This window comes from Pristiophorus japonicus, chromosome 13 (genome assembly GCF_044704955.1).
Source record: "Pristiophorus japonicus isolate sPriJap1 chromosome 13, sPriJap1.hap1, whole genome shotgun sequence".
NCBI classification, from domain to species: domain Eukaryota; kingdom Metazoa; phylum Chordata; class Chondrichthyes; family Pristiophoridae; genus Pristiophorus; species Pristiophorus japonicus.
The window spans coordinates 192,819,514-192,888,358 of NC_091989.1; the positions used below are offsets into that span (position 1 = coordinate 192,819,514).

A 68,845-nucleotide genomic window follows, 5' to 3' on the forward strand; every position below is an offset into this window, starting at 1 on the left:
CGTCTGAAAACCCTGTAACCAGGAATGTTGAGCTGCCATACCTGCCCTTCTTTCAGCCATGTCCCAGTAATATCGTACTCCCAAGTGTCTATCTGTGCTCTCAGCTCATCTGCCTTATTCCCTGTACTCCTTGAATTGAAGTCTATACATGTAGCACGGCCAAACTGCCTTGTTGTCTATTTTCCAGCCTTTGTTTCCTCTGTCTTCCAAATTCACTTTCTATTTCTGCTTCTCTGCTGCCCAATTCCAGCTTTGCTTCTCTCCCCACTGAATCTATTCTCAGGTTCCCATCCCCCTGCCAAGCTAGTTTAAACCCCCCCCCGCCAACAGCACTAGCAAACCCCCCCGCGAGGACATTGGTCCCGGCTCTGTTGCGGTACAACCCGTCCGGCTTGTACAGGTCCCACCTCCCCCAGAAATGGCCTCAGGAATCTAAAGCCCTCCCGCCTGCACCATCTCTCCAGCCACGCATTCATCTGCTCTATCCTCCTGTTTCTGTACTCACTAGCTCGTGGCACCGGCGGTAATCCGGAGATTACTACCTTTGAGCTCCTGCTTTTTAATCTCTCTCCTAGCTCCCTAAACTCTGCCTGCAGGATCTCATCCCTCTTCCTACCCATGTCATTGGTCCCTCTGCAAGGCCTTGACATCCTTTCTAAAGTGCGGGGCCCAGAATTGAACACAATACTCCAGGTGAGGCCTAACCAGAGTTTTTTTTAATAATAAAGACTTAGCATTACATCCTTGCTTCTGTACCCTATTCCTCGATTAGTAAAGCCCAGGATCCCATATCCTTTTTAACAGCCTTCTCAGCCTGTCCTACCACCTTCAGAGATCTGTGTACACGCACCCCCAGGTCTCTCTGTTCCTGCATCCCATTTAAAATGGTACCATTAATTTATCTTGACTCTGCTCATTCTTCCTACTAACATGAATCACTTCGCAATTCTCTGCGTTAAATTTGATCTGCCCATTTCACCAGTCTGTCTATGTCCTCCTCAAGTCTGTTACCGTTCTCCTCACTCTTTTCCGAGTTTATGTCATCTGCAAACTTTGAAATGTTACCCACGTCCAGATTTAATATGTATCAAAAAGACCAAAAACCAGACTAAGATTTGATTTATATATAAAATTGTGGCTGGATTTTTTTCATGGTTATACACTGCCACCTGGTGTGTGAGGGCGGTATTTATTAACATGTTCAGTGAAATAACAACAACTTGTATTTATATAGCACCTTTAACGTGGTCAAATGTCCCAAGGCGCTTCACAGGAGCGATTATCAAACAAAATTTGACACCAAGCCACACAAGGAGATATTGGGCAGGTGATTGGTCAAATTGGTAGGTATTAAGGAGCAGCTTAAAAGAAAAAAAAGACTTGGATTTATATAGCGCCTTTCATGACCACCAGACGTCTCAAAGCGCTTTACAGCCAATAAAATACTTTTTTGGAGTGTAGTCACTGTTGTAATGTGGAAAACGTGGCAGCCAATGTGTGCACAGCAAGCTCCCACAAACAGCAATGTGGTAATGACCAGATAATCTGTGTTTTTGTTATGTTGATTGAGGGATAAATATTGGCCCCAGGACACTGGGGATAACCCCCCCCTGCTCTTCTTCGGAATAGTGCCATGGGATCTTTTACACCCACCTGAGAGAACAGACCTCGGTTTAACATCTCATCTGAAAAACAGCATCTCCGACAGTACTGCACTGAGAGTCAGCCTGGATTTTATTTGTGATCAAGTCCCTGGAGTGAGACTTGAACCTACAACCTTCTGACTCAAAGGCGAGAGTGCTACCCACTGAGTCACAGCTGATACTTAACAACAACTTGTATTTATATAGCCCCTTTAACGTAGTGAAACTTCCCAAGGTGCTTCACAGGAGTATTATGAGATTAAAAATTTGACATCAAGCCACAAAAGTAGAAATTAGCGCAGGTGACCAAAAGCTTGGTCAAAGAGGTAGGTTTTAAGGAGCGCCTTGATGGAGGAAAGAGGCGGAGAGGTTTAGGCTGGGAATTTCAGAGCTTAGAGCCTAGGCAACAGAAGGCACGGCCACCGATTAATTAGTGATGCTCAGGAGGCCAGAATTAGAGGAGCGCGGGGGTTGTGGGGCTGGAGGGGATTACAGAGATAGGGAGGGGGCGAGGGCCATGGAGGGATTTGAAAATAAGGATGAGAATTTTGAAATCGAAGGGTTGTTTAACTGGGAGCCGATGTAGGTCAGCGAGCACAGGGGTTGTTATGTATGCAACCCTTTGCAACCTGTATCATACCGCCACCAGAGGGCATACATGTTGGAGTCCCAAGGGATCCCATCATCCCTTGGGAGCACTGTATATAAGCAGGCCTCCCATGCTGTACCGGCATTCTGAAGTTTGAATAAAGGAGCTAAGGTCGACGAGATAACGAACCATCACGCAAAATGGCAGTGAACTGTTGGTATTCTGGAGAAATTCTCAGAAGGGGATGATTGGGAGGCCTTTGTGGAGCGACTCGACCAATACTTGGTGGCCAATGAGCTGGAAGGGAACGAGAACGCTGTCAAACGAAGGGCGATCCTCCTCACCGTCTGTGGGGCAACAACCTATGGCCTCATGAAGAATCTTCTTGTTCCGGTGAAACCAACAACCAAATTGTATGGAGAACTGTGGACGCTGGTCCGGGAGCACCTAAATCCGAAGGAGAGCGTTCTGATGGTGAGGTATCGGTTCTATACGTGTCAACAGCCTGAAGGCCAGGAAGTGGCGAGCTACGTCGCCGAACTAAGGCGCCTTAAAGGACATTGCGATTTCGATGGATTCCTGAAGCAAATGCTAAGAGACTTCTCTGTGCTTGGCATTGGCCATGAGGTTATCCTTCGCAAACTATTCACATGAGGTTATCCTTCGTAAACTATTGTTGAAACACCGAACCTGAGCAAAGCCCTAGCGGTAGCCCAGGCAGTTATGTCCACCTCGATAACACCAAACTAATCTCACAGCATAAAGAGGTTTCGGCAAGTACTGTACACAAAGTAACGTCATTTTCAGGCAGGAATGCATATGGCAGAACGTACACGCCTGCAGCTGCATGACCTCAGATGACCCAGAGTCCGCCGTCAAACGTTAATGTGAGGCAGTTAACACCTTGTTGGCGCTGCGGAGGTAATCATCGAGCCCATCAATGCCGCTTCAAACACTATGCGTGCAAAGTCTGTGGAACAATAGGACACCTCCAGCGAATGTGCAGACGAGCTGCAAACCCTGCAAACCACCACGTTGCAGAGGAGGATCGATCCATGGCAGATCAGGCTGAACTAGAGACTCGAACTGAAGAGGCAGCAATGTACAGGGTACACACCTTCACCACGAAATGTCCACCGATCATGCTAAAAGTCGAACCGGACGGAATTTCAGTATCCATGGAACTGAACACGGGTGTGAGTCAGTCTATCATGAGCAAAAAGGCCTTCGGCAGGCTGTGGAGTAACAAGGCGCAAAGGCCCAAGCTTAGCCCCATTCAAAGCAAGCTAAGAACTTACACTAAAGAGCTGATCCCTGTAATTGGCAGCGCAGCAGTAAAAGTCTCCTATGGTGGAGCGGTGCACGGACTCCCACTATGGATTGTACCGGGAGATGGCCCCACACTGTTCGGCAGAAGCTGGCTGGGAAAAATCTGCTGGAACTGGGACGACATCCGAGCACTCTTGTCCGTCGATGACGCCTCATGTGCCCAAGTTCTGAGCAAGTTCCCGTCATTGTTTGAGCCAGGCATCGGAAGTTTCTCTGGGACGAAGGCACTTGGTTCCCGGTACACGACCCATCCACCACAAGGCGGCCGGTACCGTACATGATGCAAGAGAAAGTGGAAATTGAGCTGGACAGGCTGCAGTGAGAAGGCATCATCACACCGGTGGAGTTCAACGAGTGGACCAGTCCGATTGTTCTGGTTCTCAAAGGCGATGACACGGTCAGAATTTGTGGGGACTATAAAGTAACGATTAACCGTTTTTCGCTACAGGACCACTTTCCAAGGAAGACGACCTATTTGTGACCCCAGCTGGAGGAAAGACATTCACCAAGTTGGACCTGACCTCGGCCAACATGACGCAGGAGCTGGCGGAATCTTCGAAAGGCCTCACCTGCATCGACCCGCACAAAGGTCTGTTCACCGACAATAGATGCCCGCTTGGGAGCCGAGGCAATTATTCAAAGGAACATAGAGAGCCCGGTAAAGTCGGTTCCGCGCACCGTGGTTTTCCAGGACGACATACTGGTCACAGGTCGGGACACCATCGAACACTCTAAGTTGGCTAGATCGCATGGGATTCAGATTGAAACGCTTGAAATGTGTTTTTCTGGCACCAGAGGTTCGAGTTCTTAGTGAGAAGAATCACGGCAGACACATCAGACCCACCGACACCAAGACAGAGGCCATCAAGAACACACCGAGACCAAAGACATGTTCCTGGGACTCCTCAACTATTTGGGTAATTTCCTACCCGGGTTAAGCCCCTTGCTAGAACCTCTACATGTGTTGCTACGCAAGGGAGATGACTGGGTATGGGGGAATTCACAAGAGGCTGCTTTTGAGAAAGCCAGAAATTTGTTATGTTCCAACAAACTGCTTGTTCTGTATAACCCATGTAAACATTTAGTGCTAGCTTGCGATGCGTCGTCGTACGGGGTCAGGTGTGTGTTACAACAGGCTAACAAATCAGGAACATTGCAACCGGTCACCTATGTGTCCAGGAGTTTGTCCAAGGCCGAAAGGGCCAACAGCATGATTGAAAACGAAGCTCTGGTGTGCGTTTACGGGGCGAAAAAAATGTACCAGTATCTGTTTGGCTTCAAGTTTGAGTTAGAAACCGACCATAAGCCACTCATATCGCTATTGTCAGAGAGCAAAGGGATTAATACCAATGCCTCTGCCCGCATCCAAAGATGGGCGCTCACGCTGTCGGCATATAACTATGTAAGCCTCCACAGTCCAGGCACAGAGAACTGCGCTGATGCTCTCAGTCGGCTACCATTGCCCACCACCGGGGGGGAAATGGCACAGCCTGCAGACTTGCTCTTGGTGATGGATGCATTTGAAAATGAAAGGTCACCCGTTACAGTCCGCCAGATCAGGGCCTGGACCAGCCAGGATTTTTTTACTGTCTCTTGTAAAAAAAACTGTGTCCTCCATGGGAGCTGGTCCAGCATCCCAGCGGAGATGCATGAAGAGATCAAGCCATTCCAGCGGCACAAAGATGTAATGTCCATACAGGCGGACTGTCCTTTGTGGGGTAATCGCGTGGTTTTGCCTAAGAAAGGCAGAGAAATGTTCATACGTGACCTACACAGCACCCATCCAGGCATAGTAATGATGAAAGCCATGGCCAGATCCCATGTGTGGTGGCCCGGCATCGACTCAGATTTAGAGTCTTGCGTGCGCCAGTGCAACACTTGCTCTCAACTGAGCAATGCACCCAGGGAGGCACCGCTAAGTTTGTGGTCATGACCCTCCAAACTGTGGTCTAGGATCCATGTTGACTTTACGGGCCCGTTTCTAGGCAAAATGTCTTTGGTTGTTGTGGATGCTTATTCAAAGTGGATTGAATGTATAATAATGTCTGTAGCAGTCCACTGCCACCATCGAAAACCTACGAGCCATGTTTGCCACACACGGCCTGCCTGATGTCCTTGTCAGCGACAATGGGCCGTGCTTCACCAGCGCTGAATTCAAGGAATTCATGACCCGCAATGGGATCAAGCACGTCACATCTGCCCTGTTCAAGCCCGCATCCAACGGCCAGGCAGAACGGGCAGACCAAACCATCAAGCAAAGCTTGAAACGTGAGTCGGAAGGCTCCCTGCAGACCCGACTGTCCCGAGTCCTGCTCAGCTACCGCACCAGACCCCACTTGCTCACCGGGGTTCCCCCAGCCGAGCTGCTCATGAAAAGGGTGCTCTAAACAAGGCTCTCTCTTGTCCACCCTGATCTCCATGATCACATCGAGGGCAGGTGGCATCAACAAAGCATGTACCATGATCGCGCAAACTTGTCACGCGATATTGAGGTCAATGACCCTGTATATGTACTCAACTATGGACATGGTCCCAAATGGCTTGCTGGCACTGTCATAGCCAAAGAAGGGAGTAGGGTGTTTCAGGTCAAACTTGTTAATGGACTAACTTGCAGAAAGCATTTGGACCAAACCAAACTGCGATTCACAGACAGCCACGAGCAACCCGAAGAGGACACCACCAACTTTGACCCTCCAACACACACACAAGTGGCAACCGACATCACGGTTGACCACGAAGCCGAACTCACCATCCCCAGCAGCCCGGCAAGGCCAGCTGCCCAGCAGCCCAGCGAAGAACCAACCAACTCACCCACACCTGCATTTGTACCGAGACGATCGACAAGGGAGCGAAAAGCCCCAGATCGTCTCACCTTGTAAATAAATGTACTATTGACTTTGAGAGGGAGTGATATTATGTATGCAACCCTTTGCAACCTATATCATACCACCACCAGAAGGCATACCTGTTGGAGTCCCAAGGAATACCAGCATCCCTTGGGAGCACTGTATATAAGCAGGCCTCCCGTGCTGTACCGACACTCTGGAGTTTGAATAAAGGAGCTAAGGTCACACTAACTCATGTCTACAGTACTCAGTTACATTGCTTTATTACGAACATAACAGGGATGATGGGTGAGTGGGTCTTGGAGCGAGTTAAGACATGGGCAACTGAGTTTTGGATCACCTCTAGTTTACATAGGGTAGAATATGGGAGGCCAGCCAGTCTAGATGAGTAGAGAGAAGCGGACAGGTTTAGGGAGGGAATTCCAGAACTTGGAGCACAGGCAACTGAAGGTGGGCACCAATGGCGGAGCGAAGAAAATCAGGCTAGATGTCAGACTTGGAGAAGCGCAGACAGGGCCTTTCAGTACTGAACCGGAGACCCAAAGTGTCAGGATTTCGACTGAATAGCAGAAAGTTTACAATCGGATGTTTCTACGGAGAGACTAGAGCACTTTGTAAAACTGATTTGTTCAGCACGGGACCTGTACAGTTCTAAATCTGGCAATATATGTATCAGGGAGGCTGTGGGAGAATCACTGACGCAAGTTGCTTGAAGGCGGTCTTCTGGGTCGTCTCATTGTTAATGACAGAAAGACATTAATGTGCATTAATGTATAAATTAATAATATTGATTGTCCTTGGAGGGGAGGCAGTGCAGATTCATCAGAATGATAGCAGGGCGAAAAGGGTTAAATTATGAGGACAGGTTGCACAGACTACGCTTGTATTCCCTCGAGTGTAGAAGATTAAAGGGGGATGTAATCAGGTGTTTAAGATGATGAAAGGATTTGATAGGGTAGACAGAGAGAAACTATTCCCTCTGGTGGGGGGAGTCCAGAACAAGGGGGCGTCACCTTAAAATTAGAGCCAGGCCGTTCAGCGGTGATGTCAGGAAGCACTTCTTCACACAAAGGGCAGTGGGAATCGGGCACTCTCTCCCCCAAAAAGCTGTTGAGGCCAGGGGTCAATTGAAAGTTTCAAAACTGAGATTGATGGATGTGTGTTGGGTAAGGGTATTAAGGGTTACAGAACAAGGCAAGTAGGTGGAGTTAGGATAGAGATCAGCCATGATCTAACTGAATAACAGAACAGGCTCCAGGAGATGAGAGGCCTTCTCCTGTTCCTAATATTCTTCTGAAAGTCATTAAATGTACAGCTGTGCTCAGACTCTCCCCTCTGGTCGGGGCTGCAACTTTCGATCATTGCTGAGACGGCAATAAGAACATAAGAACATAAGAAATAGGAGCAGGAGTCGGCCATTTGGCACCTCGAGCCTGCTCCGCCATTTAATATCATGGCTGATCTGATCTTGGGCTCAGCTCCACTTCCCTGCCCGCTCCCCATAACCCTGGACTCCCTTATCGCTCAAAAATCTGTCTATCTCCGCACTAAATATATCCCAGCCTCCACAGCTCTCTGGGGCAGAGAATTCCACAGATTTACAACCCTCTAAGAGAAGAAATTCCTCCTCATCTCAGTTCTAAATGGGCGACCCTTTATTCTGAAACTATGTTCCATAGTTCTAGATCCCCCCACGAGGGGAAACATCCTCTCTGCAGCTACCTTGTCGATCCACCGCAGTAACTTATATGTTTCAATAAGATCACCTCTCATTCGTCTAAACTCCAATGAGTATAGGCCCAACCTGCTCAACCTTTCTTCATAAGTCAACCCCTTCATCTCTGGAATTAACCCAGTGAACCTTCTCTGAACTGCTACCAATGCAAGTATATCCCCCTTAAATACGGAGACCAAAACTGTACGCAGTACTCCAGGTGTGGTCTCATCAATAGCCTGTACAGTTGTAGTAGGACTGCTCTGCTTTTATACTCCATCCCCCTTGCAAATAAGGTTAACATTCCATTTGCCTTCCTGATTATTTGCTGTACCTGCATACTAACTTTTTATGTTTTATGCACAAGGACCCCCAGGTCCCTCTGTACAGCAGCACTATGTAATCTCAATCCATGTAAATAATAATTTGCTTTTTTATTTTTCCTGCCAAAGTGGATAACCTCACATTTTCCCACATTATACTCCATCTGCCAAATGTGTTTGCCCACTCACTTAGCCTGTCTATATCCCTTTGCAGATTCTTTATTTCCTCCTCACAATTTGCTTTCCCACCCATCTTTGTATCATCAGCAAACTTGGTTACATTACACTTGATCCTTTCATCCAATTCATTAACATAGATGGTAAATAGTTGAGGACCCAGCACCGATCCCTGTGGCACTTCACTAGTTACTGTTTGACAACCAGAAAATGACCCATCCCTACTCTCTGTTTTCTGTTAGTTAGCCAATCCTCTAAACATGCTAATATATTACCCCCAACCCTGTGAACTTTTATGTGGCACCTTATCGAATGCCTTCTGAAAATCCAAATACACCACATCCACTGGTTCCCCCTTATCCACCCTACTTGTTACATCCTCAAAGAACTCCAGTCAAACACGATTTCCCTTTCATAAAACTATGCTGACTCTGCTTGACTGTATTATGCTTTTCTAAATGTCCTGCTACTGCTTCCTTAATAATGGACTCCAGCATTTTCCCAATGACAGATGTTATGCTAACTGGTCTGTAGTTTCCTGCTTTCTGTCTGCCTCCTTTTTTTAAATAGGGGTGTTACATTTTGCGGTTTTCCAATCTGCTGGGACCTCCCCAGAATCCAGGGAATTTTGGTAAATTACAACCAATGCATCCATTATCTCTGCAGCCACTTCTCCTAAGACCCTACGATGCAAGCTATTAGGTCCAGGGGACTTGTCCACCTTTAGATCCAGTACTTTTTCATTCATGATAATGATTGTTCCTCCCTCCCTTTAGCCCCTTGATTATCCCCTATTGGGATGTTCTACCGTGAAAGCCGATACAAAATATTTGTTCATGTCTCTGTTTCCCTGTTCCCCAGTTCCCTGTTTACCATTATTAATTCCTGGTCTCATTCTCTAAGGGACCAATGTTTACTTTAGCCACATATGTCCTTTTTATATACCTGTAGAAACTCTTACTGTCTGTTTTTATATTTCTTGCTAGTTTACTCTCATAATCCAGTTTCTCTCTCTTTATTATCTTTTAGTCACTCTCTGCTGGTTTTTAAAAGTTTCCCAATCCTCTGGCCTCCCACTAGTCTTGGCCACATTGTATGTCCTTGTTTTCAATTTGAAATACTTCCTTAGTTAGCCACGGATGGTTCAGTCTTCTCTTAAAGTCTTTCCTTCTCACTGGAATATATTTTTCTTGAGTTATGAAATATCTCCTTAAATGTCTGCCACTGCTCATCAACTATCTTGCTCTTTAATATATTTTCCCAGTCCACTTTAGCCAACACTGCCTTCATACCTTTGTAATCTCCTTTATTTAAGATCAGAACATTGGTTTGAGACCCAACTTTCTCACCCTCCAGCTGAATTTGAAATTCAGCCATGTTATGGTCACTCTTTCCTAGGGGGTACTTTACTAGGAGACCATTTATTAATCCTGTCTTATTACACAGTACCAGATCTAAGATAGCCTGCTCCCTGGTTGGTTCTACAACGTACTGGTCAAGGAAACCATCCCGGATACACTCTATGAACTCTTCCTTAAGGCTACCTTCGCCAATTTGATTTGTCCAATCAATATGAAGATTAAAGTTGCCCATGGTTATTGCCGTACCTTTCTTACAAGCCTCCATTATTTCTTGATTTATGCTCCGTCCAACAGTGGAGCTACTGTTAGGGGGCCTATAGATTACGCCCACCAGCGACTTTTCCCCCTTATGTTTGTTATCTCCATCCAAATTGATTCAACATCTTGATCTTCTGAGCCAATCTCATTTCTCATTACTGCCCTGATCTCATCCTTTAGTAACAGAGTTACACCACCTCCTTTTCCTTTCTGCCTATCCTTCCGAATTGTCAAATACCCCTGAATATTTAGTTGCTTGGTCACCTTGCAACCACAGCTCTGTAATGCCTATCAGATCATACTCATCTACCTTGTTACGAATGCTGTGTGCATTCAGATAAAGAGCTTTTACCGTTTTTCCCTGTTTTGGACAGAGGGATCTGCTAATCCCCAGATGGGACATTAAACTGAGGCCCTGTCTGCCCTCTTTGTTGGTGTTAAAGATCCCATGGTGCTATTCACACAATCATAGAATCTCACAGCACAGGAGGCCATTCGGCCCATCGTGCCTGTGCCGGCTCTGTGACAGAGCTGCCCTGCTTCTTCCCACGTCCCCGCTTTGTGTCCATAACCCTGTCAGTTCCTCATCCTCCAGTACCTGTACAACTCCCTTTCAAAGTTATTGATGAATCAGCTTCCACCATCTTTTCAGGGAGAGCATTCCCGATCCCCACAACTCTCTGAGTGAAAACATTTCTCCTCCTCTCCCCTCTAGATCTTTTGCTAATGATTTTGAATCGATGACCTATGGTTATTGACCTCCTCGCCAGAGGGAATAGGTTTTCTCTACCGACTCCATCAAACCCTCTCGGCATCTTTGAAAACCTCGATTGGGTCACCGCTTAACCTTCTCTGTTCCAAGGAGAACCGTCCTAACTTTTCCAACCGAGGCTCTGTCTGCCCTCTCTGGTGGTGTTAAAGATCCCATGGTGCTTGTTATACAACCGTAAAAACTCACGGCACAGGAGGAGGCCATTCATAGAAAGAAATAGGTGCAGGAGTAGGCCATTCGGCCCTTCGAGCCTGCACCACCATTCAATAAGATCATGGCTGATCATTCCCTCAGTACCCCTTTCCTGCTTTCTCTCCATGCCCCTTGATCCCTTTAGCCGTAAGGGCCATATCTAACTCCCCCTTGAATATATCCAATGAACTGGCATCAACAACTCTCTGCGGCAGGGAATTCCGTAGGTTAACAACTCTCTGAGTGAAGAAGTTTCTCCTCATCTCAGTCCTAAATGGCCTACCCCTTATCATAAGACTGTGCCCCCGGTTCTGGACTTCCCCAACATCGGGAACATTCTACCCTCATCTAACCTGTCCCATCCGTCAGAATCTTATTTGTTTCTATGAGATCTCCTCTCATCCTTCTAAACTCCAATGTATAAAGACCCAGTTGATCCAGTCTCTCCTCATATGTCAGTCCAGCCATCCTGGGAATCAGTCTGGTGAACCTTCGCTGCACTCCCTCAATAGCAAGAAAGTCCTTCCTCAGATTAGGAGACCAAAACTGAACACAATATTCCAGGTGAGGCCTCACCAAGGCCCTGTACAACTGCAGTAAGACCTCCCTGCTCCTATACTCAAAACCCCTAGCTATGTAGGCTAACATACCATTTGCCTTCTTCACCGCCTGCTGTACCTGCATGCCAACTTTCAATGACTGATGAACCATGACACCCAGGTCTTGTTGCACCTCCCCTTTTCCTAACCTGCCGCCATTCAGATAATATTCTATCTTCGCGTTTTTGCCCCCAAAGTGGATAACCTCACATTTATCCACATTATACTGCATCTGCCATGCATTTGCCCACTCACCTAACCTGTCCAAGTCACCCTGCAGCCTCCTAGTGTCCCCCTCACAGCTCACACTGCCACCCAGTTTAGTGTCATCTGCAAACTTGGAGATATTACAATCGATTCCTTCATCTAAATCATTGATGTATATTGTAAAGAGCTGGGGTCCCAGCACTGAGCCCTGCGGCACTCCACTAGTCACTGCCTGCCATTCTGAAAAGGACCCGTTTATCCCGACTCTCTGCTTCCTGTCTGCCAACCAGTTCTCTATCCACGTCAGTACATTAACCCCAATACCATGCACTTTGATTTTGCACACCAATCTCTTGTGTGGGACTTTGTCGAAAGCCTTTTGAAAGTCCAAATACACCACATCCACTGGTTCTCTCTTGTCCACTCTACTAGTTACAACCTCAAAAAATTCCAGATGACTTGTCAAACATTATTTCCCCTTCATAAATCCAAGCTGACTTGGACCGATCCTGTCACTGCTTTCCAAATGCGCTGCTAGTTCATCCTTAATAATTGATTCCAACATTTTCCCCACTACTGATGTCAGGCTAACTGGTCTATAATTACCCGCTTTCTCTCTCCCTCCCTTTTTAAATAGTGGTGTTACATTAGCTACCCCCCAGTCCATAGGAACTGATTCAGAGTCGATAGACTGTTGGAAAATGATCACCAATGCATCCACTATTTCTAGGGCCACTTCCTTAAGTACTCTGGGATACAGACTATCAGGCCCCGAGGATTTGTCGGCCTTCAATCCCATCAATTTCCCTAACACAATTTCCCGCCTAATAAGGATATGCTTTAGTTCCTCCTTCTCACTAGATCCTCGGTCCCCTAGTACTTCCGGAAGGTTATTTGTGTTTTCCTTCGTGAAGGCAGAAACAAAGTATTTGTTCAATTGGTCTGCCATTTCTTTGTTCCCCATTATAAATTCACCTGAATCCGACTGCAAGGTACCTACGTTTGTCTTCACTAATCTTTTTCTCTTCACATATCTATTGAAGCTTTTGCAGTCAGTTTTTATGTTCCCAGCAAGCTTACTCTCATACTCTATTTTCCCCCTCTTAATTAAACCCTTTGTCCTCCTCTGCTGAATTCTAAATTTCTCCCAGTCCTCAGGTTTGCTGCTTTTTCTGGCCAATTTATATGCCTCTTCCTTGGATTTAACACTATCCTTAATTTCCCTTGTTAGCCACGGTTGAGCCACCTTCCCCGTTTTATTTTTACTCCAGACAATTGCTCTCGGCCCGTCGCTCACAACCGAAGTCACTCTTCCCTATTTGAGAACATCAAAGAGAAGAGTAGGAGAGTCCTCCCCAGTGTCCCATTCAACAGCACAAGAGTCCCGTCTCCTCCAATCCCGGATGATAATCAAACCAAAAAGTCAATCCAGCCGATGAACAGTCGCAATCCAATTCCATGCAGTCCGTTTACAGCAACATGTCCCGCGTCCAAAGTTCTCACTAATCAGCGTGGCAGAACAGGCTGCTCACCAGCTTTTACACCGGAGGAAACGCAAATCTGCGAAGATATGAATGGTCCGGGCAGCCAGTTAAAGGGACCACACACCGAAAATAAAAATTAGAGAGAACATTACCCTTGTCCCAAAGGGAACTTCATCGGCAATAGAATCAATTCTGTTTTTTTAATTAGATTTCCACTTTAACATCCATCTGCCATCCCTGATCCTACCTAACTGAATTCATCCATTTCCGATTTACCTCCTTACCAGTGTGACTACTCTTCCTCAGAACCTCCAAACTGCAACTCCTCAACTCCCTTCCTCCTACACCAACAACAACTTGTATTTATATATTATTTTAATTCATTCACAGGATGTGGACGTCGCTGGCAAGGCCAGTATTTATTGCCCCTCCCTAATTGCCCTTGACACAGTGGTGGCGAACCACTTTCTTGAAACGCTGCAGTCCGTGTGGTGACTAAAATATACTGCTCCATCTAGTGGATTACTGTGGTTATGCAACTGCAATAAAGGGTCATATGACACGGTCACATGGTGACAAGTTCCTGTTGAGCCCTCTTGCGTATATGTGTTTTTGTGATGTTGTAACAAAAATATCACATTGGCGACGCAGGATCAGATTTCTGGATTCCCTACCTGAAATTTTTGTTGGTGGATGTTCCAGCCAACCAACAGAGAGACTTTGAGAGGATCTTTCTTTTGCAGCACAACTAAAAATCCAAGGTAAATTTCAAGCACACTTGCCTGAACTGCCAGAGACCAGATGGCTGCGCCTATGGGTGAATTCTGTCATGACCGAGAGCCTCTCGGAGCGTATATGGAGTGGCTAGAGATGTTTTTTCCCATGAATAGTATTGTCATAGTCCCCGATGATGAAAACCATAACCGGGTGGTGTTAGAAAGGAAACCGGCTATTTTCTTGACTAAAGCAGGTCCTGAGGTCTATGATACCCTGAAAAATGTGCTTGTACCTATCAAGCCAAAGGACATACCACTGATGGAGATTCTCAACACTACAGTCCTGACCCCCTGGAAATTGCTCAAAATTATCATTTTGGAATACGAGATCAATGAGTACATAAGAACATAAGAAACAGGAGCAGGAGTAGGCCATATGGCCCCTCGAGCCTGCTCCGCCATTTAATATGATCATGGCTGATCTGATCATGGACTCAGCTCCATTTCCCAGCCCGCTCTCCATAATCCCTTATCCCTTTATAGGTTAAGAAACTGTCTATCTCTGTCTTAAATTTATTCAATGTCCCAGTTTCCACAGCTCTCTGGGGCAGAGAATTCCACAGATTTACAACCCTCTGAGAGAAGAAATTTCTCCTCATCTCTGTTTTAAACGGCCGGCCCCTTATTCTAAAATTATGCCCCCTAGTTCTAGTCTCCCCCATCAGTGGAAACATCCTCTCTGCATCCACCTTGTCAAGCCCCCTCATCATCGTATATATTTTGATAAGATCCCCTCATTCTTCTGAACTCCAATGAGTAGAGGCCCAACCTACTCAACCTCCTCATAAGGCAACCCCCTCATCTCTGGAATCAACCTAGTGAACCTTCTCTGAACTGCCTCCAAAGCAAGTATATCTTTTCGTAAATATGGAAACCAAAACTGTACGCAGTATTCCAGGTGTGGCCTCACCAATACCCTGTATAATTGTAGCAAGACTTCCCTGCTTTTATACTCCATCCTCTTTGCAATAAAGGCCAAGATTCCATTGGCCTTCCTGATCACTTGCTGTACCTGCATACTATCCTTTTGTGTTTCATGCACAAGTACCTTGTAGCTTCAAAAAAGTTATCCATTCTCTGTCATTTCGGAAACTTTCAGGACTGAGCATTGCGTGACGCTTTGTTTGTGGGTTGAAAAATGAATCACTCAGAAGGAAGTTGTTGACAACCCCTATAACCTGACGTTTGAGTTAGCATGTCAGACAGCTATATCGATGGATATGGCCTACCAATACTCCCGACAATTTCGTGCCATTTCAAGTCATCAGACAACCGAGGTGAATCGCCTGCAGGTTAAAAGTAAAAGACAGTTGGGCCCCAAGGCCTCAATGACTGACCAAGGTAACAGCGCAGTGAAGTTGTGCTAGTGGTGTCTGGGACAACACATTGCTCGGCAGAGTGTTTCTTCTGCAAGAAAACTGGGCATCTTGCGAAGGCATGTCGACTGAAGAGTAAACAGACTTTCAATGCTACAGGTAGAAATCACCAGAGACTACATAGCATTGAAGAGAAGCAACAGGACGAGGAGGTTTTGGAGACACACATCATCGGGAGCACGAGGGTATCTAACAGCGATTCGCAATGTATCATCATCCAAGTAGACATTACAGAAACCAGGAAACCCATGGAAATTGGCACTGTAGCATCCGTGAGCGTAGTACTGGATATCTCGACAAGTTGCATGATTTTCAACTGGAAAAATCCAAGATAGAGCTGCAAGGATACTCAGGAGAGCAAATTCCTGTTGTAGGACGTATCACCATACCAGTGAAATACAAGCTTCAGTTTCAGAACTTGCCTCTCATAGTAGTGGCAGGAGACAAGACTGTCTTGATAGGCAAACATTGTTTGGGGTCACTGAAGCTGGACTGGAATTAGATTTTTCGTGTGGAATCAAAATCTGCATCGAAAAATGATATCGTCAAGTAGTATCCGAAGGTGTTCTGTGAAACAGGCAATCTGATCCAAGAATTCAAGGTGAGTGTCAGAGTGCAGAAGGATGCAAGACCAGTTTACTGCAAGCCACGTCCCGTACCATACACACTCAAGGAGAAAGTTGAGCAAGAACTCAAAAGACTAGAAACTGAGAACATTATCGCTAAGGTAGTTCTAAGTAATGCTTATCACAATAATGCTGATGCTATGTCCAGCTTGCCATCCCCATCACAAATTACACCCAATAGGGAAGAAGTGTTCTATGTTTCAAACATTGATGAACTGTCAGCCATAGCTGAGGAGATTGGGAGAGCAACCAAACGTGACCCAGTTATGTCAAAGATGTATGATGACACGGCCAAACCAGGTATCAAAGGAAGATATTCATCCATACTTCGTTTGTAGGAATGAATTATCAGTGGATAAAGATTGTATCATGTGGGGTGCAAGAGTAGTTATCCCAAATAGGTTCAGATCAAAATTGTTAGATCTTCATAACTAGCACCTGGGAATGTACCTGACCAAGAGATTTGCATGCATTTACTTATGGTGGCCAGGATTAGATAAAGATATAGAGTACGTCATTAGTCGGTGTACAACATGCCAATCGGTAAGCAAGAAACCATCATCAGTACCATTACAGCCATGGAAATGGCCTCCCAGGGTGTAGAAAAGTTTACATGTAGTTCGAGTTCAGCAAAATCTACAACAATTGTTCACTGTAATTGATAGTCATTCGAAGTGGCTTGAGGTGTTTCCAATGCAGAAAATCACAAGTAAAGCATTCGGCAATTTGCGAAGATTGTTTTCTTCATGTGGTCTCCCAGAAGAAATTGTGTCTGAGAATGAGCCGCAATTTTGTTCAGAAGAATTTGCACAGTTCATGAGCAGAAATGGTGTGAAACATACCAAAGATCCACCGTACCAACCTGCTTCAAATGGTGCAGCAGAGCGCACTGTACAAATTGTAAAGCATGCCCTCATCAAACAAATGTTGGATCCAAATCCAAGGAAACGGCAGTTGTCATTGGAACACAAACTAGCAAATTTTCCAATTACTTATTGCAATACACCAGCAGAGTTGCTTCTCAAATGACAGCCACATACCAGGTTCTCATTGTTAAAGCCAAATTTGGCACTGTCAGTAGAAGGAAAACAATCAAGACAGGAAGAGATTCATGATAGAGGTAGAGTAGAGAGAAGTGTGAAATTGAATCAGAAGGTTAGCGTGAAGAACCATCACCATAAATGGTTAGAGTGGTTACCAGGAAGAGTAATGAAGATATGTGGTCCTCGCACATCTTTGGTCAAGATATTTGATCGTGGACAGGTTAGGTTTGGACACATTGATCATATTTTACCTACAGATATGAAAGGAATTGAAAGTTGGAATGATTCGATTATTTCTGACTCATCATATAGTTTTGATACAAGTAAAATACCAGTCGCAAATCCTACATCAGATGTACTGGAAATAAGCCCAAGAGAAAGTCAGAATTTAAGTCTGAGTTTGAATCAGGCAGACAAACAGTCTGAAGTTGTAAAGAGTCCAAATGTAGATCAAGGGCATCCCTTGGAGAAAAACTCCCCTCAAGCTCAGCCTAGGATGAGTCTAAGTTCTACACCATGTTTGAAAAGTTCTGTCCAAGAGCGAAGGCATCCTCTTCGAAACAGAAAATAAGTGGTTACGTTTGATTTGTAAATTTGGCAAAATAAGTCAATTTCTTTTGTTGTGTATAACCATGCAAGTTATGTATGAAGATTATTTTGTTATGATTACTTCTTCATTAAGGAGGGAAATAAACTGCTCCACCTAGTGGACCATTGTGGTAATGCAACTGCTGATGTAAATACAATAAAGGGTCATGTGACAAGGTCACATGATGACATGATGACAAGTAGAGCCATCTTGTGTCTGTGTGAGTTTATGATGTTGTACAGAATATATCACAGTGACAGTACTCTCACAGGGCTGTTAGCGAGGGAGTTCCAGGATTGTGACCCAGTGACGATGAAGGAATGGCTGATACATGTCCAAGTCAGGAGGGTGTGTGACTTGGAGGTGATGGTGTTTCCATGCGCCTGCTGCTCTAGTCTGATAGACAGATTTTTGAGGGAGAGAAGGGTTAAGGGGAGCGGGCAGGGAAGTGGAGCTGAGCCCAAGATCAGATCAGCCACAATCTTATTAAATGGCGGAGCAGGTTCAAGGGGCCAAATGGCCTACTTCTGCTCCTATTTCTTATGTTCTTGTACTTGTCCTTGCTGATTGTAGGGGTCCCGGGTTTGGGAGGTGCTGTCAAAGAAGCTTTGGCAAGTTGCTGCAGTGCATCTTGTAGATGGTACACACTGCAGCCACGGTGCGCCGGTGGTGGAGGGAGTGAGTGTTGAAGGTGGGGGATGGGGGGCCGATCAAGCGGCTGCTTTGTCCTGGATGGTGTCGAGCTTCTTGAGTGTTGTTGGAGCTGCTCTCATCCAGGCAAGTGGAGAGTGTTCCAACACACTCCTGACTTGTGCCTTGTAGATGGTGGAAAGGCTTTGGGGAGTCAGGAGGTGAGACACTCACCGCAGAATACCCAGCCTCTGACCCGCTCTTGTAGCCACAGTATTTATGTGGCTGGTCCAGTTAAGTTTCTGGTCAATGGTGACCCCCAGGATGTTGATGGTGGGGGATTCAGCGATGGTAATGCCATTGAATGTCAAGGGGCGGTGGTTAGACTCTCGCTTGTTGGAGATGGTCATTGCCTGACACTTGTGTGGTGGCACATTAACCCCACATTACAACACAAAGCCTCGCTTTCTGCCTAATGCCATTACTCTGATAAAACTTCAGCTTCCAACAACTCGATTCGGCCTTTCAACGTTTGGATTTTCCCTTCATTTGAAACGATGCTTTTTATTCCCTGGGCAGATGGGACCTGCTCCTGACAGGCGGAATTCTCACTGACCCAGCTCCCAAAGCAGTTGCGAGACCTGACTCGGGAATTGTTACTGGGCTAAGGGAGGTAAATAAATATGGGAATGATGGGAAGTTGATCCTCCGTGGGGAAAGGGATTCAGGAATGCTGGAAAATCAGCTGCTGTGGCGCAAAGTTGTGGGGAGCAAATTGCAGCAAGCACAAAGACAGGGGGCTTATTGGTCACTTTATTCATTCGTTCTCGGGATGTGGGTGTCGCTGGCAGGTCCGGCATTTATTGCCCATTCCCTATTGGGGCACCTTCTTCAACCGCTGTTGTCTTACTGTCTTCAGAGAGTCAACCACGTTGGTGTGGGACTGGAGTCACATATAATAGGCCCAGTCCGGGTACGGACTCCAGACCCACAGCGATGTGGTTGACTATTACTTGCCCTGAGACGGCCCGGCGAGACACTTTGTACCAAACCGCTGCCACAAAGTCAGCACTGTGGGAGCATCTTCACCACACGGACTGCAGCGGTTCAAGGAGGGGGCTCACCACCAATTAGGGCAATTAGGGATGGGCAATAAATGCCGGCCTTGCCAGCGACGCCAAAAAATAAAATAAAAAAGTTTACAACAAACAGACAGCTTCACGGTCACTTTTACCAACACCAGCTTTTTATTTCACAGATTTTTAAACAAAGTCTCAAAGGTGCCAAGGTTGGGGATTTGAACTGACGATCTAACGGATCACTGGTCCAGTGATTTAACCCCTTCACTACCGGACTCCCAATGCTGAATCATGGGGAGCAAACGGCACCTCCCGCAGCAAGCACAGAGACACGGGGGCATTGCTGGAACTTGCCCAGCCGATTGTCTAGACCGATGTCTCATAGGGGTCCGCCTTTCGCACAATCAGGGGTCCGAAACACCACAGTGACATCCAGAGGAAGCACAATTGGGGAAAAACAGGAATAGGGGGGGTGCCGAGAGAGCCAGAAAATGAGGGTGTCAGAATGAATGGCAGCCCTGGGATTGTGAGGTGGGGGAGAGACTGTTAAAGCGGAGGGCTTCTCACAGCTGATTGTTGGAGGTTAGAGTTCGATCCGTTGCTGTTCATCATCTGTCGCCTGCTGCTCGCTCTCCTTCCCCACCTTTTGCTGCAGGGTCTCGGTGAAGAATTTCACCCTGTGTTCCTTCAGCTTCCTCCCCACCTCCGGCACCAGGTTCAGCTGCATGTAGCTCTCGTTGTGGTCATAAACCGGCCACAATATCAGCCCTTCTCCGTTAGGGTCCCTGCAAGTGAGGCAAATTCAGGCGTTAGGGATACAAGGAACGGCCCCCATCGGCCCCTGGGTCGCTGAACCCTTCCCCCACTCCCATCCACCTTTTTCCCCCATTCCCCTCTCCCATACCTCCCCCACTCATACCCCCATCAACCGCAACAACCCCCACATTTCCCCCCCCGCAACCTCTCCCATCGTCCCCCTCCCATACCCCCCTCCCCCCTCCCATACCCCCCATCCCCCTCCCATACCCCCCCATCCGCACTCCCCCATTCCCCCCACCCCCTCCCATACCACCATCCCCCGCTCCCCCCCCATCCCCGCTCCCCCATCCCCCCCACCCCCTCCAATACCATCATCCCCCGTTCCCCCATCCCCGCTCCCCTTTCCCCCCCCCCCACCCCCTCCCATACCACCATCCCCCGCTCCCCCCCATCCCCGCTCCCCCATCCCCCCCCACCCCCTCCCATACCCACCATCCCCCGCTCTGCCCCATCCCCCGCTCTGCCCCCATCCTCTCCCATACTTCCCCATATCCCCCAAACCCTCTCTCCCCCCAATCCCCCGTTCCTCCCATCCCCCTCTCCCCCCCATCTCCCTCTCTCCCCATCCCCCGTTCCCCCCTCCCTTGCTCCCCCGCTCCCCCCCCCCCCCATCCCCTGCCCTTCCAGAGGAAAGAGCCCCAAGCCCGTTGAGCCCTCCCTGATAATTGAGATAGGAACACCTCACTTACCCTTCTTAGCAAAATTAGCCCAGTAAGCCATCATTGTCCTGCTCAGAACCAACTCCTCCTCAGTGACATTTGCTGCAGGAAAAATCAGATCATTATTAGGAGATTAAAATCAGAAAATTGCGGATTCTCCCAGTTCTGACGAAAGGTCATCGACCTGAAACACTAACTCTGTTTCTCGCTCCACAGATGCTGCCTGACCCGATGACTATTTCCAGCATTTTCTGTTTATGTTTCAGATTTCCAGCATCCGCAGTATTTTGCTGTTTGTACACGGAGGAGAAGAAGGAGACACGGGTAGGAGAGGGTTAATCTGTATTGTTTGTCGAGCAGCAGAGCTTGTACAGCAGGGAATCTCCTGCATTTTCTCTCACTGTTGAAATAAAGTGGGCCCTCACCAAAGGCAGGAAACATGTTTATCATAGGAATGGGAGGAGGCCATTCAGCCCCGCGCCTCGAACCTGTTCCGCCATTCAATGAGATCATGACTGATCTGTCGGCAATTATAAAGGGAAGACATAGTTGGCTAAAGTAGACTGGGAAAATTGATTAAATGCTAAGATGGTAGATAAGCAGTGGCAGACATTTAAGGAGATATTTCATAACTCTCAGCAAAGATTTATTCCAGTGAGAAAGTCTCTACGAGAAGGATGAACCATCCATGGCTAACTAAGGAAGTAAAGGATCGTATCAAATTGAAAACAAAAGCATATAATGTTGTGAAAATTAGTGGTAGACCAGAGGATTGGGAAATTTTTAGAAACCAGCAAAGGATGACTAAAAAGATAATAAAGAGAGAGACGATAGATTATAAGAGCAAACTAGCAAGAAATACAGGTATGTAAAAAGGAAGAGAGAGGCTAAAGTAAATGTTGGTCCCTTTGAGGATGAGAATTAATAATGGGGAACAGGGAAATGGCAGAGACGTTGAACAAATATTTTGTCTTCACAGAAGGAGACACTAAAGGCATCCCAATAATAGATAATCAAGCGGAAGGAGGAACTTAAAACAATCACTATCCCTAGAGAAAAAGTACTAGGAAAACTAATGGGACTACTGGTGGACAAGTCCCTCGGACCTGATGGCCTGCATCCTAGGGTCTTAAATAAAGTGGCTGCAGAGATAGTGGATGCATTGGTTGTAATGTACCAAAATTCCTTGGATTCTGGAGATGTCCCAGCAGATTGGAAAACCGCAAATGTAACGCCCCTATTCAGGAAGAGAGGAAGACAGAAAGCAGGAAACTATAGACCAGTTAGCCCAACATCTGTCACTGGGAAAATGCTGGAGTCCATCATTAAGGAAGAAGTAGCAGGACATTTAGAAAATCATAATACAATCAATGCAGAGTCAGCATGGTTTTATGAAAGTGAAATAATGTTTGACAAATTTGTTAGAGTTCTTTGAGGATGTAATGAGTAGGGTGGATAAAGGGGAACCAGTAGATGTGGTGTATTTGTATTTGCAGCAAAATTGTAGAAAAATGTACAACCCACAATCCCCTGACTCCGAGGCGAGAGTGCGATCACTGAGCCATAGCTGAAAGGTGACTGATGCTCTCTGTCCATCCTCACCCTTATTGCTTTCAACTCCCACCCTGACTGCATTTTATCCAGCGGCTGTGTGGAGTTCATCGAGATGTGACTAAATTAAACCCCACCGCTTCTCGGGCACTTTTTCTCACCTAACAAAACAAGGTCACCAGACCAGAAGGCAGCACCAAGCACGAATCCAAGCTCATCACCGTGGTCAGACTTTACAAACTCCGGGCGGCTGGTTCCATGAATACTCGGCCTGTGCTGAAACTCATACAGGAAGACAGAGTTCCCCACATCTGAGGAGAGCAGGCGGAGAGATTAAATCACTCAAATGATCTGGCGCGATCGAGATTGTTCTTCTTGGAGCAGAGAAGGTTAAGGGGAGATTTAATAGGGGTGTTCAAAATGAGGAAACGATTTGATAGAGTAAATAAAGAGACACTTGCAGGAGGGTCGGTAACCAGAGGAGACAGATTTAAGGTAATTGGAAAAAGAACGGGAGGGAAGTGGGATGAGGAGAATGTTTTTACTCAGCGAGTTGTTGTGATCGGGAACGCGCTGCCTGAAAGGGCGGTGGGAGCACATTCAATAGTAACTTTCAAACTGGGAATTGGATAAATAGTTGAAAAGAGCCGTGGGGAAAGAGCAGGGGAGTGGGACTGATTGGATCGCTCTGTCACAGAGCTGGTACAGGCTCAATGGGCCCAATGGCCTCTTTCTGTGCTGTGTGATTTTATGTGTACCAGCGGCCCTTTCAGACCTGGGCCAATTGATCATTCTTCTTGTGCACACGGAATAGTGAGCGCTTGCAGGCTGTTCGACAACAGAGTGCATCACAGCCGAGCCCCAACCTGTGCTCACTGGATTTCCAGCATGCATCACTGGGCAGTGATCAGGAGCAGGAACCCTGGCTGATTTCCCCTCTTGCTAATCCAGGGGTCACTGGGCAGTGATCAGGAGCAGGAACCCAGACTGATATCCCCTCTCTCTCTAACCCAGGGGTCACTAGGCAGTGATCAGGAGCAGGAACCCAGACTGATTTCCCCTCTCGCTAACCCAGGGGTCACTGGGCAGTGATCAGGAGCAGGAACCCTGGCTGATTTTCCCTCTCTCTAACCCAGGGGTCACTGGGCAGTGATCAGGAGCAGGAACCCTGGCTGATTTCCCCTCTCTCTAACCCAGGGGTCACTGGACAGTGATCAGGAACCCTGGCTTTTTCCCTTCTCTAACCCAGGAGTCACTGGGTCACTGGGAGACTCCCAGTTGCCAATGCAGTTCCCAATTTCCCAGTGGAGGGAGACTTTAGCATCGGGACGGGTCTCATCGAGCTAGAGAGAGGCCACCCCAACTGAACAACGGGTTTGGTCTGCGTCTGGGAGACGGCTGAAGTGATTGAGTAGCGGACCAGAAGAGGACAGCGTCTCATGCAGCGGTTCAGGATGAAGGACCATCATTCCCCAGGGCAATTTGCCAGCCACGCCCACATCCCATGACGGAATAAGAAAGTCTGGAGGAAGGCTTTAGGGAATAGAAAATGGGGAACGATTGGGAGTGAGAAGGAGAATTTTCCCCTGGATTTTGCACCTCTGTGGAATCTAGCTGCTCGGACAGTGGGCACCAACATAAATACATCGCCCATCAGCTCCAGCTGCCGGTCTCTGATCTCGATCTTGTCCTGCGTGTCTCCCATATATTCATCAAAGGCCTGCTGGAGGTGGCCCTCTTCGTTAAGCTGCACTCACAGAATTGAACAAATGGAGCCAGAGTTAGTGTAACACAGACTGGGGCAATGGGGAAAACTTTACTCCATTGCCGTCACTCAACTGAGCTTTGAAGTGGGGCAACAGGTAACCAGTCCCCGTTTGGATAGATCTCCATCCCACCTACTCCCCCTCTCAGTATACCCTGCAATCCCATCGCCCTCCAGTGAAGCTTTCAGCTGCCTCTTGCCCCACGGACACGGCCTGCTCAAATATCCTTCCCTGTATAGCGACTGCACAACTCTTTCTGTCTGGGTCTGAAACTTCCTCCTGATATCTCCTCTTACTCCAAATGTCCAGCCTTTAACTCCAGCCCCAGGGGATTGAACTTTCCATCAAATGATTTGGACAATTTTTTTGCTAATTAGGTCATCACATATCCTCTTTTCCAAACAGATGAGATAGTTTTGTAAACCTGTTATTCAAAGCACTGGTAATCCAACATCCAGCAAATCTCCTGCCGTAGGCAGAACAGGACATTTATTCATGTTGGGTTTAGGAACCACTCGTGCCCCCTGCCAATGAGACAAGATCATTACAGGTATAGAGCCCATCTGGCCCACACATTCATCTGTCTGTACAAGCTCCCTCCGCCCATCACACCATCTGACTACGTCCACAGTTCCTGCCTCCACACGTCTAGCCCGGGACATGAAGCCTCGTTAAATGAAGTAGTGTCTCCAGAGGTCAGTCCTGAACTTGTCCTTTTACCAGTACGTCAAGGGCAGGACGGTTTGTTCAAAATAGTTTACACTCCCTGTCACCAACACAACCCATCGCAGTAACAGCCGTCCCAACACCGACCCTCCGAAATTAACCATCCCGATATTAACCGTCCCCACGCCAACCGTCCCCGCGCCGACCATCACCACGCCGACCAGCCCAATGCCGTCCGTCCCGATATTGGTTAGCAAGAGTTTGTTTCACACACTAAGGGTGAGGTTGGGGAGGACCTCACCAATTTTATGGTTTTGAAGGCAGACATTGAGGTTTCGCGGTCCATTCCTTCCTCCCAGCCAGGCGGGTTCAACATCTGTTGAAAGAACACAACGGTGAAGGTCAAAGGTTAGTGTGTGCATTGCCAGTTTGCCTGAATTCAGTTGGCCTCAAACTTCAACAGCAGGGCAGAGACCACCGTGACTGGGGCACTGGCTGACCCTGGGGGCCAAGGTGGCAGCCTCAGCCCCTGGCCCGACTCTTTTTAACGGAGTGTGTATCGGCACCACTGAGTCAGCCAATGAGCTGCACCGGATCAGCCAATGAGATGCACCGGATCAGCCAATGAGATGCACCGGATCAGCCTTCTGGGGCAGAGAATTCTTCTGAGTGAAGAAATTCCTTTTCATCTCTGTCTTAAATGGCCGAGCCCTTATCCTGAGACTGTGCCTCCTAGTTCTAGACCAGCCAGGGGAAACAAGCTCTCAGCATCTACCCTGTTAAATAAATCTCACCTTTGCCAACATCCATCCACATTCATGATTGTTGACTCCCAACCGAGTTGATCTCTCCTGCCTCAATCAGCTGTTCAGGATCTCTGGCCAAGAAGAAACCATCCACCACTGGGCTGAAGAACACCTCATTGGAAAAGAAAAAAAATGGGAAAAAGTTTAACTGGATGCACCGCTGCCGATACATTGGCTGTAAAAGTGTGAAAACACACGATGGACCCCCCCATAAGGTCTGCATGAGAGACTTGGATATATTACATTTGATCCCCTCATCCAAATCATTGATATAGATTGTGAATAGCTCGGACCCAATCACTGATCCTTGCGGTGCCCCACTAGTTACAGTCTGCCAACACGAAAATTACCCGTTTATTCCTACTCTCTGTCTGTTAACTAATCCTCAATCCATCCTAGTATATTAAAATAGAAACATAGAAAATAGGTGCAGGAGTTAGGCCATTCGGTCCTTCGGGCCTGCACCACCATTCAATATGATCATGGCTGATTATTCCCTCAGTACCCCTTTCCTGCTTTCGCTCCATACCCCTTGATCCCTTTAGCCGTAAGGGCCGCATCTAACTCCCTCTTGAATATATCTAATGAACTGGCCTCAACAACTCTCTGCGGCAGGGAATTCCACAGGTTAACAACTCTCTGAGTGAAGAAGTTTCTCCTCATCTCAGTCCTAAATGGCTTACCCCTTATCCTTAGACTGTGTCCCCTGGTTCTGGACTTCCCCAACATCGGGAACATTCTTCCTGCATCTAACCTGTCCAGTCCCGTCAGAATTTTATATGTTTCTATGAGAACCCCTCTCATCCTTCTAAACTCTCGTGAATACAGGCCCAGTCGATCCAGTCTCTCCTCATATGTCAGTCCTGCCATCCCAGGAATCAGTCTGGTGAACCTTCACAGCACTCCCTCAATAGCAAGAACGTCCTTCCTCAGATTAGGAGACCAAAACTGAACACAATATTCCAGGTGAGGCCTCACCAAGGCCCTGTACAACTGCAGTAAGACATCCCTGCTCCTATATTTAAAACCCATAGCTATGAAGGCCAACATACCATTTGCCTGCTGTACCTGCATGCCAACTTTCAATGACTGATGTACCATGACACCCAGGTCTCGTTGCACCTCCCCTTTTCCTAATCTGCCGCCATTCAGATAATATTCTGCCTTCGTGTTTTTGCTACCACAGTCGATAAGCTCACATTTATCCACATTATACTGCATCTGCCATGTATTTGCCCACTCACCTAACCTGTCCAAGTCACCCTGCAGCCTCCTAGCGTCCCCCTCACAGCTCACACCGCCACCCAGTTTAGTGTCATCTGCAAACTTGGAGATATTACACTCAATTCCTTCATCCAAATCATTGATGTATATTGTAAATAGCTGGGGTCCCAGCACTGAGCCCTGTGACACCCCACTAGTCACTGCCTGCCATTCTGAGAAGGACCCATTTATCCCGACTCTCTGCTTCCTGTCTGCCAACCAGTTCTCTATCCACGTCACTACATTGCCCCCAATACCATGTGCTTTAATTTTGCACACCAATCTCTGTGTGGGACCTTGTCAAAAGCCTTTTGAAAGTCCAAATACACCACATCTGTTGTGTTCCTAACACAGATGAGACTGCACACAGGGAGGTTAAAGTAACAGTGACCTCAGTCTTTATTAAGACACTCCAAAGTGAGTAACAGGCTTTAGGGGCCGGCTTATATACAGTGCTCCCAAGGGATGCTGGGATCCCTTGTGACTTCAGGAGATACGCTTCCTGGTGGCGGAACATGGGAGTGCATGCTTTACAGATACACAACATCACTCCCCCCCCAAAGTCAAAGTGAAAACTATTTACAAGGTGAGGTGGTCGGGAGCCTTTCTTTCCCTGGTGGACCGCCTCGGTACAAATGTCTGCTCTGGTGTGTTGGCTGTGCCCTCGCTGGGCTGGTGTGTTGTTGGCCCTGCAGGGCTGCTGGGTGAGCCTGGCCTTGCTGGGCTGTTGGGCGTGATGGGTTCGATTTCCTGGTCCGGGGTGGTGTCGTTGATCCTTTGGGTGTGTGTTGTGGGCTCGAAAAAGGTGGTGTCTGCTGTGGAAATGTATTTTTATCTAAGCTGATACCATACGGTATTTGTGTGCCCTTTGCAATATATATATATCAAAATGGAGTCTTGGTCCTTCCAGAACTTTCTGCATAAAATCAGTCAGCTTGCATAAACAGCTAAACCTGGTTTGAGATGGCTGATGGCCATCAGACAGCTAGGAGACAAGTCATGCTGAGACAAGTATCCCCCCCCCCCACCCCCCCATGGTGCTCTCCTATTGTCTATACGACACCAGTTCCATGTCACCCCACCCTTTTCTTTGTACTCAAACCACCAGCCATTATCTCTTGTAGAGACCTCATCCTTTTGATGCAAGCAGATAAACTGACTAGGAAACTGAACAATCCTGACACAATGCAAGACAGGTAATAGCTCATTACCACACTCTCATGGAGTAATGGCCGGCTGGCCAACTAATAACCCTGACAAAAGAAAATATCTGGAAACCATGTCAGGACAAGGATGTAGTAATTAACTCTTTATCTGTATTCACTGACTGCGAGACAGAGCCAATACACAGGGAGAGGCCATAACTTGGGTTTGACTGTATAAATATCTCGTGAAACTGTACCATGTCGGAGGTGTTCACTTAGCCATTGACTGAGTGTGACCTTTCCCTTGCTAGCAAGTAAATTAAAGAAACTTCTGCCGGAGCTGAAGGTGTCGGAGTCATTTATTGGAGGTCGAGATTTTGACAGTTACTTCTTGGAGGTTCCACCGAGATTGCATACTCTCTGTCCTGTGAGTAAAACGGATACAGGCATAGTGCCTCTCCAGTGAAAGGCTTCAGTGGCCAAACAAGGTGAGCCTTTTGCTCACAAAAAGTTTCTTCACTGTTGAATCGCATATGTAATCTGTTGTCCACAGGGGAGGTACTGCAATCTACAAGACTCGACATTTAAAAGCTAAAGTTATGTTTTTTATAACCATTTCTTTCTCAGCTCACAAGCAGAAGAGAACGGGTTCTGAAAAAAATCTCGAAACAGCCCGGGGAAGGTTTCAGTAGGTAAGGTAGAAACAGCGCTAGTCGATCGAAAAAGGTTCCTGAAGGTTCTTATGTGATAAGATTAGGGAAAAAAAGCGCTAATCGATCGAAGGTTCTTCTGTGATAAGAGTTAATTGTTTTTAATTAGGAAAAGGTTCTTATGTGATAAGAGTAGGAAAAAAAAAAGAGAAGCGCAATCGATCAAAGGTTCTTATGTGATAAGAGTTAGGGTAATGGGACCATAAGTTTTATCAGTTTTATAAGTTTTATTAGGATAAGTTAAGGACTCGGTCTAGAAGAATGCCTTATAGACAGAGACCCAGGTAGAAGAGGTAAAAAGAAAGTGAATTGGTTGGCGTTTGGAGATTGGAAAAGGGAAGCTGAGGAACGACACGAGAAGAGCCTAAGAGTTAGCAAGCAGTGTACTAGAGGGAGAAAGCAGGGGGATGAACGAGTAGAGCAGGTGAATCGCCCTCGACATAGCAAACATCCATCTGTTATGGTTGCTAAAGAGACAAAGGCACACTCACCAAGTGCCCCTAAGGGTTGGGAAAAAGATGAGGATGAGGAATGGGACGATGATTGGACTCCCTACAGACATCGACCACCTCCGTATGTTCCACCCCCGGGGGGGCGCTCCAGGCCAACAAGGAGGAGACGATCCTCGGGCCGGAGCACAGGGAAATGGGGTAACACCCGCTCCCAACGATGCAGGTGCGGCTGCAGGAAAAATAGATCAGTCACAAGGGAATCAATACCATGACGGCCCTGTAGGTGGCACACGAAGTCTTACCCGTGGACCAGGGCCCAGTGCCCCGGAGCCATCATCATCTGCAGACCCAGTAAGTCTTACCCGTGGACCAGGGCCCAGTGCCCCGGAGCCATCATCATCTGCATACCCAGTAAGACTTACCCGTAGACCAGGGCCCAGTGCCCTGGAGCCATCATCATCTGCATACCCAGTAAGACTTACCCGTGGACCAGGGCCCGGTGCCCTGGAGCCATCATCATCTGCAGACCCAGTAAGTCTTACCCGTGGACCAGGGCCCGGTGCCCTGGAGCCATCATCATCTGCAGACCCAGTAAGACTTACCCGTGGACCAGGGCCCGGTGCCCTGGAGCCATCATCATCTGCAGACCCAGTAAGTCTTACCCGTGGACCAGGGCCCAGTGCCCCGGAGCCATCATCATCTGCAGACCCAGTAAGACTTTTTCCCAGTCCACTCTCTGGGGGGGCTCCGATCCCTATTTATCGACCATGGTCACCAAGTGAGTTAAGAATAATTGTGGAAGGATTGGCAGACCCTAAAACCAATATTGAAAAGGCCATAGACCAGTTAAAAGTGATCATCTTGTGCCACGAACCCAGTATATCAGATGGTCAAATCTTACTGAAAGCATGGTTAAAGGACACGAAATTTGCCGAACTTGAGATAAAATTCACAAATTTTAAAACCCATCGAGAGGCTCCAGATGCAGATCCCAGCACGAAGCCAGGAGAGGGGTTCTGGGGAAGATGTTGGGAAGCCTTACATTCGGTGTTCCCAAGGAAAACGAATTGGTCCAAAATGATGGAAACTACACAAAGAAAGGAGGAGGATGTTGAGGATTATGTAGAAAGAGTGCGAGAGATCATGAACCAATGTTCAGGCATGAAAATAGAGGAGGTAGAAGCTCCTATCAGCGCCGTGGTAAACGGGCTACGACCCGAACTCAGAGATCCCTTTAAACTAGTTTGTCTCGGATGGCGACAGGAATCGTTATCCAAGGTTGTATCTATGTTAAAGGACATACAAGAGCGAAATAGAGAATCTAAAAGCAAGGTCACCGTGTTTGTGGAACAAGCAGCTCCAACAACACCCACCCCGGTGACACCGTCCTACAGCCCCCCCCAGGGTAGAGGAAGAGGGCGAGGCAGAGGAGGAAATTTCAGGGGAAGAGGGAGAGGAGGTGCAGGGCGGGAACAATATGATACCTGTTACAATTGTGGTCAGATTGGACACTGGGCTAGAAATTGCCGGGCAAAACAGCAACAACCAAATTATGATTGGACTCAACAGGCAGGTAATAGAGCACCCCCTCCCCCTCCAGGACCCAACCCGTATGTGACCCAAGTCCAGGTACATGCTAGACCTCAGACTCATTTCTCTGTTCAAGATCCATTTGGATCACAGAATCAAAAGCAATTCGGTAACCAAATTGCCCGTCTAATGATCAATGACGCCCAATCCCAGACCCGAGTGCTGCGAACAAACAGCTACCCGTCGTTTCGTTAAATGCCATAGGAGAACCTGATAGTGACTTTTGGATTAAAAAAAAAGAGAAGCTTTATTGAATGGAGAGAGACTTTTGTGAATGTCTTGTCTTTGAATGAGAGTGCTTCTGTGTTTTTTTCTTGTGTCTGGAAACCTGTTTGGAAAGGTTGTGGAGCTGCCTGTTTGTTTTAGCTCCACCCACTATTTCAAACAAAGTGAAGTTTTTTAACCCTTAATAGTGTTGTCCTGTATGTGGGAAGTTTAAGACATTTTAAGTTAGAAGCGCAGGTGTGGATTTATTTGGATGAGAAGTTACGGAGCTAGGAAATGCACAAAGAATCGGTTTGTTGAGACATGGTCCCGGTGGTTAAAAGTTGTAATGCCTTGGGAAGTTGTAATGCCTTTTTAGGCTGGGGGAGTACACTCCCATTGTCCTTGGTGTAAAATCTTGGTACAAAAGCTGCCAGCTCAATAAGAGGATTTGCTTTTTTTGATAAAGAGTGGCAGTACAATATTTGAATTGGGATTTTGAGATATTTTAGGTGATCTCCTTGATCAACATTTTGGGTGTATTGGAAAAATCTTGGGTTTGGAAGCCTTTTAATAAAATTATAAAACAAGTACTTTACATTCTGTGATCTGTGAATCACTATAAGCATAAATGAGAAGTCCGTGTAACACACCGATTCTCCCGGTTCAGAAGCCCAATAGTGACAAATGGAGGTTTGTCCAAGACCTACGAGCTGTGAATGAATCTACTATATTCTCACAATGCTTAAAGGAGGATTTGGAATGAAGTATCCCGGAATGCTTTCCAGAGTCTTAAGCAGCCCCTCACTTCAGCACCAGCCTTGGGATTACCAGATTACACTAAGCTATTCAACTTATTTGTGCATCACAAAATCGGGTTTTGCACAATCTGTTTTGACTCAGTTACATGGGGACAGGCAGCGACCGGTAGCGTATTTCAGTGTCCAACTAGACCCAGTGGCATGCGGACTACCAGGATGTCTTCCTTCGCTGACAGCAGCTTATTATGCTGTATAACAGGCTCAGACAATAACTCTAAATCATCAGACCATTTTATACATCCCACACTCTGTCGAGATTTTACTTACTAAATGTGCCACCCAACACCTAACCTCCGCAAGAACTATTAAATATGAAGTTGAACTGTTATCAAATCCGAACCTTATAATTGCTCAGACCCGCCACCTACTATTAATGACGTGCTGACCTTTCAGACACAGGCCAGTACGGAGGAGGTGGTGACCTAAACGAAGGATCAATGTTATAAAAATCCAGAAGGAATATGGGTTCACCACGACGGCCGTGTGGTGGCCCCCAGATCCTTACTTCCATGGATTGCCCGATGTGTTCATACATTCACACATGCAGGCAAAGGGGGGATGGCAGATTATATTTTGGCAACTTGGTATGCACCAGGTATTTCGGCAATTGCAAAACAAATCTGTAAAAATTATGTTACCTGTCAGACAATGAATCCAGGTAAGACGGAAAAAGTAGAATCTGCCTCCCACCCAAATCCAGTCGGGCCTTTTGTACATTTACAAATGGATTTTATTGAATTACCTATGTGCATGGGATTTAAGTATGTATTAGTTATTGTAGATGTGTTCTCTAGATGGATTGAAGCCTTTCCATGTAAAAAGGCCGATGCCACTACTGTTGCTAAATGTTTGTTAAAGGAAATCGTACCGCGCTTCGGAATCCCTGCTAAGCTTTCTAGTGATAACGGGTCACATTTCACGGGAACTGTTATAAGGGAAATGTGTAAAGCTTTGCAGGTTAATCAACGTTTTCATTGCAGTTATCATCCACAATCAGCTGGACTTGTTGAAAGAGATAATGGAATGCTTAAAAATAAGCTGGCAAAACTATGCAATGACAATGGACTGAAATGGACAGAACTGCTGCCCTTAGCTTTGATGGTAATGTGATCTGCAACCAACAGAACAACAGGCCTGTCACCGCATGGGATAGTTATGGGACGTCCCCAACGACTACCTTTTACAGCACCATTTACTGCAAAACAAATGGACATCCACAAAATGGAGGAAAATATGTTGAATTATTGTATTGCACTAACCAAATGTATTTCCAGCTTTCATTCACAGGTAAAGGAAGCTCAAGTCAAGCCAGCGGAAGGGAAGTGTCATAACCTGGAGCCAGGGGAATTCGTTTACATCAAAATCTTTAAAAGAAAAACCAGTCTACAGCCAAGATTCGAAGGACCATACCAGGTCTTGCTGGCGACCAATACTGCAATCAAGGTAAAGGAAAGACCGACATGGATCCATGCGTCCCATTGCAAAAGGGCACCCGACCAGGAGGAAGGGAAGAAGGAACCAGAGGAACAGAAAAAGGAAGACTGAATAAGGAACTGTATGGACTATGGGGACTGATGGTGCTGGGCTTGACAGGGTTTTACTTTACATTATTGATTACACCAGGGGTACAGACCCGCCACCAAAGGGAATTGCAAGTAAACGTATTTATGGCACTGAGTCATAAGTATGCTCAAGAAAGAAACTTGTTGAGTTGTTGGATATGTTCCCATGTGCCTGTCCACTCTTAAGGGGGGGTATTCCCCTGAGATCTGTCCCCTTTAACGAATCAGAAATGGTAGAATGGTTGACAGTGCAAAATAGGACAAACCTAAGTAAGGGGCCAGAAACGAAGGAGCAAACAGAATGGAGGTCGGCAGGGTATAAACTTACAGCCTTCCAGGGATGGTACCAGCCCAATTATAATAATAACCGTCAGCCTCCCTTCCTAAGCATTACTCCCAGAATAGGAAATCCTGAAGGTATAATATGCCTAGTGAGTAATGAGACTAAAGGACCAGAAATGGGATGCAGCAAGTGTTCCCAAATGACTAAATGGCAAGCCACAACTAATCCCACTGATGGGAGAAAGATAGCAACCGTTGGCTGGACAATGGTCCATAACAAAGCCCCAGGTGAAGGGTGGGAAGGTGAGACCACTCGAGTATGGATGGCGTGAAAGGACCAGGAGCTGACGTCCTATAATTGCACCTACTTTATTTGTGGCCAGAAAGCCTACCCATGGTTACCAGCCAACTGGACAGGGTCCTGTTACTTAGGATATGTGGTACCCTTTATCAGATCAATAAAGACTCTGAGGGATGCCTATGGAAGTCATAGATTTAAACGGGATTTGACAGGGCTAAACGGAATATTCAAGGTAATGGTGCCACCCTATGGAATAGCATCGACCGAATGGCAGTTACGGGAACTGGCTAACTTAGTGGAATCAGTAGCCAACGCAACTTCCCAAGCCTTTGAAGGGGTAAATGATGAAATGGTAGCTATTCGAACAGTGGCTCTTCAAAATCGTATGGCCTTAGATTATCTCCTAGCCAAGGAGGGAGGGACATGCGCATTAATAGGTGGAAAATGCTGTACGTATATCCCAGATAAATCAGAAGATATCGGCAGTCTAGCTGAATACATCAGGAAAAAGGTAATAGAGTATAAACAGACAGTTGGCCAGGACGGTATCACCTTGTGGGGTTGGGCATCAGGATGGTTGGGATCCCTAGGGAAATCTGTGGTACAAGGTTTGATCATATTCCTGTTGATAGTCTTCGCCCTGTATCTATTATTTGTCGTCGTTAAGTGTTGCTGTGCCAGGGTGGGAGAAACTATGTTACCTACCAAGACCACGGCGAGAGTTATGGTAGCAACAACTGCTGAAGGCTCTTGTGTGGAAATGGAAATGGAGAGACTGCACAAGATCAGAATGGATTAAGTTGGTCTTTGTGAAGGACAAAATGGGGGAATGTGGAAATTTATTTTTATCTAAGCTGATACCATACGGTATTTGTGTGCTCGTTGCAATATATATATAACAAAATGGAGTCCTGGTCCTTCCAGAACTTTCTGCATAAAATCAGTCAGCTTGCATAAACAGCTAAACCTGGTTTGAGATGGCTGATGGCCATCAGACAGCTAGGAGACAAGTCATGCTGAGACAAGTACCCCTCCATGGTGCTCTCCTATTGTCTACACGACACCAGTTCCATGTCACCTCACCCTTTTCTTTGTACTCAAACTACCAGCCATTATCTCTTCTAGAGACCTCATCCATTTGATGCAAACAGATAACTGACCAGGAAACTGAACAATCCTGACACAATGCAAGACAGGTAATAGCTCATTACCACACTCTCATGGAGTAATGGCCGGCTGGCCAACTAATAACCCTGACAAAAGGAAATATCTGGAAACCATGTCAGGACAAGGATGTAGTAATTAACTCTTTATCTGTATTCACTGACTGCGAGACAGAGCCAATACACAGGGAGAGGCCATAACTTGGGTTTTACTGTATAAATATCTCGTGAAACTGTACCATTTCGGAGGTGTTCACTTAGCCATTGACTGAGTGTGACCTTTTCCTTGCTAGCAAGTAAATTAAAGAAACTTCTGCCGGAGCTGAAGGTGTCTGAGTCGTTTATCGGAGGTCGAGATTTCGACATCTCCTGTGGGTTGTTCAGGGCAGTCTGTGAACCGCAGCCTCGTTTGGTCCAGGTGCTTTCTCCAAATTTGTCCATTGCCTAGTTTGACTACAAACACCCTACTCCCTTCTTTAGCTATCACCATGCCCGCAATTCACTTGGGACCATGTCCATAGTTTAGCACATACACAGGGTCATTCAGATCAATTTCCCGTGACACAGTGGCGTGACCATCATTTACATTTTGTTGCTGCCGCCTGCTCTCTACCTGATCATGCAGGTTGGGGTGAACCAGCGAGAGTCTGGTTTTAAGTGTCCTTTTCATGAGTAGCTCAGCCAGGGGCACCCCTGTGAGCGAGTGGGGTCTCGTGCGGTAGCTGAGCAGTACTCGGGACAGGCGGGTTTGGAGTGAGCCTTCTGTGACTTGTTTAAGGCTCTGTTTGTACTGCCCGCTCTGCCTGCCCATTGGAGGCTGGTTTAAACGGGGCCGAGGTGACATGTTTGATCCCATTGCGGGTCATGAATTCTTTAAATTCGGCACTGGTGAAACATGACCCGTTGTCACTGACCAGTATGTCAGGCAGGCCGTGGGTGGCAAACATGGCCCTCAGGCTTTCAATGGTGGCGGTGGCAGTGCTTCCCGACATTATTTCACATTCAATCCATTTTGAAAAAGCATGCACCACCACCAGGAACATTTTACCGAGAAACGGGCCCGCATAGTCGACATGGATCCTCGACCATGGTCTGGAGGGCCAGGACCACAAACTTAGTGGTGCCTCTCTGGGCGCGTTGCTCAACTGAGCACACACGCTGCATTGCCGTACACAGGACTCTAAGTCAGAGTCAATACCGGGCCACCACACGTGGGATCTGGCTATCGCTTTCATCATTACTATACCCGGGTGTGTGCTGTGGAGATCCGAGATGAACGTCTCCCTGCCCTTTTTGGGTAGCACTACGCAGTTACCCCACAACAGGCAGTCTGCCTGAATGGACAGCTCATCATTTCGCCGCCGGAACGCCTTGATTGGCCCAGCTCCCATGCAGTACACAGTTTTTTACTCTGGACAGCAGAGGATCTTGGCTGGTCCAAGTCCTAATCTGGCGGGCCGTGACAAGTGATTTATCATTTTCAGATGCTTCCATGACCATCAACAAGTCTGCGGGCTGTGCCACCATCAACAAGTTTGCAGGCTGCGCTATTTCCACCCCCGTCGTGGGCAATGGTAGCCGACTGAGAGCATCTGCACAGTTCTCGGTGCCTGGCCTGTGGCGGATGGTATAGTTATACGCTGATAGCGTGAGTGCCCACCTTTGTATGTGGGCTGAGGCATTAGTATTTATCTCCTTGTTTTCAGCGAACAGGGATATGAGGGGCTTGTGATCGGTTTCCAGCTCAAATTTGAGGCCAAACAGGTACTGATGCATTTTCTTTACCCCGAACACACACGCTAATGCCTCTTTCTCAATCATGCTGTAGGCCCTCTCGGCCTTCAACAAGCTCCTGGAAGCATAGGTGACAGGTTGCAACTTCCCCGCAATGTTAGCTTGTTGTAATACACACCCGACTCCGTACGACAACGCATCACATGCTAGCACGAGTCTTTTACGCGGCTTGTTGGAGCATAAAATGTTTCTGGCTTTCTCAAAAGCAATTACTTGGTTTTTTCCCCATGCACAGTTCTCACCTTTACGCAATAACACATGTAGGGGCTGTAAGAGGGTACTTAACCCCGGTAGGAATTACCAAAATAGTTGAGGAATCCCAGGAACGACCGCAGCTCCGTGACGTTCTGTGGCCTGGGCGCGTTCCTGATAGCCCCTGTCTTGGCGTCTGTGGGCCGAATGCCGTCCGCCGCGATCTTTCTCCCCAAAAACTCCACTTCTGTTGCCACGAAGACGCATTTCGACCTCTTCAGCCGCAGCCCTACGCGATCCAGTGCTGAGGACCTCCTCCAGGTTTTGTAGGTGCTCGACAGTGTCCTGACCCGTGACTAATATGTCGTCCTGATAAACCACCGTGCGTGGTACCGACTTGAGTAGGCTCTCCATGTTTCTGTGGAAGATCGCTGCAGCCGACCGAATTCTAAACGGGCATCTGCTGTAGATGAACAGTCCCTTGTGCGTGTTGATGCAGGTGAGGCCCTTCGAAGACTCCTCCAGCTCCTGCATCATGTAGACCGAAGTCAGGTCAAGCTTGGTGAACGTCTTGCCTCCTGCCAGCGTTGCAAATAGGTCGTCTGCCTTAGGTAGCAGGTATTGGTTCTGTAGCGAGAAACGATTAACAGTTACTTTATAATCACCGCAAATCCTGACTGTGCCATCACTTTTGAGTGCTGGAACAATCGGGCTGGCCCACTCGCTGAATTCCACTGGGGAGATGATGCCCTCGCATTGCAGCCTGTCCAGCTCGATTTCCACTCTCTCCCTCATCATGTGAGGTACCGCTCACACCTTGTGGTGAATGGGTCGTGTCTCTGGGACCAAGTGAATCCGCACCTTCGCCCCGGAAAAGTTTCCAATGCCTGGCTCAAAAAGGGAAGGAAATTTGTTCAGAACCTGGGTACATGAGGCCTCATTGACATGTGATAGCGTTCAGATGTCATCCCAGTTCCAGTGGATTTTGCCCAGCCAGCTCCTTCCAAGCAGTGTGGGGTCATCGCCCGCGACAATCCAGAGTGACAGTTCGTGCACCATGCCCTCATAGGTTACTTTGACCATGGCGCTGCCCAGGACAGTGATAAGCTCTTTGGTGTACGTTCTCAGTTTCGTGTGGATGGGGCTCAGGGCTGGTCTGAATGCCTTGTTGCACCACAGTCTCTCAAACATCTTTTTACTCATGATGGATTGGGCAGTTCCATGGCTATGGGTAAGCCATTCAATTTTACGTTTAGCATTATAGGTGGACATTTTGTCGAAAATGTGTGCACCCCGTGTACTTCAGCAACTGCCTCCTCTCTCTGAGGCTCCATTAGCTATCCTCCACCATGGACCGATCTTCCTCTGCCACGTGGTGGTTAGCAGGTTTTGCAGAGCTTGCAGCTCGTCTGCAAGCTCGTTGGAGGTGCCCCATTGTTCCACAGTCTTGCAAACATACCCTTTGAAGCGGCATGAATAGGCTGAATGGAAGCCTCCACAACGCCAACAAGTGTGAATTGCCTTGCATTCAACCTTTGTTGCGGACTCATCTGGATCACCAGAGGCCTGCTGGCAGTTGCAGACTCGTGGGTTCTGTCCTGTACATTTCTGCTCGCAAACACAGTTCTAGTTAATTTATGAACATTGCTCGCACTTGTGTGCTGAGAGATTTTTTTGGTGTTATCACTGGTGGACATAAACGCCTGTGCTATCGCAATGGCCTTACTGAGGGTCGGTGTCTCTACAGTCAAAGGTTTTCGTAGGATGGTCTCGTGGCCAATGCCCAGTACAAAAAAGTCTCTGGGCATTTGCTCCAGGTAGCCATCAAACTCACATTGTCCTGCAAGTCGCCTTAGCTCGGCGACGTAGCTCGTCACTTCCTGACCTTCAGATCGCTGGCACGTGTAGAACCGATACCTCGCCATCAGCACGCTCTCCCTCAAGTTAAGATGCTCCCGAACCAGTGTACACAATTCCTCATACGACTTATCTGTGGGTTTCACCGGAGCCAGAAGATTCTTTATGAGGCTGTAGGTCAGTACCCCACAGACTGTGAGGAGGACCGCTCTCCTTTTTGCAGCGCTTCCTTCTCCGTCCAACTCGTTGGCTACAAAGTACTGGTCTAGCCGTTCGACATAGGCTTCCCAGTCCTCACCCTCCGAGAACTTCTCCAGGATGCCCGCAGTTTGCTGCATCTTTGTGTTGGATTTGTGTACTCGTCGCCAGTTATTGTGTTCCTAACACAGATGAGGCTGCACACAGGGAGGTTAAAGTAACAGTGACCTCAGTCTTTAGTAAGACTCTCCAGAGTGAGTAACTGGTCTTAGGGGCCGGCTTATATACAGTGCTCCCAAGGGATGCTGGGATCCCTTGGGACTTCAGGGGATACGCTCCCTGGTGGTGGAACATGGGAGTGCATGCTTTACAGATACACAACAACATCCACTGGTTCTCCCTTGTCCACTCTACTAGTTACATTCTCAAAAAATTCCAGATTTGTCAAGCATGATTTCCCTTTCATAAATACATGTTGACTTGGACTGATCCTGTCACTGCTTTCCAAATGCGCTGTTATTTCATCTTTAATAATTGATTTCAACATTTTCCCCACTACTGATGGCAGGCTAACCGGTCTATAATTACCCGTTTTCTCTCTCCCTCCTTTTTTAAAAAGTGGTGTTACATTAGCTACCCTCCAGTCCATAGGGACTGATCCGGACTCGATAGCTTGTTGGAAAATAAACGCTAATAGATCCACTATTTCTAGGGCCACTTCCTTAAGTACTCTGGGATGCAGACTATCAAGCCCTGGGGATTTATCGGCCTACAATCCCGTCAATTTCCCCAACACAATTTCCCGACTAATAAGGATATCCTTCAGTTCCTCCTTCTCACTAGACCCTCGGTCCCCTAGTACTTCCGGAAGGTTATTTGTGTCTTCCTTCGTGAAGACAGAACCAAAGTATTTGTTGAACTGGTCTGCCATTTCTTTGTTCCCCATTATAAATTCACCTGACTCCGACTGCAAGGGACCTACGTTTGCATTCACTAATCTTTTTCTCTTCACATATCTATAGAAGCTTTTGCAGTCAGTTTTTATTTTCCCGGCAAGTTTCTTCTCATATTCTATTTTTCCCCTCCTAATTAAACCCTTTGTCCTCCTCTGCTGAATTCTAAATTTCTCCCAGTCCTCGGGTTTGCTGCTTTTTCTGGCCAATTTATATGCCTCTTCCTTGGATTTAACACTATCCTTAATTTCCCTTGTTAGCCACGGTTGAGCCACCTTCTCCGTTTTATTTTTACTCCAGACAGGGATGTACGATTGTTGAAGTTCATCCATGTGATCTTTAAATGTTTGCCATTGTCTATCCACCGTCAACCCTCTAAGTATTATTTGTCAGTCTATTCTAGCCAGTCTATTACCCCCTATCCCATGAGCCCTAATTTTGTTTAATAGCCTCTAGTATGGCACCTTATTGAATGCATTCTGAAAATCCAAATACACCCACTGATCCCCCTAACTGATACTGCTAGTTACAACCTCAAAATCTCTTGACCGATTCTTCAAACATGATTTCCCTTTCATAAATCGTGCTGACTCTGCCCAATCCTATTATTATTTCCTAAGTGCCCTGTTATCACGTCCTTAATAATGGATTCTAGCAGTTTCCCTACTGCTGATGTCAGGCTAACTGGTCTGTAGTGCTCGTTTTCTCTCTCCCTCCTTTCTTAAATAGTGGGGTTCCATTTGCTACCTTCTAATCCGTGAGAACCGTTCTAGAATCTGTGGAATTTTGAAATATGACAACCAATGCATAGAAACATAGAAAATAGGTGCAGTAGTCAGCGGCCCTTCAAGTCTGCACCGCCATTCAATACGATCATGACTGATGCTCTATCTCAACATCATATTCCTACTTTTTCCTCATACCCCTTGATGCCTTTTGTGTCTAGAAATCTAACTATCTCTCTCAAATATATTCAGTGACTTCCTCCAAAGCCTTCTGTGGTAGAGAATTCCACAGGTTCACCTGTGAAAAAATTTCTCCTCAACTCGGTCCTAAATTCCCTACCCCATATCCTGAGACTGTGAGCCCTTGTTCTAGACTTCCCAGCCCCGGGGAAACATCCTCCCGGTATCCAGTCTGTCCAAACCCAGCAGAATTTTATACGTTTCACTGAGATCCCCTCTCATTCTTCTAAACTCTAGTGAATACAGCTAGTCGACCCAATCTCTCCTTATACAAAAGTCCTGCCATCCCAGGAATCAGTCTGATGAACCTTCGCTGCACTCCCTCTATGGCAAGTATATCCTTTCTTAGATAAGGAGACCAAAACTGCACACAATACTCCAGGTGTGGTCTCACCAAGACCCTGTATAACTGTAGTAAGACATCCTTGCTCCTGTACTCAAAATCCTCTTGCAATGAAGGCCAACATACCATTTGCCTTCCTAACTGCTTGTTTTAACTGCTTGCATCCATTATCTCTATAGCCACCTCTTTCAAAACCCTAGGATGTAGGCCATCAGGTCCAGGGGAGTTACTGGCTTTCAGTCCCATGAATTCCTCTGGTACTACTTTTTTACTAAAACTAATTTCTTTCAGTTCCTCATTCTCGCTAGAGCCTTAATTCTCCACTATTTCCGAGAGGTTTTTGTGGCTTCTTCCATGAAGACAGACACAAAGTATTTGTTTAACTTTTGTCATTTCCTTATTCCCCATTATAATTTCTCCTGTCTCAGCCCGTAAGGGACCCACATTTACTTTTGCTAATCTTTTCCTTTTTACACACCTATGCAAGCTTTTACCAATCTATTTTTGCATCTCTCACTACTTTACTCTCATTCTATTTTTGCTTTCGTTATCAATTTCTTGGTCCTCCTTTGCTGAATTCTAAAGTCCTCCCAATCCTCAGGCTTACTGCTCTTTTGGGAAACATTATAAGCCTCTTCCTTTGATCTCATACTATCTTTAATTTTTCTTGTTAGCCACGGTTGGAACACTCCAGTGGGAATTTTGTGCCATAAAAGGAATGCTACGTTATATCTATATTTAAGAAGGGGGCTAGATCATGTCCAGGGATTTATAGACCGGTCAGCTTAACATCGGTTGTAGGAAAAATAACGGAATCCTTACTAAAGGAGAAAATAGAAGAACGTCTAGAAACAAAAAATAAAATAATGAATGGTCAGCATGGATTACGAAAGGGAAAGTCTTGCTTGACCAACCTCATTGAATTTTTTGAAGAGGTAACAGAGAGAGTAGACAAGGGTAATGCAGTAGATGTAATTTATCTAGATTTTCAAAAGGCCTTCGATAAGGTACCCTGTAATAGACTGATGGACAAGGTCAGAGAAAGTGGAGTCAGGGGACAAGTAGCAGAATGGATTGCTAGCTGGCTTCCAGACAGAAAGCAGAGAGTAGGGGTAAAGGGTAGCTCTTCACAGTGGCAGAAAGTGGCTAGTGGTGTTCCACAATGATCAGTGCTGGGACCACTGTTGTTCACAATTTATATTAACGATGTAGACGATGGAATCAAAAAAATAATTTCTAAATTTGCGGATGACACCAAATTGAGGGATAGTCAATACTGAGGAGGATTGCAACAAATTACAGGAGGACATTAATAAACTTGCAGAATGGGCATATAATTGGCAAATGAAGTTCAACACAGATAAATGTGAGGCATTACATTTTGGGAGGAGGAATAGGGAGGTCACTTATTACTTGGAGGGTGTGAGTCTGGGTGGGGTAGAGGAACAAAGGGATCTCGGATACAAATACACACATCACTAAAAGATGCGACACAGGTTAGCAAGACTGTAAAAAGCAAACCATGCACTAGGGTTTATTTCTAGAGGGATAGAATTGAAAAGTAGCGTAGTTATGCTAAACTTGTATCGAACCTTGGTTAGACTGCGTGCAGTTCTGGTCGCCATATTATAGAAAGGATATTGAGGCATTGGAAAGGGTGCAGAGAAGATTTACAAGGATGATACCTGAGAAAGGATGAAGAGGCTGGGTCCCTTTTCTCTTGAAAAAAGAAGGCTGAGGGGTGACCTAATAGAGATTTTTAAAATTATGAAAGGTTTTGATAGAGTGGATACAGAGAGAATGTTTGCACGTGTGGGGAAGAGCATAACTAGAGGCCATCAATATAAGATAGTCACCAAGAAATCCAATTGGGAATTCAAAAGAAACTTATTTACCCAGAGAGGTGTGAGTTGTGGAATTCACTGCCACAGGGAGGGGTTGAAGCAAATACTAGGGGACCATGGGTCTAGCGAGAAGGAGGAACTGAAGGAAATCTTTATTAGTCAGGAAATTGTGTTAGGGAAACTGATGGTACTGAAGGCCGATAAATTCCATGGAGCCTGATAGTCTGCATCCCAGAGTACTTAAGGAAGTGTCCCTAGAAATAGTGGATGCATTGGTGGTCATTTTCCAACATTCTATAGACTCTGGATCAGTTCCTATGGACTGGAGGATAGCTAATGTAACACCACTTTTTTAAAAAGGAGGGAGAGAGAAAACAGGGAATTACTGGTTAGCCTGACATCAGTAGTGGGGAAAATGTTGGAATCAATTATTAAAGATGAAATAACAGCGCATTTGGAAAGCAGTGACAGGATCGGTCCAAGTCAGCATGGATTTATGAAAGGGAAATCATGCTTGACAAATCTTCTAGAATTTTTTGAGGATGTAACTAGTAGAGTGGACAAGGGAGAACCAGTGGATGTGTTATATTTGGACTTTCAAAAGGCTTTTGACAAGGTCCCAGACAAGAGATTAGTGTGCAAAATAAAAGCACATGGTATTGGGGGTAATGTACTGACGTGGATAGAGAACTGGTTGGCAGACAGGAAGCAAAGAGTAGGAATAAATGGGTCCTTTTCGGAATGGCAGGCAGTGACTACTGGGGTACCGCAAGGTTCAGTGCTGGGACCCCAGCTATTTACAATATACATTAATGATTTAGACGAAGGAATTGAAAGTAATATCTCCAAGTTTGCAAATGACACTAAGCTGGGTGGCAGTGTGAGCTGTGAGGAGGATGCTAAGAGGCTGCAGAGTGACTTGGACTGGTTAGGTGAGTGGGCAAATGCATGGCAGATGCAGTATAATGTAGATAAATGTGAGGTTATCCACTTTAGTGGCAAAAACAGGAAGACAGAATATTATCTGAATGGTGACAGATTAGGAAAAGGGGAGGTGCAACGAGACCTGGGTGTCATGGTACATCAGTCATTGAAAGTTGGCATGTAGGTACAGCAGGCGGTGAAGAAGGCAAATGGTATGTTGGCCTTCATACCGAGAGGATTTGAGTATAGGAGCAGGGAGGTCTTACTGCAGTTGTCCAGGGCCTTGGTGAGGTTACACCTGGAATATTGTGTACAGTTTTGGTCTCCTAATCTGAGGAAGGACATTGTTGCTATTGAGGGAGTGCAGCGAAGGTTCACCAGACTGATTCCCAGGATGGCAGGAATGACATATGAAGAAAAACTGGATCGACTAGGCTTATATTCACTGGAATTTAGAAGAATGAGGGGGGATCTCATAGAAACATATAAAATTCTGACGGGATTGGACAGGTTAGATGCAGGAAGAATGTTCCCGATGTTGGGGAAGTCCAGAACCAGGGGTCACAGTCTAAGGATAAGGGGTAATTTGGGACCGAAATGAGGAGAAACTTCTTCACTCAGAGAATTGTGAACCTGTGGAATTCTCTACCACAGAAAGTTGTTGAGGCCAGTTGGTTAGATATATTCAAAGGGGAGTTAGATATGTCCCTTATGGCTAAAGGGATCAAGGGGTATAGAGAGAAAGCAGGAATGGGATACTGAATTTGCAAAAATGATCAGCCATGAATGGTGGTGCAGGCTCAAAGAGCCGAATGGCCTTCTCCTGCACCTATTTTCTATGTTTCTATTAATAGTATTGATGCATTTAAGGGGAAGCTAGCCAAATTGAGCATAAACACCAGCATGGTCTGGTTGGGCTGAATGGCCTGTTTCTATGCCGTATATCCTATGTAATCCTTTGTATATTTGTTGCAAATGATGTATTAATTCTTTAAATGCTAGCCATTGCTTGTCTATCATCATTCCTTTTAATGCAGTGTCCCAATCTACCATAGCCAACTCGCCCCTCAAACCTACGTAGCTTGCTTTGTTTAGATTTAAGATCCTAGTTTTGCATTTAACTAAATCACTTTCAAATTTAACATAAAATTCTATCATATTATGGTCACTCTTCTCTAAGGGCCCCTTTACTACAAGGTTATTAATTAACCATTTCTCATTGCACAATACTAGATCTAAAATAGCCTGTTCTCTAGTTGGTTCCTTCACATTATGATCTAGAAAACCATCTTGTATACATTCCATGAATTCGTCCTCTGTACTATTACAGCAAATTTGGTTTGCCCAGTCTATATTTAGATTAAAGTCCCCCATGATTACTGAATTACCCTTGTTACATGTTCCTGATTTATACTCTGCCCTACATTACAACTACTGTTTGGGTGCCAGTAAACAACTCCCACCAATGTTTTCTGCCCCTTGCTGTTTCTTAGCCCCACCCAAACTGAGTCTACTTCCTGAGTTTCAGAGTCAAGCTCCTTTCTCTCTGCTGTCTTTATACAATGATTTATTGTCAGGGCTACCCCTCCTCCTTTTCCATTTTGTCTGTCTCTTCTGAAAGTTAAGTATCCTGGAATATTTAATTCCCAACCCTGGGCACTTTGCAAACATGTCTCCGTAATGGCTAATAGATCAAACCTATTAATTTCTATCTCTGCTATTAATTAATCTACTTTTTGTGAATACTTCACGCATTCAGATATAGTGCTTTTAGATTTGACTTCCTTCTATTTTTCCTTGATGTCACCATAGTCACTGATGCCCTATGACCTTTGTTACTGTCTCCGTCTCTCCCTGACCCATTCTGATTATTTTTACCCAAAGCTCTGCTCTGCTCGAGAGCCGTGACATTTCTCTTGCTGCTTTTAAGTTGCCCTTTCCTGAATCCTCCCACAGTCCCTTCATTAGTTTAAAGCCCTGTCTACTGCCCCAGTTATTCGATTCGCCAAGGTACTGGTTTAAGTGGAGCCAGTCCCAATGGAACAGCTCCCTCTTTCCCCAGTACTGGTGCCAGTGTCCCATGAAGCAAAACCCCTGCCTCCCACACCACTCTTTGAGCCACACATTTAACCTTCTAATCTGCTTCTCCCTACACATTTGAGTTTCTGATTTTTTATTTGGATCCCAACTCCTCAAACTCTTTCAGCAGAACCTCATTCCTATGTCATTGGTTCCTACGTGGACCACAACAACTGGATTCTCCCCTTCCCACTCCAAGTTCTTCTCCAGCCTTGAGGAGATATCCTTAACCTTGGCACCGGGCAGGCAACACAACCTTTGGAACTCCCGGTCGCGACTGCAGAGAACAGAATCTATCCCCCTGACTAAACTGTCTCCGACCACAACTACATTCCCTTTCACTCCCCCTCCCTTGAATGGCCTCCTGCACCATGGTACCATGGTCAGCCTGCCCTCATCCACACAGGCAGCAAAAACCTCATACCTGTTGGGTAAGGACAACTGGATGGTGTGGGGGACGGTGTTGTTACATTCGACACATAAATGAAAAGATCCACAACTGAAAGAAATAAAATAACGAGTTTCAACGTACTGTGTTGCTGGTGAGGTTCAACATCTCCTCTTCAGACCGCTCCCTGAGGCAATCAACAATCTCCCAGGAATGATCACTGTCACAGCCCGTCATATTGGCAATAGCCTGCAGAGTTTCCAGCGAGATCATCAGTTACTCAATTTAATCAATGGGCCATTTCGCCACAATCAACTCCGCTTTGCAACTGATCCAGATTAACTGACACCAATCAGGTGGTGCTGTTAGATAAGGGCTTCTGAAACCAGGAGCGGGGATCCCCAATTCTCACATTCCAGAGTCCAACGCTCATGGAATGTTGGCCTTCATCTCCAGGGGGCTGGAATACAAAGGGCTGGAAGTGCTGCTCCAGTTGTGTAAAGTTCGGCTCAGACCCCATCTGGAGAACTGGGTTCAGTTCTGGGCAGCGCAACTCAGGGAGGGTATATTGGTCTTGGCGAGGGAGCAGCGCAGATTCACCAAAATGAATCCGAGTCTAAAAGGGTGGAATAATGAGGGCAGGTTGTATAGAATAGACTTGTATTCTCTCGCATATAGTAGATAAGGGGTTTGGTCCATTGGGATTGTCTACGATGGGAGTGGGTTCGGTCCATTGGGATTATGTACAGTGAGAATGAATGGGAAGGGGTTTGGGTCCATTGGGATTGTGTACAATGGGAGTGAATGGGAAGGGGTTTGGGTCCATTGGGATTGTGTACAATGGGAGTGAATGGGGAGGGGTTTGATCCTTTGGGATTGTGTACAATGGGAGTGAATGGGAAAGGGTTCAGGTCCATTGGGATTGTGTACAATGGGAGTGAATGGGAAGGGGTTTGGGTCCATTGGGATTATGTACAATGGGAGTGAATGGGAAGGGGTTTGGGCCCACTGGGATTGTGTACAATGGGAGTGAATGGGAAGGGGTTTGGTCCATTGGGATTGTGTACAATGGGAATGAATGGGAAGGGGTTTGGGTCCATTGGGATTGTGTAAAATGGGAGTGAATGGGAAGGGCCTTCGGTCCATTGGGATTGTGTACAGTGGGAGTGAATGGGAAAGGGTTTCGGTCCATTGGGATTGTGTAAAATGGGAGGGAATGGGAAAGGGTTTGGGCCCACTGGGATTGTGTACAATGGGAGGGAATGGGAAGGGGTTTGGGTCCATTGGGATTGTGTACAATGGGAGTGAATGGGGAGGGGTTTGGTCCTTTGGGATTGTGTACAATGGGAGTGAATGGAAAAGGGTTCAGGTCCATTGGGATTGTGTACAATGGGAGTGAATGGGAAGGGGTTTGGGTCCATTGGGATTATGTACAATGGGAGTGAATGGGAAGGGGTTTGGGCCCACTGGGATTGTGTACAATGGGAGTGAATGGGAAGGGGTTTGGTCCATTGGGATTGTGTACAATGGGAGTGAATGGGAAGGGGTTTGGGTCCATTGGGATTGTGTAAAATGGGAGTGAATGGGAAGGGCCTTCGGTCCATTGGGATTGTGTACAGTGGGAGTGAATGGGAAGGGGTTTCGGTCCATTGGGATTGTGTACAATGGGAGGGAATGGGAAAGGGTTTGGGCCCACTGGGATTGTGTACAATGGGAGGGAATGGGAAGGGGTTTTGGCCCATTGGGATTGTGTACAGTGGGAGTGAATGGGAAGGGGTTTGGTCCATTGGGATTGTGTACAGTGGGAGTGAATGGGAAGGGGTTTCGGTTCATTGGGATTGTGTACAATGGGAGTGAATGGGAAGGGATTTCAGTCCATTGGGATTGTGTACAGTGGGAGTGAATGGGAAGGGGTTTGGTTCCATTTGGGTTCAACCTGCTGCATTTTTATATTGTGAACTTGAGTGGCCCCGTGTTTTTTTTTAAATCAAGTGGGAATTCCTCCCTGTGAAACAATCAAAAACTCCTCTGATTTTTCAAAATAGCAACTTACCCGAGCCAACGGTTTAGGGTCCGGATTTGGAAGGACTTTGATCAGCGATGTGCCACTTTCTGAAATGGCCTTATGGAACAGGCCAGCGGACAAGGGAGAAACAATCTGTACAAAGAACAAGTAGAGCGGCCATCAGCTCAGACCCTTTCTAAAGCCCCCCTCTCCCCCGCCCCCTCCCCTGGGGGAGCCTACTCTGGGAAGCCTTACTCTATTTGCAGGTAGATGGGCAACAGGTGGCTGTAGGTATCAGCTGAACTGCAGATTGAGTTGTTTGAAATTATAAAGGGATTCGATAGGAGAGATAGAGAGAAACAATTGCCTCTGGTGGGGGGAATCAGGAACAAGAGGCTACAATTTCAAAATGAGAGCTCGGCTGTTCAGGGTGATGTCAGGAAGTACTTCTTCACACAAAGGGTGGTGGGAATCTCGAACTCTTTCCCCAAAAGGCTTTTGATGCTGGGGGCCAATTGAAAATGTCAAAACTGCGATGAATAGTTTATTGTTGGGTAAGGGTATCGAGGGACATGGGAACAAAGGCAGGTAGTTGAGTTGAGCTACAGACCAGCCATAATCTGATTGAATAGCAGAAGGGGCTGGAGGGGCTGAATGGCCGACTCCTGTTATGATGCTGCGATGTTGGGGAATACACTGCTCAGTCGTGACCCTTCAGAAAGTACTTTGTCACAATCTGGAGGAGCGGAGAGTGGGAAGGGGGAAGCTGGATAAACACATGAGGGAGAAAGGAATCGAAGGATATGGGGATGGGGTGAGAGGAAGGAGGGTGGGAGGAGGCTGGTGTGGAACATAAACACTGGCTTGGTGCAGGTGGGCCGAAGGGTCTGTTTCTGTCACAATTTGAAAAATGTCACATTAAATTCGCCTTTTAGGATGAGGCTAAGTGCCCACTGTTGGAGCCAAGAGGCCCATTGTCTTTAGCTCAGCCATGATGAATGGGACCACGGGTAAAGCTTGCAACCTCAATCTGTAGAAATGTTAACCAACATGTTCTCGAAACAGAGGAGGGGAGAATATTGGAAATAAAGACCCACAACGTACGTGTAACGAGACACTCATTCCTCCGGCAGATTCTCCAAATATGGTGACAGAACCTGGGTCACCTCCGAAGCTCTCGATGTTTTCTTGAACCCACTTCAGTGCTGCCACTTGATCCAGCAGACCCCAGTTTCCTGGGAGGTGCTCATCCCCTGTGCTGAGGGCAGAATGGCAGCTGCACATTGCTCTGTCTGAGACGTGTAACAACAACTAGAATTTATACAGCGCCCTCAACGTTGTAAAACCTCCCAAGGCCTTTCACAGGAGCATTATCAAACAAAGATTTGACACCGAGCCATACAAGGACAGAAGAACAAAAGCTTGGTCAAAGAGGTGGTTTTTAACGAGTGACTTAAAGATGGAGAGAGAGGTAGTGAGGTTTAGAGAGGGAATTCCAGAGCTCAGGGCCCGGACAGATGAGGTTATGGCCGCCAGGGTGGAGCAAAGGAAATCGAGGATGTACAAGAGGCCAGAATTGGAGGAGTGCAGAGATCTTGGAGGGTTGTGGGGCTGGAGGAGGTTGCAGGGATAGGGAGGGACAAGGTTATGAAGGGATTTGAACACAAGGATGAGAACTTTAAAAGTGAGGTGTTGCTGGACCGAGAGCCAATCATACACTTATAGAAATTTACAGCACGGAAGGAGGCCATTTCAGCCCTTTGTGGCTGCACTGTGTCGGTCAGCGTTGGAATCATCGAGTCTAGAGGCAACAAAGTCATGGATGAGGGTTTCAGCAACCGATGGGCTGAGGCAGGGGCAGTGACGGGTGATATTACAGAGAGGTAAGTCGGTGAAGGAGAGGGTAATGGCACAAGATGAAAGCAGAGATAGTGTAGAATGATACACAGAATATCAACTTCGATGGAGGAGCCGCTAGGGCCAGCCCAGTGGGAGCTATTGAGAGAATACAACCATGAACCAGGAACAGTATACGGCATGCGACCAACACTGGGGTAAGAATCTAATGCAATCATGTTGCAGGGAGAGAAGGACCTCAGTGAGTTAGACACGGGCTTTTCAGCAATAGGACCCAGAACTCTGTATCTAACCCCATGCTGTACCTGCCCTGGGAGTGTTTGATGGGACAGTGTAGAGGGAGCTTCACTCTGTATCTAACCCGTGCTGTACCTGCCCTGGGAGTGTTTGATGGGACAGTGTAGAGGGAGCTTCACTCTGTATCTAACCCGTGCTGTACCTACCCTGGGAGTGTTTGATGGGCCAGTGTAGAGGGAGCTTTACTCTGTATCTAATCCCGTGCTGTACCTGCCCTGGGAGTGTTTGATGGGACAGTGTAGAGGGAGCTTTACTCTGTATCTAACCCCGTGCTGTACCTGCCCTGGGAGTGTTTGATGGGACAGTGTAGAGGGAGCTTTACTCTGTATCTAACCCCGTGCTGTACTTGCCCTGGAAGTCAGTGCCCGTGGAACCCTATAACATGGAAAAGATTACAGAGAGTGAGCGGTTCCGTATACCTGAGGAACCCAAGAAGTCCCAGCCGATATTGGACCGCCACCACCACCACGTCCTCGTAGGCCACAAGCGCAGATCCGTCATACAGCAAAGCATTTCCCATCACGAACCCACCGCCATGGATCCAGACCATAACCTAACGGATAAAACAGGATGCCATCAGAATATGGGGAGAAGGGGTTCGGGGGGGTGGGAGCGGAATGGTTCGGGGTGGCGGGGAGTGGGGGGGTGGCGTGGGAAGGTCCGGGAGGGGGAGCGAGAAGGATTCGGAGGAGGGGGAGAGGGGGGGTCGGGGGCAGAGAGAGAGGGTTCGGGGGAGGTGGGGAGAAGGCGTTTAGGGAGGAGGAAGAAGGGGAGGGATCTGGAGTCACATATCGGCCAGACCGGGTAAGGGCGGCAGATTTCCTTCCCTGAAGGACATTACTGAACCCGATGGGTTTTTATGACAATCCGGTAGTTTCATGGTCACCATTACTCACACTACTTTTTATTTTATTTTTTATACATTCGCAGGATGTGGGCGTCGCTGGCAATGCCAGCATTTATTGCCCATCCCTAACTGCCTTCGAGAACAGCAATTCCAGATTATCCCGGATTTATTTAACTGAAATTCCCCAGCTGCATGTTGGGATTTGAACTCATGTCTCTGGATCAATAGTCCAGGCCTCCGCTGCCATTTACGATTTAACTACATGTTAGTCAAAGTCCGTGATCAGCCTTGCCCATCACAACACTCCCGCCAATGATTAAAAGCAATGAATCGTTGGCAGGGAGGAAGCATTGACCTTTGCTACATTGTGGTCTGATAGCAGGAAATTCTTCATACACCAAGAGAGACCAACACATGGAATGGACTTAGCTCCATAGAAGGTTTGCAGAGCAGAAGGAAGCCATTCGGCCCATTGTCTCTGTGCTAGCTCTTTGCTGCAGCAAGCCAACATTGTTCCACGCTCTCAACACTTTAACTTACTCTGCTTCAAATCTTTAACCAATTGCTCCTTAAACGATGCAATGGTCTCTACCTCGACTGCTCCCTGCGGCAAAGAATTCTATGCTCCAAAAACTCTGTGTAAAGAAATCTCTCCTAAGCTCTCTCACTCGTATAACAATTTTAAATGGATGACACATTTCCCCCACTAGTCTTTCCCAGTAAATCTCCCCTCAGTCTTTTCTGCTCCAGTGAGAACAGTCCCAGGATCTCCAGCCTCTCCTCATATCTATAGTTCCCCATTCCTGGCATCACCACTCTCACCTCTGAGTCAGGAGCTTGTGGGTTCAAGTCCCTCGCCAGGAGACTTGAGCATATAATGCAGGCTGACACTCCGTACTGTACTGAGGGAGGGCTGCATTGTCAGAGGAGCCGTCTTTTGGATGAGACGTTAAACCGAGGCCCCGTCTGCTCTGTCAGGTGGGTGTAAAAGATCCCACGGCACTGGAGTGTCAGCCTGGATTTTGTGCTCAAGTCTCTGGAGTGACTTCTGACCCGGGCGACAGTGCGATCCACTGAGCCACGGCTGACACCATAGCCAGGAGGCGGAATGTTGGCTGATTTCTCTCCTTCCTAACTTAGAGGTACTGAGGCCCACTGCAGCACTGAGGTCAGTGACCCCAGCACTGGGGGGGGTGGTGGGATTGAAGCTGGGACCTGTGCGGGTCAGTAGCACACCCATGGACTGAGACTGGCAGCTCGGTCTGTGTGTGGGGTGGGCTGTGGTATCCGTCGCCTCCCATTCTCTCAGCCCATGGCACAAGGGCCTACTCACGGGAAGCCTCTTGTTCGTGTCCTTTGGTCCGACGGGTGTGTATACGTTCAGGTAGAGACAGTCCTCAGTGAATGTGCTGGGCGGCACAGATACTTTGATGATATCTTTGATCAAATCCACCAGCTTTGCATCTTGCAGACACCTGGGATGTGGTGAAAGAGAGAAATAGCCTTATATGTAAGAAGCAGTCAGAAATGTTAGCGAGTGTCTGGAGTGGTCATTGTTGCCACCTTCTGAGCACAGAAATCTAGCACCAAGCTCATGGCCTACAGGGCTGTAGTAATACCCGCCTTCCTGTATGGCTCAGAGATGTGAACCATGTACAGTAGACACCTCAATCACTGGAAAAATACCACCAACGATGTCCCCGCAGGATCCTGCAAATCCTCTGGGAGGACAGATGCATCAACTTTAGAGTCCTCGATAAGGCCAACATCCCCAGCATCGAAGCACTGACCACACTCGACCAGCTCCGCTGGGCGGGCCACATTGTCCACATGCCCGACACAAGACTCCCAAAGCAAGAGCTCTATTCGGTACTCCTTCATGGCAAACGAGCCCCAGGTGGGCAGAGGAAACGTTACAGGTACACCCTCAAAGCCTCCCTGATAAAATGCAACATCCCCAATGGCACCTGGGAGTCCCTGGCCAAAGACCGCCCTCAGACCGACCGAGGAAGAGCATCCGGGAGGGCGCTGAGCACCTCGAGTCTCCTCGCCGAGAGCATGCAGAAACAAAGCGCAGGCAGCGGAAGGAGCGTGCGACAAACCAGACTCCCCACCCACCCCTTCCCTCAACCACTGTCTGTCCCACCTGTGACAGAAACTGTAATTCCCGTATTGGGCTGTTCAGTCACCTGAGAATCACTTTTAGAGTGGAAGCAAGTCTTCCTCGACTCCGAGGGACTGCCTATGATGATGATGACACCAATGTGATTTATGTCGAGTTAATTTGTTGGTTGCAGGAGGAATGTTGGCCTGAGGTGCCTGAACAAGCAGAACCTATCAGAGAGTCAGCACCTCCGACAGTGCAGCACTCCCTCAGTACTGCCCCCCCGACAGTGCGGCGCTCCCTCAGTACTGCCCCTCTGACAGTACAGCACTCCCTCAGTACTGCCCCTCCGACAGTGCGGTGCTCCCTCAGCAGTGCCCCTCCGAGAGTGAGGCGCTCCCTCAGCACTGCCCCTCCGACAGTGCAGCGCTCCTTCAGTACTGCCCCTCTGACAGTGCGGCGCTCCCTCAGCACTGCCCCTCCGACAGTGCAGCGCTCCCTCAGTACTGCCCCTCCGACAGTGCAGCGTTCCCTCAGCACTGCCCCTCTGACAGTGCAGCATTCCCTCAGCACTGCCCCTCTGACAGTGCAGCGCTCCCTCAGTACTGCCCCTCTGACAGTGCAGCACTCCCTCAGTACTGCCCCTCTGACAGTGCAGCGTTCCCTCAGCACTGCCCCTCCGACAGTGCGGCGCTCCCTCAGTGTCAGCCTGGAGTGGAGTCTTTAAGCACTTTAGTTTATTGATTATAAAATTATCGGACACGGGAGATTAAAACATTTGACAGTGATGAATCATCCAATCGGGGAATGAAACGACTATTCACTTTCCGATTGGCCGAGGGTTTGCAGGGCCCAAGGATGGACGTGTCAAGCAGCCAATGGTGGGAGTGCAGGAGCGGGACGGTTGGAGGTCATGGGATGAAACCTCCAGGAATGGTGTCCAACCAGGTCTGGCTTCCCGAGCCCGTTCCCAATCGGCCATCCTTACCCTGGAGCGTGGTTGGTTGCCTGCCGGATCCCAGTCCATGCTTCTGCTGCCTGGGGTGCGGAGAATCTCAAGGGACCAACTGGCGGCTTCGCAAAGGGGATGGCCAGGTAGCTATAGGCGGGTTTGGGAGCCCCCTTCACCGACACCCGCTTCCCCTCCAGCAGCCCATACTTTGTGGCCACGACCAGAGGCTCGTCTTTGTCTTCTGAAAGAAAAATGATGGATCAATGTCACAGCTTTGACTTTCTGAAGCCCCTCCCCATCCTTTCTATTTATTATTGGCTGTCAGCTGTGGCCCAGCAGGTTGCAGACTGGGCACGGCCCAGGTTTGGACGAACTGGGCTAAAGGAACAAAGGACAAGCTCTCTCCGCACACCGGCCGCGAGACGGCTGACCGGGAACTAGAGACGGACGGTTAGTAAATACTCGGAATGATAAACTAAGTATTGGGAAGGCCGAAGGCATTGTCATCGGTCCCCACCACAAACTCTGTCCCTAACCACTGACTTCATCCCTCTTCCTGACAAATGTCCGAGGCTGAACCAGACTGTTCGCAACTTGTTGTCGGATGTGACCCCGACATGGGCTTAGAAACATAGAAATTTACAGCACAGAAGGAGGCCATTTCGGCCCATCGTGTCTGTGCCGGCCGACAAAGAGTCGGACTTTGTCAGCAGTCCTAAAGGTTATATACAAACCCATGAACAATGACGGAAAGGCAAACCAGCCCAAGCAGTCTGCCCCACACCACTGCAACACTCCTTCTACTAAAAACATTCTATACTCCACCCCAACCGGAGCCATGTGATCTGCTGGGAGAGGCAAAAACCAGATAAAAACCCAGGACTATTTAGGGAGAAAAAATCTGGGAAAATTCCTCTCCAACCCATCCAGGCGATTGAAACTAGTCCAGGAGATCACCCTGGCTGTATTCTACCGCCTTCTGACCAGATATCCGCTCCATAACTAAGATCACCTACTTCCACCTCCATAACATCATCTGACTCCGCCCCTGCCTCAGCTCATCCGCTGCTGAAACCCTCGTCCATGCCTTTGTTACCTTTAGACTTGACTATTCCAACGCACTCCTGGCTGGCCTCCCATCATTCACTCGACATAAACTTGAGCTCATCCAAAACTTGTCAGCCCGTGTCCAAGTCCCGCTCACCCATCACCCCACATTGGCTCTCCGTCCAGCAACACCTCAATTTCAATATTCTCATCCTTGTTTTCAAATCCCTCCCTGGCCCCGGCCCTCCCTATCACTGTAACCTCCTCCAGCTCGACAACCAATGTTCCCGCTAATTATTTTCTGTGCTTGGTCCCTTTAACGGGCTGCGCGGCCCATTCAAATATCCATGCCTGCGCAGTTTCTTCCATGTAAGTGCCGGTGAGCGGCCAGCGTGGGACCTCCAGACCATGCATGGCCGCACAACTTAGCGGGAACGTTGCCTACAGCCCTCCGAGATCTCGGTGTTCCTCCAATTCTGGCCTCGTGCACATCACCAACTTTAATCTCTCCACCATCGGCGGCCGTGCCTTCAGTCTGATCACTGAAGCACAAGGGAGCCATTCATGCAGAGGGGACAGCAGAGAAGGGACTCAGGTCTGTTCCCTAGTGTCAGGGCTCTGGGTTATGGGGAAAGACTGGAGAGGCTGGGGCTTTTCACCTGGAAACCGGTCGACTGATGGGTGATCTTATCGAGGGATCTGAGACAGTTGTGGAAATAGAAAAGATTCATTGGGAAATTAAATAGGTAGAGCAGGATAAAGAGGCTCGGTTCAAACTAGTAAATGGTCAATTTAGGATTGATGGCAGGAAATGACCCTTCACACGAAAAGTGACCAATGTACGGAATACATTTCCTGGAACAATTGTGGAGGCAAAAACCCGTGGAATCTGTAAAGAAACGATTAGATCCTGAGATGTGGGATCTTTAGAATCTTTCTGGGTGAACTGAGATGAGCTGAAGCTTGTAACTATTGTGTGAGCTTGTGAAATGAAAGGTTATTACAATACACCCACATGTTTCTTCACTTCTCCATAGGAAGGTTTCAAAATGACTTATTTCAAATGTTTTTACAAGCGGAGTATTTATAGACGACTAAATGCTCACACACAGAACGTTTCAGGTCATTGCCATGAGTTGCAGCCTTTTGCATTCTGGCCTAAGAGAAAATATTGTTATTCTTCATTCCACGACTCAACGGCTTGGAACTCAAGTTGATAATCCAACTCCCATTAACCCTTCTGCACAACTCTGCTAGATTCTTATTCTATGAGTTAGAACCTCCACTTTTTTTGCATGCTTAACACCCTCTTAACGTCCATTTTACTGCTGAAATGAGGAATAACGCCCATATATCGCCCATTTAGCCACAAAATGGAAACTGACGGGCATTTTTGGGTAACTTAGCACCGAGCGTTACTTATCGAATGCCTTCTCAAAATCCAAATACACCTTATCCACACTGCTCGTTACATCCTCAAAGAACTCCAGCAAATTTGTTTGATTGAATTATGCTTTTCCAAATGTCCCGCTACTGCTTCCTTAATAATGGACTCTAGCATTTTCCCAACGACAGATGTTGGGCTAATTGGTCTATAGTTTCCTGCTTTTTGTCTGCCTCCTTTTTTAAATAGGGGCATTACATTTGCAGTTTTCCAATCTGCTGGGACCTCCCCAGAATCCAGGGAATTTTGGTAAATTACAACCAATGCATCCACTGTTTCTGCAGCCACTTCTTTTAAGACCCTAGGATGTAAGCCATCAGGTCCAGGGGACTTGTCCGCCTTTAGTCCCATTATTTTACCGAGTACTATTTCTTTAGTGATAGTGATTGTATTAAGTTCCTCCCTCCCTATAGCCCCTTGATTATCCACTATTGGGATGTTTTTAGTGGCTTCTACCGTGAAGACCAATACAAAATATTTGTTCAACGTCTCTGCCATTTCCCTGTTCTCCATTATTAATTCCCCAGTCTCATCCTCTAGCTATTTACTTTAGCTACTTTTTCCTTTTTATGTTCCTGTAGAAACTCTTACTATCTGTTTTTATATTTCGTGCTAGTTAATCTCATAATCTATCTTCCCTCTCTTGATCATTTTTTAGTCGTTCTTTGCTGGCTTTTAAAAGTTTCCCAATCCTCTGGCCTCCCACTAGTCTTGGCCACATTGTATGCCCTTTTTTTCAATTTGATACCATCCCTTATTTCCTTAGTTAGCCACGGATGGTTATCCCTTCTCTTACAGTCTTTCCTTCTCATTGGGATATATTTAAGTTGCGAGTTATAAAATATCTCCTTAAATGTCTGCCACTGCTCATCAACCATCCCATACTATAATCTATTTTCCCAGTCCACTTTAACCAATTCTGCCCTCATACCTTTGTAGTCTCCTTTATTTAAGCTTAGGACACTGGTTTGAGAACCAACTTTCTCATCCTCCAACTGAATTTGAAATTCAACCATGTTATAGTCACTCATAGTCTTATAGTCACTGTTAATATTCCTAGATAATAATTTGCTTTATTATTTTTCCTGCCAAAGTGGATAACCTCACACTGTCCCACATTATACTCCATCTGCCAAACTATTGCCCACTCACTGCCTGTCTATATGCCTTTGCAGATTTTTTGTGCCCTCCTCACAATTTGTTTTCTCATCTTTGTATCATCAGCAAACTTGGCTACATTACACTCGGTCCCTTTATCTAAGTCATTAATATAGATTGTAAATAGTTGAGGGCCCAGCACCGATCCCTGCGGCACCCCACTAGTCACTGTTTGCCAACCGGAAAATGACTCTGTTCTCTGTCAGTTAGCCAATCCTCTATCCATGCGAATATATTGCTCCCAACCCCGTGAACTCTTAACTTGACAGTAACCTTTTATGTGGGAAGGGCGAGACCATGGAGGAATTTGTAAACAAGGATGAGAATTTTTGGAAGCCAAAAGTAGGTCAGCGAGCACAGGGGTGATGAGTGCAAGTTAGGACACAGGCTTTCAGGCAGTGAGTTCCAGACCCCCACCACCCTCTGGGTTAAAAAAGTTCTCAACTCCCCTCTAATCCTTCCACCAATTACTGGAACTCAACTGCCATTTCTCTGCATTAATTTCACCCGACATCTCTCTGCTCGATCTGTCTGCGCCCGTTTACAGATTAAACAACTCGACACAGAGCGGCAGGGTCTGAATGCCTGAGCCCTGCTCCCAGCCCAGAGCTGGTTAGAAAGAGTTCATTGCTCGCTGCACTTTGAGCACAGTCCCTGGCAATCTCTCGGGGAGGGTTGGGAAGGGGCCCTCAAGCTATGGAGATCGGTGCATGGACCCAGCCTCCTCCCCCCGCCCCACAACCCCTGCCTGCAGCTTCCCCACCCGCTCACTTACCTGCCGCCGAACCCAGCCGGACCCCCAGCGCCAGAACTGCGCCCAGCGCAAGCAGCGTCCGCCCGCATTTGCCCCCCGCCATAGCGCTGCAACCGCTCAGGGAGACTGACAGCGCCGCTCCGATCCGCGGCCACCCAATATCTGGGCTTTAGGGGGCCTGGTGCAAACGGCAGATCTCCACCCTGGCGAACAGCCAGTGCCTTTGGAGACTCGACCTCACATGTGGAATTTAGAGACGGTTCCTGAAGCTATTGCACAAGAGGGGGTGGACACACACAAACTAAACGCCTTGCAATACGTATAAGGAAAGAGGATTGTCTTAAACGCTATCACAAATATTCCTTTTTGTTTTTTCCTCCCTCCCGCCCCTTTCCTTGCCTCTGTACTTGCTTAAAACCTATTGCGTGTCTGACTTTTTGCAGTTCTGATCCACTCAGTATTTCCAGCAATTTCTGTTTTTATTTCAGATCTCCAGCATCCACAGTAGTTTGCTTTTGTGTCGATGTTTTTAACTCCCTGCCAGACATCATATCATTCCAAAACAGTTACAACTACCACCGACCTTGGGTCCCACACACAGCTAGTTCCATTCTGTGCCCGATCCATACCGTTGGCTAATATCCAACTACCATTGTCCGCATACCAGACACGAGACTCCCAAAGCAAGCGTTCTACTCGGAACTCCTTCACGGCCCCAGATGGGCAGAGGAAACGTTACAAGGACACCCTTAAAGCCTCCTTGATAAAATGCAACATCCCCACCGACACCTGGGAGTCCCTGGCCAAAGTCCGCCCTAAGTGACGGAAGTGCATCCGGGAGGGCGCTGAGCACCTCGAGTCTCCTCGCCGAGAGCGTGCAGAAACCAAGCGCAGGCAGCGGAAGGAGCATGTGGCAAACCTGTCCCACCCTCCCCTTCCCTCAACCACTGTCTGTCCCACCTGTGACAGAGAATGTGGTTCTCGTATTGGACTGTTCAGGCACCTAAAGGACTCATTTTAAGAGTGGAAGCTGATATGTCCTTACTATACAGTATAAATGCACACGAGGCCCATACTTGAGAGAAGGTCACTCTGTGACCAGTTACCTTTATTACCAAGACCTCAAGTGATGACAGTGGGTGGAGCTTCCCCTTTTATACCTGAAAGTCCAGGTTAGGAGTGTCTCCCACAAGTTCACCCCCTTGTGGTCAATGTTCTCAAGGTGTACAACTTAGGTCAGATTATACATGGGTTACAATGATAGTTGAACACATGACATCTCCTCCCCCCCCAAAGTCTTATTGGGATCACAGGTTAAGTCTCTCTGGTGGTTTACGCTCCCTTGTAGAGCGCCTGAGTTGGGGCTCCAGTTGTTGGGCGCTGGCCTGAGTGTCTGCTGTTTGCGGTGCCTCAGGCCTGTCCGGACTGCCCACAGTGACTGGGCCCTCCTCTATTTGGTTCCGGTGTTCGGTCACCTGTGGTGGAGTAAACTCTATGTCGTGTTCTTCCTCTGCTTCTTCTATGGGGTTGCTGAACCTCCTTTTAGTTTGATTCACGTGTTTGCGGCAGATTTGTCCATTGGTAAGTTTAACTACCAAAACCCTATTCCCCTCTTTGGCAACCACAGTGCCTGCAAGCCATTTAGGCCCTGCAGCGTAATTAAGGACAAAAACAGGGTCATTGACATCAATACATCGCGCCCTCGCATTCCTGTCATGGTAGTCACATTGTGACTGACGCCTGCTCTCAACGATTTCTTTCATAGTGGGGTGCATAAGGGATAACCTGGGTTTGAGCGTCCTTTTCATTAGCAGCTCTGTGGGTGGAACCCCTGTGAGCGAGTGTGGTCGGGATCTGTAGGCCAACAGGAGGCGTGATAAGCGGCTTTGTAGGGAACCCCTTTAGATTCCCTGTTTGATTATCTGCACTGCTCGTTCCGCCTGGCCGTTTGAGGCCGGCTTGAACGGTGCCGTTCTAACATGGTTAATTCCATTGCCTGCCATGAAGTCCTGGAATTAAGTGCTTGTGAAGCACGGGCCATTGTCGCTGACCAAGATGTCCGGTAGACCGTGGGCAGCGAACATTGCCTGTAGACTTTCTACCGTGGCAGAGGATGTGCTTGAATTTAAAATGTCACACTCAATCCATTTGGAGTAGGCGTCTACTCCAACCAAAAACATTTTTCCCATGAAAGGATCTGCGTAGTCCACATGGATGCGTGACCATGGCTTGGTGGGCCATGGCCAGGGGCTAAGGGGGGCTTCCCTGGGCGCATTGCCTAGCTGAGCACACGTGTTGCACCTGCGAACACAAAGTTCCAGATCTGCGTCTATCCCTGGCCACCAAACGTGTGACCTGGTAATTGCCTTCAGCATGACAATGCCCGGGTGCTCATTGTGGAGTTCTCTGATGAACATCTCTCTGCCCATCTGGGGCATGACTACTCGGTTTCCCCACAGTAGGCAATCGGCCTGAATCAAGAGTTCATCCTTGCGCCTATGAAACGGTTTAAATTCCTCAGGGCATGCCCCGTACGTGGCAGCCCAGCCCCCAGGACACATTTCCTAACTAAAGACAGTAGCGGGTCTTTATTTGTCCAGACTTTAATCTGACGGGCTGTCACGGGTGAGCCTTCGCTTTCAAAAGCTTCAACAGCCATGACCATCTCAGCATCATGCTCGGTTGCCCCTTCAGTGGTGGCTATTGGGAGCCTGCTGAGTACATCGGCGCAGTTTTCAGTGCCCGGTCTGTGCCGAATTGTATAGTCATAGGCGGCTAACGTGAGTGCCCACCTCTGTATGCAGGCCAATGCCTTCGCATTTATGGCATTGTCGTCGGCCAAATGGGACGTTGGGGGTTTGTGATCTGTCTCCAGCTCTAATTTCCTGCCAAACAGATACGGGTGCATTTTTTTTACTGCATATACACATGCTAGCGCTTCCTTTTCTACCATCCCGTAGCCCCTTTCTGCCTGGGACAGACTTCTGGAGGCATAATCTACCGGCTGTAACTGACCATTGGCATTCACATGCTGCAACACACACCCGACCCCATAGGACGGCACATTGCACGTTAAAACAAGTTTCTTACACGGGTCATATAACGTTAACATTTTGTTGGAGCATAACAAATTGTGTGCTCAATCAAAAGCCCTTTCCTGGCTGTCCCCCCCAGACCCATTCGCGACCTTTGCGTAGGAGCACGTGTAGCGGCTCTAACAGCGTGCTCAATTTGGGAAGAAAGTTACCAAAATAGTTCAGGAGCCCCAGGAACGAACGCAGCTCCGTCGTGTTACGGGGTCTGGGTGCTCTCTGGATCGCTTCTGTTTTGGACGCAGTGGGTCTGATCCCGCCTGCTGCTACTCTCCTCCCCAGGAATTCTACCTCTGGAGCTAAGAAGACGCACTTTGCCTTTTTCAGTCGCAGCCCTACCCGGTCCAGTCTGCGTAGCGCCTCCCCCAGGTTGTGGAGGTGTTCTTCAGTATCGCGACCCGTGATGAGGATGTCGTCCTGAAAAACCACCGTCCTTGGAATCGACTTGAGGAGGCTTTCCATATTTCACTGAATGATCGCGGCGGCCGAACGAATCCCAAACGGACATCTGTTCTACTCAAACAATCCCTTGTGTGTCGTGATGGTGGTCAGCTTCTTCGACTCACTCGCCAGCTCCTGGGTCATGTAAGCTGAGGTCAGGTCCAATTTTGAAAAAAGTTTGCCACCGGACAGCGTCGCAAAGAAGTCCTCCGCTCTCGGTAGCGGGTACTGGTCTTGGAGTGACACCCGATTGATGGTGGCCTTGTAATCACCACATATCCTGACCGACCTATCCGCCTTGAGCACCGGCACAATCGGGCTCGCCCAGTCACTGAATTCGACTGGCGAGGTGATGCCTTCCCTCAGCAGGAGGTCCAATTCGCATTCTATCTTTTCCCACATCACGTACGGCACCGCTCTGATCTTGTGGTGTACTGGCCTGGCGTCCGGGTTTATGTGGATCACTACCTTGGCCCCCATGAAAGTGCCGATGCCGGGTTGAAATAATGAGTCAAATTTGTCCAGGACCTGTGAGCATGATACTCGCTCCACAGAAGAAATTGCATTGACATCGCCCCATTTCCAGTTCATGACAGCAAGCCAGCTCCTCCCCAGTAGTGCGGGACCGTCCCCCGGGATAATCCAGAGTGGCAACCTGTTCTCCGAATCTTTGTGTGTCATGACTACCGTGGCGCTGCTTAGCATCAGAATGATCTCCTTTGTATATGTCCGTAGCTGTGCGTCATTCGGCAATAACTTTGGCCTCCTGGCCTTGGACACCCACAACTTGTCAAACTGTTTGATACTCATCAGGGACTGGCTGGCCCCCGTGTCTAGCTCCATTAGTACTGGGATGCCATTGAGGAGCACTTCCATCATTATCGGTGGCGTCCTGGTGTATGAACTGTATATGTGCTCCACATGAACTCGCTGAACTTCAGCTTCCAGCGATTTCCCCCAGTATTCATTTGGCCTCGTAGGGCTTACATTGGGCCCGTCCTCCTCGTACATCAACCTGGCTGCAGGCTTCCTGCACATACGCCCCAAGTGACCGCTGATGTTGTAGTTTCTGCAGGTATATTGCTGATACTTGCAAGCTCTGGCTGGGTGTTTGCCTCCACACCTCTACAATGAGCTGGAGGCCCCATTGTTGGAAACAAAAGGTCCATTACCAGTCGATCGTCTCTGACTGTCTCTGTGACTGTCCTTAAGTGCACCATTAACAGGTGTTGATGGCCCCATTACTGGCCGCATTGTCCATTGCGATGGCATGAATCGCCGTTCAGCTAGCCCTTGTCTCTGTTGAATTCCCCCTTTGGGTTTGACTACATGCTGGGGCATGTCCGATTGCCCTTGTCTGCCTAGAGAACTGTGTGCCACGTTAACAATGTTGACTCCCTGGTCGTTTGCCGCATTTGAGCCAAGATTTTTGTCATATATCATTCTGGTCTCTTCCTCCCCTGAGATAAATGTCTGGGCTATCAGAGCCGCCGCTTCCAAGGTCAAGTCTTTGGTATCAATCAGTTTCCTGAAAACCCCAGCGTGCCCGATGCCTCAATAAAATAATCTCGCAGCATCTCCGCTCTGCATGCATCTGGGAACTCGCCAGTCGCTGGTGATCTGCCACGAAGTCTGGAACGTTTTGCACTTCTTGCCGCCGGTGCGTGTAAAACCGGTGTCTCGCCATGTGCATGCTGCTCGCCGGCTTAAGGTGTTCCCCGATCTTCGAATGTCTTGTCTGCCGGTTCTCTGGCGCTAGAAGGTCCTTTATCAGGGAGTACATTCTGGATCCACAAACCGTCAGGAGATGAGCCCTGCGTTTGTCGGCCGAATCCTGTCCCAACCCTTCCTTAGTGACAAAACTTTGCTGTAGTCTCTCAATAAAGTCGTCCCAATCATCACCAACACAGTACCTCTCTTCTGGGCTGTTAGTGGCCATGCTCGCGTGGTTTAAATCCCAGTTTCTCGTCGCCAATGATATGTCCTTACTATACAGTATAAATGCACACGAGGCCCATACTTGAGAGAAGGTCACTCTGTGACCAGTTACCTTTATTACCAAGACCTCAAGTGATGAAGGTGGGTGGAGCTTCCCCTTTTATACCTGAAAGTCCAGGTTAGGAGTATCTCCCACAAGTTCGCCCCTTGTGGTCAATGTTCTCAAGGTGTACAACTTAGGTCAGCTTATACATGGGTTAGGGAGTGAGGAGCTAAATTAAAAAGTAGGACCTCAAAAGTAGTAATCTCAGGATTGCTACCAGTGCCACGTGCTAGTCAGAGTAGGAATCGCAGGATAGCTCAGATGAATACGTAGCTTGAGCAGTGGTGCAGCAGGGAGGGATTCAAATTCCTGGGGCATTGGAACCGGTTCTGGGGGAGGTGGGACCAGTACAAACTGGACGGTCTGCACCTGGGCAGGACCGGAGCCAATGTCCTAGGGGGAGTGTTTGCTAGTGCTGTTGGGAAGGAGTTAAACTATTATGGCAGGGGGATGGGAACCTATGCAGGGAGGCAGAGGGAAATAAAAGGGAGACAGAGGCAAAAGATAGAAAGGAGAATAGTAACAGTGGAGGGCAGGGAATCCCAAGGCAAAAAACAAAACGGGCCACATTACAGCAACATTCTAAAGGGGCAAGGTGTCTTAAAAAGACAAGCCTGAAGGCTCTGTGCCTCAATGCGAGGAGTATTCGGAATAAGGTGGACAAATTAACTGCGCAGATAACAGTTAACGGATATAATGTAATTGCCATCACGGAGACATGGCTCCAGGGTGACCAAGGCTGGGAACTCAACATCCAGGGGTATTCAACATTTAGGAAGGATAGACAGAAAGGAAAAGGAGGCGGGGTGGCGTTGCTGGTTAAAGAGGAAATTAATGCAATAGTAAGGAAGGACATTGGCTTGGATGATGTGGAATCGGTATGGGTGGAGCTGCGGAAAACCAAAGGGACAGAAAACGCTAGTGGGAGTTGTGTACAGACCACCAAACAGTAGTAGTGAGGTTGGGGACGGCATCAAACAAGAAATGAGGGATGTGCACAATAAAGGTACAGCAGTTATCATGGGCGACTTTAATTTACATATAGATTGGGCTAACCAAACTGGAAGCAATGCGGTGGAAGAGGATTTCCTGGAGTGTATTCGGGATGGTTTTCGAGACCAATATGTCGAGGAACCAACTAGAGAGCTGGCCATCCTAGACTGGGTGATGTGTAATGAGAAGGGACTAATTAGCAATCTTGTTGTGTGAGGTCCCTTGCGGTAGAGTGACCATAATATGGTAGAATTTTTTATTAAGATGGAGAGTGACACAGTTAATCCAGATACTAGGGTCCTAAACTTAAGGAAAGCTAACTTCAACGACATGAGGTGCGAATTGGCTAGAATAGACTAGCAAATGATACTTAAAGGGTTGACAGTGGATAGGCAATGGCAAACATTTAAAGATCACATGAATGAACTTCAACAGTTGTACATCCCTGTCTGGAGTAAAAATAAAACAGGGAAGGTGGCTCAACCGTGGCTAACAAGGGAAATTAGGGATTGTGTTAAATATAAGGAAGAGGCATATAAATTGGCCAGAAAAAGCAGCAAACCTGGGGACTGGGAGAAATTTAGAATTCAGCAGAGGAGGACAAAGGGTTTAATTAGGAGGGGGAAAATAGAGTACGAGAGGAAGCTTGCCGGGAACATGAAAGCTGACTGCAAAAGCTTCTATAGATATGTGAAGAGAAAAAGATTAGTCAAGATAAATGTAGGTCCCTTGCAGTCAGACTCAGGTGAATTAATAATGGGGAACAAAGAAATAGCAGACCAATTGAACAAATACTTTGGTTCTGTCTTCACGAAGGAAGACACAAATGACCTTCCGGAGGTATTAGGGGACCGAGGGTCTAGTGATAAGGAGGAACTGAAGGATATCCTTAGTAGGCGGGAAATTGTGTAGGGGAAATTGATAGGATTGAAGGCCGACAAATCCCCGGGGCCTGATTGTCTGCATCCCAGAGTACTTCAGGAAGTGGCCCTAGAAATAGTGGTTGCATTGGTGATCATTTTCCAACAGTTTATTGATTCTGAATCAGTTCCTATGGACTGGAGGGTAGCTAATGTAACACCACTTTTTAAAAAAGGAGGGAAAGAGAAAACGGGTAATTATAGATCGGTTAGCCTGACATCAGTAGTGGGGAAAATGTTAGAATCAATTATTAAGGATGAAATAGCATTTGGAAAGCAGTGACAGGATCGGTCCAAGTCAGCATGGATTTGTGAAAGGGAAATCATGCATGACAAATCTTCTGGAATTTTTTGAGGATGTAACTAGTAGAGCGGACAAGGGAGAAGCAGTGGATGTGGTGTATTTGAACTTTCAAAAGGCCTTTGACAAGGTCCCACATAAGAGATTGGTGTGTAAAATCAAAGCACATGGTATTGGGGGTAATGTACTGGCGTGGATAGAGAATTGGTTGGCAGACAGGAAGCAGAGAGTCAGGTAAATGGGTCCTTTTCGGAATGGGAGGCAGTGACTAGTGGAGTGCCGCAGGGATCAGTGCTGGGACCCCAGCTCTTTACAATAAACATTAATGATTTAGATGCAGGAATTGAGTGTAATATCTCCAAGTTTGCAGATGACACTAAACTGGGTGGTGGTGTGAGCTGTGAGGAGGATGCTAAGAGGCTGCAGGGTGATTTGGATAGGTTAGGTGAGTGGGCAAATGCATGGCAATTGCAGTGTAATGTGGATAAATGTGAGGTTATCCACTTTGGTGGCAAAAACACGAAGGCAGAATATTATCTGAATGGTGGCAGATTAGGAAAAGAGGAGGTTCACCAGTCATTGAAAGTTGGCATGCAGGTACAGAAGGCGGTGAAGAAGGCAAATGACATGTTGGCCTTCATAGCTAGGGGTTTTGAGTCTAGGAGCAGGGAGGTCTTACTGCAATTGTACAGGGCCTTGGTGAGGCCTCACCTGAAATATTGTGTTCAGTTTTGGTCTCCTAATCTGAGGAAGGACGTTCTTGCTATTGAGGGAGTGCAGCGAAGATTCACCAGACTGATTCCTAGAATGGCTGGATTGACATATGAGGAGCGACTGGATCAACTGGGCCTTTATACACTGGAGTTTAGAAAGATGAGCGGGGATCTCATAGAAACGTATAAGATTCTGACGGGACGGGACAGGTTAGATGCGGGATGAATGTTACCGATGTTGGGGAAGTCCAGAACCAGGGGACACAGTCTTAGGATAAGGGGTAGGCCATTTAGGACTGAGATGAGGAGAAATTTCTTCACTCAGAGAGTTGTTAACCTGTGGAATTCCCTGCCGCAGAGAGTCGTTGATGCCAGTTCATTGGATATATTCAAGAGGGAGTTAGATATGGCCCTTTTGGCTAAAGGGATCAAGGGGTATGGACAGAAAGCAGGAAAGGGATACTGAGGGAATGATCAGCCATGATCTTATTGAATGGTGGAGCAGGCTCGAAGGGCCGAATGGCCTACTCCTGCACCTATTTTCTATGTTTCTATGTTTCTATTTGTCCCCGCGAGCCTGCTCAGGCATTCAATAAGATCATGGCTGATCTTCTACCGCAACTCCACTTTCCCGCCCGATCCCCATATCCCTGGATTCCCTTAATATCCAAAATCTATCGATGTCTGTCTTGAATATAGTAGAAGACTGAGCCTCAACAGGCCTCTTGAGACAGAGAATTCCAAAGATTCACCACCCTCTGAGTGGAGAAATTTCTCCTCATCTCAGTCCTAAATGGCCGACCCCTTATTCTGTGACTCCTGGTTCTAGACTCCACAGCCAGGGGAAACATGAAGGAAATTTGTCTGTAAGTGAATTTAAAAGGATGGAGGATGATAAAAGGGGAGTGAAACAATGGGGAAGATTCGGGGGAGGGGGTGGGTGGGGACAGAACTCCTGAAGACCTTTGG

The 68,845-nt window shown here is 47.4% G+C and overlaps 1 protein-coding gene across 1 annotated transcript; it reads right to left on the reverse strand.

Moving 5' to 3' along the window:
* Positions 1-20,092: 20,092 nt before the first annotated feature.
* Positions 20,093-59,611, reverse strand: LOC139278373 (fatty acyl-CoA hydrolase precursor, medium chain-like). The gene is given in 15 exon segments (XM_070897048.1): positions 20,093-20,398; positions 21,118-21,193; positions 22,804-22,953; positions 24,242-24,389; positions 25,376-25,450; positions 25,869-25,911; positions 25,913-25,992; positions 37,757-37,767; positions 47,063-47,159; positions 48,964-49,068; positions 50,020-50,173; positions 51,489-51,622; positions 53,250-53,391; positions 55,009-55,213; positions 59,397-59,611. Coding segments are annotated over 15 exon segments (1,704 nt in total). The 5' UTR covers positions 59,479-59,611; the 3' UTR covers positions 20,093-20,196.
* Positions 59,612-68,845: the final 9,234 nt, after the last annotated feature.